The sequence below is a fragment of the Geotrypetes seraphini genome, chromosome 8 (assembly GCF_902459505.1).
Source record: "Geotrypetes seraphini chromosome 8, aGeoSer1.1, whole genome shotgun sequence".
Lineage (NCBI taxonomy): Eukaryota > Metazoa > Chordata > Amphibia > Gymnophiona > Dermophiidae > Geotrypetes > Geotrypetes seraphini.
In genome coordinates this window covers 31877509-31949597 of record NC_047091.1, presented here as the reverse complement: position 1 = coordinate 31949597, position 72089 = coordinate 31877509, and the positions used below count along the sequence as shown (strand labels likewise).

The following is a 72089-nucleotide window of genomic DNA, read 5'->3' as shown; positions in this document are numbered from 1 at the left end:
CACCACCTCTCTCGGGAGCTCATTCCAGGCATCTACCACCCTCTCCGTAAAGTAGAACTTCCTAACATTGCCTTTGAATCTACCACCCCCCAACCTCAAATTGTGTCCTCTGGTTTTACCATTTTCCTTTCTCTGGAAAAGATTTTGTTCTATGTTAATACCCTTCAAGTATTTGAATGTCTGAATTATATCTCCCCTGTCTCTCCTTTCCTCTAGGGTATACATATTCAGGGCTTCCAGTCTCTCCTCATACGTCTTCTGGCGCAAGCCTCCTATCATTTTCGTCGCCCTCCTCTGGACTGCCTCAAGTCTTCTTACGTCAGATACAGTCTCCAAAACTGAACACAATACTCCAAGTGGAGCCTTACCAATGACCTGTACAGGAGCATCAACACCTTCTTCCTTCTACTGGCTACGCCTCTCTTTATACAGCCCAGCATCCTTTTGGCAGAAGCCACTGCCTTGTCACACTGTTTTTTCGCCTTTAGATCTTCGGACACTATCACCCCAAGGTCCCTCTCCCCGTCCGTGCATCTGAGATTTCTACCTGTAGAGTTTGATTATAAAAGCAGCACATTCTAGAGCCCGAGAGCTAGTCTCGATGGGCAACTTTAACAGGGGGCTGGATGGCTGTGTTGGTCACCCATCGAGACCTTTTGGTTAGAGGGCTTCCAGAAAGATTGAGGTTTGCTAGTCAGGGCAGTAAATGAGTGAGGAGAGAGAGTGAGAGTGAGGGGGGGGGGCAAGTGGGTAGGTTAGGTGGGAGTTGGAAATTTGAAAGATTTCCCATCATAGGGAAGATAGGGAATTGAGTAGGGATAGAGAGAGAAGGGTGGGCTTCAGAGAAGAATTTAAAGCACTGCTTCCGGGTTACAGATCTCTTCCTGCTCCTCGGATGCAGATTTTTCCTGTTCACCCACCCTAGGAGGAAGGGAGATTCATCAATTGGAACTGGGGCTTGAAATTGTCGCAGCTGCGGTAATTCTGAGCTACTGGGTTTTGGGGGCTCATCAGGTAGGGTTACCAGATGTCTGGGGGTCCAGACAGCTTTTCAAAACCCGGCACTTTGTCCGGGTTTTGAAAAGCTATCCTCCACATCTCATCGGCAGGAGTGCATCTGTGCATGCGCAGACGTCCTGCCTGATGAGAGCAGGCAGTGGGGGGCAGGGCTGGGGCAGGGATGGGTGGAACTAGCCGGGCGGGTTTAGGGGGTCAGGATTTTCCAAATGGAAAATCTGGTAACCCTATCATCAGGTGATGAGCGGGTCTGCAAGAAATAAGCTCTGCGAATGGTTTAGTTTGAGTCAGGCCCTAGCTGATACGGCAAATTATCTGCAAATTATCACAGTCAACTGCTGAGCAAGTTCTTAATAGGTGTCCAAATGACAGATAAAATTTAAGTGAACAAGTGCAAAAGTGATGCATGTAGGGAAATAGCAATCCAAACAACGGTGCAAAATTCCACATTTTATATACAGTACAGTCAATGCTGTTTATAACTCAAAACAGTTTACAATTAAAAATACCATACATCATCAATAAATCAAATTCATTTTGCATACAATCATAAAATGAGAGGAAATCAGAAAGACCCTCCTAAATATTTAGCAAAAAGGCCAAGCTTTCAGAATTTTGCAAAATATAAGTAGTTGTGCCCTTGAAGAGAACATTACAGGTAAAGCAATCATAAGAACATAAGAATTGCCGCTGCTGGGTCAGACCACTGGTTCATCGCGCCCAGCAGTCCACTCACGCGGGGGCCCGCTGGTCAAAGACCAGTGCCCTAACTGAGACCAGCCCTACCAGCGCCCGTTCTTGTTCAGCAGGAACTTGTCTAACTTTGTCTTGAATCCCTGGGGGGTGTTTTCCCCTATGACAGAATCTGGAAGAGCGTTCCAGTTTTCTATCACTCTCTGGGTGAAGAAGAACTTCCTTACGTTTGTACAGAATCTATCCCCTTTCAATTTTAGAGAGTGCCCTCTCGTTCGCCCTACCTTGGAGAGGGTGAACAACCTGTCCTTATCTACTAAGTCTATTCCCTTCAGTACCTTGAATGTTTCGATCATGTTCCCTCTCAATCTCCTCTGTTCGAGGGAGAAGAGACCCAGTTTCTCTAATCTTTCGCTGTACGGCAGCTCCTCCAGCCCCTTAACCATTTTAGTCCCTCTTCTCTGGACCCTTTCGAGTAGTACCGTGTCCTTCTTCATGTACGGCGACCAGTGCTGGACACAGTTCTCCAGGTGAGGGCGCACCATGGCCCAGTACAGCGGCATGATAACCTTCTCCAATCTGTTCTTGATCCCCTTCTTTATCATTCCTACCATTCTGTTCGCCCTTTTCGCCGCTGCTGCACATTACGTGGACGGCTTCATCAACTTGTTGATCAGAACTCCCAAGTCCCTTTCCTGGGAGGTCTCTCCAAGTACCGCTCCAGACATCCTGTATTCGTACATGAGGTTTTCGTTTCCAACGTGCATCACTTTACACTTATCCACGTTGAACCTCATCTGCCATGTCGATGCCCATTCCTCGAGCCCGATTATGTCACGTTGCAGATCTTCGCAATCCATCGCCTTTCCCTTATACCGGGGGTCGGCAACCTGCGGCTCCAGAGCCGCATGCGGCTCTTTTCCACCTTTGCTGCGGCTCCGGTAGTGTGTCATGCAGGCATGCAGCTTAAGTCCGGCGTCGCGGCGGGAAATAGCCATGCTGAGCAGTGAGCTCAGCACTACACAGATGAAAGCCTTGCTTGCTGATTGGTCCGGCGGGGCGGGGCCGCCGGACCAATCAGCAAGCAAGGCTTTCATCTGTGTATGTGCTGAGCTCACTGCTCAGCATGGCTATTTCCCCCGCGACGCTGGACTTGTAAGGTGCCTGAAAAAGAAATCATCCTGGCCGGGGTCGGTGTCATGCTCCGGAGATCTACAGCCTTCCTATCTCCCTCTCCCTTCTACCTGCTTCCGGCCACATCCCCTGCTCCGCGGCTCTCTTCGGCAACTCAGCAGCAGCGATCGACACAAGCTTCTGACGTCGGGGCCTACCCTCTGCGAGTCCTGCTTGTTTCAACTTCCTTTTTCCACAAAGGCGGGACTCGTAGAGGGAAGGCCTCGATGTCGGCAGCTTGTCTTGATCACTGCTGCTGACGAGTTGCTGAAGAGAGCCGCGGAGCAGGGGGGTGTTGCCAGGTGCAGGTAGAAGGGAGAGGGCCAGATGCAGGACTCGTGGGTGAGGGAGCAGAAGAGAGAGGGGAGGGAAACAAAAGGAAATATTTCATACTGGGCTGGGCCGGAGTGGAGGGAGGGTGGAAAGATTCTAGCTACAGGGTGCAGTAACAAAGGAAAAGGGGGGAAAGCTGAAAATGGAGATAGTGACACAAAGAAGAGAAAGGGTAAGCAGGACCTACTGAATAAGGATAGAGATACAGAGGGGACATGAAGAGGAGGTGAAATAGAGACATAGAAGTAATGCTGAAAAAGTGGGGGGGGGGGAGATAAAGACATTGAAAGGGCAAATGGTGAACATGGCGTAAAGATAAGGACAGAGACAAATGAAGATTCTGAAAAAGTGGTGAGATAGGGATATAGGTGAGATGGACACAAAGAAGGGTGATGCTGGAAAATAGGTGGAATGGTAATTCTGACAGACACAGAAGGGAAATGCTGGATCAAGGAGAGATGGGGCTCAGGCTGGATGGAATGAGGAGAAATGCCTTGTTGGCCCGGAACTTCCTCTCCTACGTCAGAATTGACGTCAGGGAGCGGAATGCTGGTCAGCGCAACACTTCTGCAGGGAAAGCTTGGGACGGCGGTGGCTTGGGGGCTGTTCCCCGATTGCGGTGGCAGCAAACCGAGTGGCTTGGGGGACGGCACGGAGACAGAAAGAAGGGGGAACAGGGAGACAGAAAGAAAAAGTTGGGGGAGAGAATGAGGTCTGGAGGAGAGGAAACATACAGGAGGCTGAAAGAAAGGAAGAAAGATTGGATGCACAGTCAGAAGAAGAAAGTGCAACCAGAGACTCATGAAATCACCAAATAGCAAAGGTAGGAAAAATGATTTTATTTTCAATTTAGTGATCCTGTATATAGCATTAAGATAAGAAACAATATATGCAGTGTTAGATTTGTTTTATAATGGTTTTGCGGCTCCAAGTTTTTTTTTCTTTTCGAAAACGGGTCCAAGTGGCTCTTTATGTCTTAAAGGTTGCAGACCCCTGCCTTATACAATCTAATGCCTGGTGCTTTCAATCTCAAATCAATAACGATGAGTAAATCCGCTTTTTTTTTTTTTTTTTTTTAAATATGAGCAGATTGAATCAAATGAAAAGAAGTTGTCAGCTTCAAATGGGGAGCAAGTACCCGGCTCCTGACCATACAAAATTTCCCTCCCCTTTTAATAAGCCGTGGGAGAAGTTTCTACCACACCCCGGAGGGCTAAATGCTCTGATGCTACTCCAATGCTCATAGAATTCCTTTGAGCGTCAGAGCAATTAGCGCCCCCAGGCTGCAGGACAAACCTCTACTGCGGCTTAGTAAAAGAAGGCCTTTATGAGAAATACATAGAAGCTTAAATTGTATTCTGGCTATGACTTGAAGCCAATGCGGTGGTTTCAATAAGGGAAAGGATGTTGATGTCATCATGTGGGGAGTGTGTGGCACAGTGGTTAGAGCTACAGCCTCAGCACCCTGAGGTTGTGGGTTCAAATCCCATGCTGCTCCTTGTGACCCCGGGGGGGGGGGAGCATTTGATGTCTGGGGCGTTGGAAGGAAGGCACGCATGCGACAAGGGGTCGTAGAGGAGAGGTGCCGTTGCCCCCACCAAGATGGCACCCTGAGTGGACTGCTTCCCCCGCGGCCTCTTACTAACTCTATAGCACTGCTTGATAGTTTTCACCACGGTGATCACATTATTGGTTCGTTAGCAACAGGCCACAGATTCTCCAGCATATTTGTTCCACTTTGTTTGTTTTTTTACAAACAGGAAATCTGGGACCCCTGAGGAAGATCTTTTTCATCAAAACACAGACCATGTTTGGTCCCCGTTTCTTTAAAGCAAAAGTGGATTTGTATCACGCAACAATTTATTGACTGAAGTAAGTGCCTGCATCTACTGTCCTGCAGTTCTGTCTTAGAAACATGACGGCAGATAAAGGCCAAATGGCCCATCTAGTCTGCCCATCCACAGTAACCATTATCTCTTTCTCTCTCTGAGAGATCCCACGTGCCCATCCCAGGCCCTCTGTTTCCACCACCTCTTCCAGGAGACTGTTCCACGTATCTACCCCCCTTTCTGTTTTTGGTTTTTTTTTTTTGTTTATAAATTTAATGATTTACAATATCAAAACATAAGAAGTTGCCTCCACTGAGGCAGACCAGAGGTCCATCTCGCCCAGCAGGCCGCTCCCGCGGCGGCCCATCAGGCCCATTACCTGAGCAGTAGTCCTTGACTATTTCTATAACCTATCTCTACTCCTATCCCTATAAACTACGTCAACTCCTATCTGTACCCCTCAATCCCTTTGTCCTCTAGGAACCTATCCAAACCTTCTTTGAAGCCCTGTAACGTGCTCCTGCTTATCACAGCCTCCGGAAGCGCATTCCATGTATCCACCACCCTCTGGGTGAAAAAGTACTTCCTAGCGTTTGTTTTAAACCTGTCCCCTTTCAATTTCTCCGAGTGCCTCCTTGTACTTGTGGTTCCCCATAATTTGAAAAATCTGCTCCTGTCTACTTTTTCTGTGCCTTTCAGGATCTTGAAGGTTTCTATCATGTCTCCGCTTCTCTAGGGAGAACAGCCCCAGCTTTTTTAGTCTGTCAGTATATGAGAGGTTTTCCATACCCTTTATCAGCTTAGTTGCTCTTCTCTGGACTCCCTCAAGTACTGCCATGTCCTTCTTGAGGTACGGCGACCAGTACTGGACACAGTACTCCAGATGCGGGCGCACCATTGCGCGATACAATGGCAAGATATCAAAGATAAAGGTTTCTTACAACAAGTTTTAACAATATTTATACAACACCAACATTCCTTTTTTCAAGCCCACAAATAGTGGGGAGACATGCAACTTTCCAACTAACAAAAATAACGAAAACAAAGAATTGGTTCTGATTCATAATGAATCTAACCATTCAATACTATTGGGAATCTTACACCCACCAATTTCTCAGGAATGAATCATTAAAACAATAGGAAAAATCATTTCTGTTCTCGAGCTATTAGAAACTGTTGCAATTGAATAGGATCCCAAAATACATATTCAATGTCTTGTAATTTAACAATACATTTGCATGGAAATTTTAGATAAAAAGATGCCTCAAGAGCTAAGACTCTTGTTCTTAATTTCAAAAATTCTTTCCTTCTTAGTTGCGTAGCTTCTAAAAACTCTGTCAGGTTTATTTCACTTGTTACCAGATGGTCCACCTCCTGGTCGGATTGTATTTTCTTTTGCGGAATATAATAACAATTATTAATTGGGAAATTCTCCTTAACAAAATTTCAGGAGATAATAAGTGAGTCACTGGGAAATTAACCAAGCGTAGATTCCTCTTTCTATGCATATTTTCCAACATTTCTATTTTAGAATGTAACACCGTAGAATCCTTAACAGCAGATACTGAGACAGCTTGCAATGTATTACTTTGAGTTTCAACCACAGTTAGTCTTTTATCTAAAGAACTTAAGTTAGAATCCACATTCTCAAACTTTTGAGACACTGAATGTGAATAGGCCACTGTTTGTTTCACTGACTCTCTGAGAAACCCTTCAACTCTAGAAATAGCTAACCATAAATCTTTGAGGGTAATATCTTGTTTTTCCACTGCTAGTGGATGATCCTCTACTACACCTGAAAATTCAAGTGGTTTAGGAATTTCAGTAAGGTCTAATTTACATGATTGAGTAGATGATACCACTAATTCAGTAGATATAGCGGGCATAATGTTCCCACTACCATTAGATACTAGATGAAGGGGGGGTGTCCTTTCGAGGGGACTCAACGATGCTCCTGATGTGGGAGAATTCATATCCGGTAAAGGTCGTGATAAAATTTCTGTTGAAAAAGTCAAATGTCTATCCATAGGAGCAGAAACAGCAGGTGTTGAGCTCTTAGGCTTGATTTTCCTTTTACCCATAGTAACAGATTAAAATTATACAACCTGAGCTCCCTCTCCCCGGCTCCTCGTTGCTCCAAGGGGCTCCCAAGGGGCGAGACCTGCCCCTTAGGGCACGCCCTGCGGCTGCAACCGTGGCAGCAGTTAGCAATTTAAGGCAATTCAGAAGCAGGAAAGACGGACCCAATGATGTCAGGGGTCCGGACCCAATGACGTCAGGGGTCCGTCTTCCTCAGTGCCTGCCCGATTCCTCCTCCAGGCCCAGCCGCTGCTGCGGATGCACGGGGCAGCGTTCGGGATCTCCTCCTGCATCCCAGTAAGTAAACGATTGCAGCTCCCCTTTTCTGTAAAAAAGTATTTCCTTAGATTACTCCAGAACCTATCACCTCTTACCTCTTAACTTCATCTTATGCCCTCTCATTCCAGAGCTTCCTTTCAAATGAGACTCGACTCAAGCGCATTTACATGACATAGGTATTTAAACGTCTCTATCATATCTCCCCTCTCCCGCCTTTCCTCCAAAGTATACAGATTGAGATCTTTAAGTCTGTCCCCATATGCCTTATGACGAAGACCACACACCATTTTAGTAGCCTTCCTCTGGATCGACTTCATCCTTTTTATATCTTTTTGAAGGTGTGGCCTCCAGAATTGTACACAATATTCTAAATGAGGTCTCACCAGACTCTTTTACAGAGGCATCAATACCTCCTTTTTCCTACTGGCCAAACCTCTCCCTATGCAACCTAGCATCCTTCTAGCTTTCACCATCACCTTTTCAACCTGTTTGGCCACCTTAAGATCATCACATACAATCACGCCCAAGTCCCGCCCTTCCATCATGCACATAAGTTCTTCACCCTCTAAACTTAGCATTAAACTATAAACTTAGCATTAAATTTTAGCAGCCAAATTTTAGACCATTCTTCAAGCTTCGCCAGGTCTTTCTTCATGTTATTCACACCATCTGGCGTGTCTATTCAATTGCAGATTTTGGTATCATCCGCAAAGAGGCAAATCTTACCCGACAACCCTTCAGCAATATCATTTATAAAAATGTTAAAAAGAATACGCCCAAGAACAGAACCTTGAGGTACTGGTAACATCCCTTTCCTCAGAGTGATCTCCATTGATCACTACCATCTGTTGCCTTCCACTCAACCAGTTCTTGACCCAGCCCATCACTTTGGGACCAATCCCGAGGGCACTCAATTTATTTATTAGATGTCTGTGTGGAACACTGTCAAAGGCTTTGCTAAAATCTAAATACACCACATTTAGCGCACGTCCTCTATCCAATTCTCTGGTCACCCAGTCAAATAAATTGATCAGGTTGTCTGACAAGACCTACTTCTAGTGAATCCATGTTGCCGCCAGTCCTGTAATCCACAGGATTCCAGAAACTTGACCATTCTCTGTTTTAAAAGCATTTCCATTAATTTGCTTACCATAGAAGTCAGACTTACCAGCCTATAATTCCCTACTTCTTCCTTACTGCCACTTCTGTGGCGAGGAACCACATCCGCCCTTCTCCAGTCCTCCAGTACCACTCCCAATTCTACAGACTCATTGAAAAGGTCAGTCAGTGGAGCTACCAGAACTTCCATTGACTTTCTTGTTTTTGAGTTGTTCGACATCTACTGCAGACTTGTTGGATTCCTTCTCCCTTGCTGACCTCCATCACATCCCCAACCTCCGCCTTTGTCAGACTGGCGAGTAGAAGACCCAAGACAGTACTCAACCAGAAGACCTTCTGCATCTCAAGGCACAGCTCTTACCAGCTAAACCACCGAGTCAGCCTCCAGCTGGGACTTTAAATGTGAAAACAAGATGGAGACTTCCCCACTAGAGTACTTTTACTACATCTAGAACAGGGTGTCCCAAAAACTGTCCAGGAGACCAATCAGCACACCTGAGAAAAATCAGTATGGTAGACCGAGCTTAGGTAGATTCACTGTGGAGATCCTGCAACCTGACTGGCCGTGGATTTCCCGGAACCGATTTGGGGCACCCCGGCCCAGCTGGTTCTGGAAAGATTCAGCTAACAGGAATTTCAAAACATTGAGCACGTGCTTGGGCCAGACCTTGAAGTGCTGTTGAACAAGGTGGGTCGCGCTAAACGGTGGCATAACCTCTTCGAAGAGTTAAGGCAAGAAATTCTTCCTACGCCCTCAAAAGCTATGAAACTAAAAGATCATAATGCCAGTGTTGAGAAAGGCTTGCACGCTTCTTCATTAGCCATGCATGGCACTTGGCTCCGCTCCAATCCCTCGCAGCTCCTTCTAGCTCTGCAGCCGCTGCTGGCTCTGCCCCAATCATCTCTGCAATCAGAGCTTTCAATTAGCTTAATTAACTTGTAGCAAAGCTCGCAGGGACGCAGTTCAGTGATACTGATGAGACAGCCAAAACAGACCTCAGCGCTCGCTCTAATGAAGACCCCGCTGGCTGCTGGAACTAATGACAGCCTGTAATATAATGCAGCTTCCCTGGAAAGGTAAACGAGGAAGGCCAGCGCTTCAGCGAATGACGAGCCACAGCCGCTGACTTTCCACTCCTGGCTGAGGTTCTGCAAAGCCGAGAAACAACCCAAGGGAAACGTCTGCTTTAGCTAATGAATACCTGCCTGGCAGAGGCTGGAATCATTTACATCTTCAAATGTACCCAGCACTGCAACTAAGGCAGCTTGGTACAGTCAGACTTAATTCATCTATTACAATCTGGAAGCTGAATTTCCAAGTGGATTGGAAATGTATTCAGGTGGCTGAGGCAAAAACATTTCATCTGCAACTGAACTTTTTGGGGGGAAGGGGGGGTGAGGAACAGAAAAAATATCTCATGTTTCTTAGTTCTGGCCCTTACTGCTCACTAAGCATCCCTTGCCAGGTCTTACTGGCCCCAGGATTAGCACATGGCTCCATGTCAGGAGGGGAGAGCTGATCCAGTCCTCCTTTCACCCCGCTGCATGCAGGGACCTGTAGTTCTAATCACCTCATCGATTTCCCTGTCAAAAATCAGAACTACAAGTCTAGCCTGCAGCGGTGCACCCAGATACCAAAGGAAGCTATTTTATTGCAAAGTTGTCATTAAGGTCGACCCGAGGAAAACCACTGCTTATCCCTGGGGAGGTCGGTAACATGAATCTTGTTATTTTCAGGGATTTTGCCAGGTACAGTGATACCATGGTATCCGAACGCCCCCAGTACTCGAACAACTTGGAATCAGAAGTAAAAATTCAAGCTAATTTTACCCCAGAATCCGAACTCTGCTTTGGAATCTGAACGCCCTGAACATTGTATGTGTATGTTTATGCCCCAGAATCCGAATGCTGCTTTGAAATATTTGTTAATATTTTACCTTAAAATCCAGTGTATTTCCTGTTAAAATTTGAGCTTGTGGGACCCAGGAACGGATTAATCCAGTTTCTATTATTTTCAGTGGGAAAAATTGTCTTGGAACTCAAACGCTTTGGAACTCAAACGGGGTTCTGGAACAGATTAAGTTCAGATGCCAAGGTATCACTGTACTTGGATTGGTCAAATTCGGAAACAGGACACTGGGCTAGATGGACCCTCAGTCTGACCCAGTAGCACGACTCATGATTTTATATATACTGATGTCATTCTTTTGATAGGCCAGGGTCTTGTCAGTGTTATTAATCACACGTGTGCTCCTTTGTTAACCGGCACTATCCTAGCGGGACAGTCTGCACCCTCTTTGGCAAGGCAGGTACCTGGTAAGGGGTACATTGCTTTCCAGAGAGATCTTTCTGGAGTTTTAAGGAAGATGCAAGTCCTAGAGTCACAGAGAACAGAGTTCACTTCACCGCCTCCAGGTAGGGTTACCAGATTTTGCATCTGGTAAAGGAGGACACGTGGCCCCACCCCCCACACAAACCTCGTCTCTTTAGGCCGGGGTCTGGAATGCATCTGCGCATGCACAGATGTGGACGTGATGACATAGCATGCTTGTGATGTCACCTCGTCACATCTGCGCATGCGCAGATGCACGCCAGACTCAGCCCCGATCTTGCCCGCTTTTGAAAAGCCGTCCAGACGCCCGGACAGTCCTCTGAAAAGAGGACATGCTAAGGTAAATTCGGACGTCTGGTAGCCCTACATCTAGGCACTTTCCTGAGCCACCCAGATAGATGTCAACTTGAGCTAAAGTCTGGTGCCAGAGAACTGTTAAAATCCTCGGGGTTTTTCTAGATGAAAATCTGACTTATCACGAACACATCTCTCATGTCGTCAAAAATTGTTTCTATAAACTTCGTCAGATTAGAGCAATTACCAAATTTTTAAGTCCATCTTCACTAAAGATCCTAATTCATTCTTTTGTCATATCAAAAATTGACTATTGTAACGCCTTATTTATTAACATCACTCAAAAGAAATAAGGAGACTACAGACCATACAAAATACAGCTATAAAACTAATATACAATGCAAAAAAATTTGATCACGTCTCCCCATTACTTATAGATGCTCATTGGTTACCAATAAGTCATAGGACTCTGTTCAAAATAATGCTTCTCATCTTTAAGACTCTATTATCCAACGAACCTCAATTCATTTCAAAATCTTTAATCCCTTATATAACCCAACGCCCATTACGATCATCCAAACAAAACCTTCTTACCGTACCGTCTTTGAAAATCATAGGTACACGAAGAGCCGACATGTTCACGGTAATGGGACCACAATGGTGGAATGCCCTTCCCCAATATATCAGAACCGAACAGGATATTACAACTTTTAAAAAATTTTTAAAAACTTATTTATTCAAAGACGCTTTTAACTCCTAACAAACTTTAAAAACCCATTTATTTAAAGACCCTCTTAAGCTTTAAAGTATTTGCCTTCTTTAGAGATATCTCTATCTTGTGCTTTGATAATGTTAAACCCAGCCTTTTGTTTTTCCCTCTTTTCTAACCCAACATTGTAACTTTATTCTTTTCCTTACCCCTCAGATATGTCTTGTATGAAATTATATTGTAACCTGTCAATATTTGTTATATTTTAGTTTCTTGAAAATTATTACTCTGATTATGTACATCGCCTAGAAATTTTTTTAATAGGCGATTCATCAAATATTTAATAAAACTTGAAACTTGAAACTCAGTGCACCAACTTGTAAGTGTCCCTATGGGCTGCAGTCTGAACAGCAAAGCGAGTCCACATTCTCTGGCCCCTTTCAATGACTTCTCCAATTGATTTAAGCATGTACTGTAGTGCATCTAATATAATAAAACCCTAAGCCGCGCATGTGCACTCCCACCTGCGTGCTCCCGTTTTCCGTGCGCTGTAGGGCACCACAGGTAGGAGCGCGCATGTGCACGAATCTTTTTTTTTCTCTCTCTCTCCCCCGAGGCGGATGTCGGCCGCGGCGGGCTGTAGGCCGCAGCAGCTGTCGGTGGCTGCCGGCCGCGGCAGCTGTAGGCCACGGTGGCTGTCGGCTGCCGGCTGCCGGCAGGAGAGCACGGAGCAAGTCTCTCCCATGTCTAATGTCTGCACAGCTGCAGTGAGTCGGCCTCAGCCTCCAGTGTGGAATGCAACCGCAGCACTCAAACGCACACTCTCTTTGTTGTTTTCACTGGGGCCTGGGTGGAATGAGCAAGGGTCAGGTGATGGGCTGTGGAGCTGCTCAATCCCTCTTTGTTTCTCCGGCAGTTGCTGAGTCCCGACGCGGTTGCACTCCCCACAGTTGTGAGCTCTCCCCATTTCTAATTTCTATTTCCTGCAGGCAGACCTGATGGGCCACAGTGAGCGGAGACTAACCTAAGCAAGCACACTCAGTACAAATCTAATATAATAAAACAAGCCAGAGAAGCAAAAGAGCTACCATACTGAGACAGACCACAGGTCCCAAAGAGTAGAACAAATTTATGCTGCTTAAAATAAAGCAGTGGATTTCCCCCAGATTCGGGGAAGGGAGTGGGAGAAGGGAGAGATGTTGGTCTCAAGTGAGGAAAGGAGAGAGAGACAGAGACAGAGACAGATGGATGAGAAGGACAGAGGGGCTACTAGGGGGACCAGGAGAGATGGTAGGGGATAGGGAGAGATAGACTTCAGGGACTGTAGAGGGGGCAGGAGAGAGAGATGGTCTTGGGGAAGTAGAGAGGGGGACAGGAAAGGGAAAGATGGCAAAAGAGGTGAAACAGGGTCAGAGAGAGATGGTAGAGGGTGTAAAAGGGAGAAAGGGAGAGATGGAAATGGTAGGACCACTGCTGCTTTGGGGCACTGAGGGAGGAAAGGTTGGTACGTCAGGACTGCTGCTGCCGCCTCGGGTAAGTAAAGACCCTGTCAGGAGGGCCAAAAGGGTACAAAGGAAATGGTGAAAGGTGAGGTGGTGGGACTGGGATCAGTGGGAGGCAGGGTCCGGGCATGATAGAGGCAGGGCATGGGTGGGGTCAGAGTCAGGGTCAGGGTATAGGTGGGGCTATTCTAGCACCCGTTACTGTAACGAATGTAACGGGCTAAAACACTAGTGAAATATAATAATTATATGGATTTGTAGCTGGCCTTTCCAAATAAACATGCAAGTATATACTTAGGGCCAGATTCTCAAAACTTACTGTGCCTTTAATGACGGGCACTAAACTAGCTCCAGCCGGTTTAGCATGGCAGTATTTTACCATGCGATTATCAGAACAGCTCACCGTGGTTTTTTTCCGAGCTTCCTAGCAGCCTCCGACTCTGCCATGCAAATATATTACAAGGTCATAAATATTAAAATGGTAGTAAAATGGACTCATTAATATTTAAACAGGCACTCCGGGCAATTCTCCATCATCACAGGGTGAATCTCCAAGCGCAGCACCGGCTTTTGACAACCAAAAATTAGCCACTGGTCCGGAGATGCCGGTACTGTGAAAAGCGCGTCTCGGGCATGTGTTTCTGGCTGTGGCTCATGATAATTTTTTTTTTTTAGTGCACCATTCACATAAATTATAGCAATATAATTGTATACTAGTTTCGGGGAAAAAAATCTCAAAAGCATGCGTCTCGGAAGCATGTACTAAAGTCTTGCCTTAGGTGTGCTTCTTGAAAGCTGATGCTTGCATCGCCCTTCCCCTCCATCCAATAGCACTGGCATGCCTATGATTGACACAACAGCAGCATGTGACGCATGCCAATGACGTGTGCATGGCACTCCAAAAAGGCACGCCCCCAATGTTTGCCTATGGCGTAGCTTTTTCCCAGCACATGTGCACATTTACACCTCTTTCCGTGGACTATTCTGCAAACGTGCCAATCGCTAGCACCAGCAATTCAGCTCATGTAAACTTGGTGACCCTCCATGAACCTCATTTGCATGTATGGTTCTTCAAGAGCGACTCAGCCTTTTTGAAACTGTTGCACTTATAGCTGCGGCAGCGGCCCATCAGATTTTACCAGCGATATTAGAAAATCCTTCCCTTGGTCAATAAGTACACGAGGTCTGATTGGTTTCGAGGAAGCTTGCTTGTAAATTGTCAGTGCTGACAGAGCCACTGAGAGATGGTGTTAAGTAGCAGCGATTTCAAAGCAAAACGGCACGGAAATTGCCTGGCGCTGAACTTGATACGATGATATAGGATTCCATCTGTCTACAGCAAATTGATGGGTTAATAAAGTACAGTGTTAAAATCAGGCTGGTTGAACATAAAAATTAAACCTCTTGCCTGCAACAAAGTTTTGATGACTACCCCCTTCTTGCTAATTTCATCATGGTACAGACAGTATACATCATGCCGTAACATGTTCTGCATGCCTAGAAATGTCAGTCACAAGGGCTTCATAAAAAAGCAGATGTTTTACAGACATCCAGAATCAAATCGCACCCTGCAGACCTCTTCCCTGCATCTTTCAACGCGTTGGCCTTTCTTCTGTGCAAAAAAAAATTGAAAAATTCTGTGCGTCGGATTTAAAAATTCTGTAAAAATTTTCTCTGCGTTAACTGCCTGGATATCCCTATCAGATAACACAGACGCTTTGCAGTTGCCATCTGGTAATTGCCAAAATGGGCTTGTGTTAACTGTAAAACCTAATCACACTTTAGAACAAAGGACCCCTATTAAGCTTAGCATGGTTCAAAAAGGGTTTGGATAATTTCCTACAACAAAATTCCAAATCCACTGCTTATTTCTAGGATAAGCAGCAGAAAATCTGTTTTACTCTTTGGGACCTGGATTGGCCAGTTGGAAACAGGATATTATACTTGATGGACCTTTGGTCTGTCCCAGTACCGCAATTCATAGGTTCTTATGTGAGCCAAGTATAGGACAATCGAGCCATTGTGACATCACTGATGAGTTTGGCTGTTAGGCATTGGTGGAATTAGGCTTTATGACATCACAATCTCAGCTCTGGAATGTTGCTACTCTTTGGGTTTCTGCCAGGTACTTGGGACTTGGGTTGGCCACTGTTGGAAACAGGAGACTGGGCTTGATGGACCTTCATTCTGTCCCAGTAGGGCAATTCATATGTTCTTATGTTTATGCTCCTGTGCATCAAACATTTTATTTTTGGCTGTTGCAGGATGGAAAAATAGCAATCTGCAGCCCAATATAAACCACATTTACAAAAAATTTATTTTACCCTCAGTAGACCTACTATAGCAAACAAGTTTTGAACACTGGGAAGCAAACTTACTTTGTACATCTGGTTAACTTCTTTTAAGAAAATGCTGAAAACACAATGGTTTGTAAACGCCTTCTTATGTTGAGACTTTATGTAATATAATATAAGATTGAGGATTTGAATTTTATAGCAAAGTTTGTTTTGTAACCATTTGATTTGCATGTACTGTCTTATCATTTCTGACTGTGGCTATGTAGATGGTATATAAATTTTTAAATACAGTGGTGCCTCACACAACGAACTTAATTGGTTCCAGGAGCAAGTTTGTTATGCGAAAAGTTCGTTATGTGAAATGCGTTTTCCCATAACAATACATGTTAAAAAAAATAATTCGTTCTGCAGCATAAAATATGCTAAGATGACATAAAAAAAGATAAATTTGTCAAAATGGTGAAAATGGTGGTCTTGCTGAGGCCAAACTCTTTGACGAGGTCACACTGTTTTACCCCACATTCACTCCTTCTAATTATTTCCCGTTTCATTTCAACAGAAATCACCTTCCTGCTTTTTTTAGAAGCCATGATATATAAAAAATATTGAGTTTATCTTAAAAGGACGACTGCCATGATACGTGCGTGCGTGCGTGATTTAATTCGTAATGAAGAATGATTGCCGCGATACGTACTTAAGTTAAGCGCAGTGACTAACGACTGCCTGCAGTGCCTGCGCGGAAGGATGCAATACATCGGCAGCAATCGTGGAAGCTCGGGCGACGTCGTTGTGTGAAACGAAGTTCGTTGTATGAATCATGACATGAAGTTCGTTGTGTGCAGCGTTCGCTGTGCGAGGCGTTCTTTATGCGAGGCACCACTGTAAGTACTTTATTTGTTAATAGCACAGATCTCTGAAACCCATCACAAACCAATATGAATCCCCGTTAGTTCTCCTAAGATGCAGGTTAATCCAGTCCTGGTTTTACCCTATTACTAGCTTAGACTTGTCTTTTTTTTTTGGGGGGGGGGAGTGGAACTCAAAAGGACAATCAGAAGGTCAAGCTCAGGCCTGCACGAGGGTAAAACCACAATAGATTTGAAGTCAGTTGGCGACTCCTAGCTGCCTCTTAATGTCACATATGCTAATTGCTTAAATTCCACCCCAGACATTTCCAAAATGTTCCTATGACAACTACCTGAATTTGCCATCCTGAGCTCATTTTCTAAAACATCCCCAAGAAATCCAGTATAAATGTTTCAAGGAGTTTAGAGAATATAAGCTTACCAGTAGGTGCCAGGTGGGCTAAAATGTTGCTTGGATGACATTACCCCTTGGCCTATCCATTATAAACCCAGCTGGAACAGCTCTGGCTTCTGCAGACTTTTCCACAGCAGGTTCACTGAAGAAAGCTATGAGTCTACCTTGAACTTTCAGGGACCCAAAGTCTGGACTAGCTTATATTTAAGTTTGCGTCAGCTCCTCACTTATTACAATTTCAGGAAAATGCAAAAAAAATAAACTATCTCTCTTAAAAACATAAGAACATAAGTAATGCCTCTGCTGGGTCAGACCAGAGGTCCATCATGCCCAGCAGTCTGCTCACGCGGCGGCCCATCAGGTCCAGGACCTGCATAGTAATCCTCTATCTATACCCTTCTATCCCCTTTTCCTTCAGGAAATCATCCAATCCCTTCTTGAACCCCAAAACCGTACTCTGTCCTATCACACCCTCTGGAAGCGCATTCCAGGTGTCCACCACCTTCTGGGTGAAGAAGAACGTCCTAGCATTGGTTTTGAATCTGTTCCCTTTTAATTTTTCCGAATGCCCTCTCGTTCTTGTAGTCTTCAAAAGTTTGACGAATCTGTCCCTCTCCACTTTCTCTATGCCCTTCATGATCTTGTAAGTCTCTATCATATCCCCTTCTAAGTCTCTGCTTCTCCAGGGAAAAGAGCCCCAGTTTCTCCAGTCTTTCAGCATATGAAAGGTTTTCCATACCCTTTATCAAGCATGTCGCTCTCTTCTGAACCCTCTCGAGTATCACCATATCCTTCTTTAGGTATGGCAACCAATATTGGACGCAGTATTCCAGATGCGGGCGCTCCATCGCCCGATACAACGGCAGGATAACTTCTTTCGTTCTGGTTGTAATACCCTTCTTGATTATACCTAGCATTCTATTCGCTTTCTTAGCGGCCGCTGCGCACTGTGCCGACAGCTTCATTGTCTTGTCCACTATTACCCCCAAGTCCCTTTCTTGGGTACTCTCACTCAGTGACAGCCCTCCCATCGGGTAGCTGTACCTTGGGTTTCTGTTTCCTACGTGCAAGACTTTACATTTCGCTTTGCAATCCACACGAGGCACACCCATTTTGTGATCCAAGCAATCTTACTCTAACTACAACTGTCTTGTAATTATATTGTAAACTGCAATGAATCCTAGAAGAAATTTGCAGGATATAGTCTGTTTGGATTCTGTCTTATCAACAGGAAAACAAATTTTGAAGACTGTCCAGGGAGGATATGGTCAATTGCATATTCTGTACAGATTGAAACCTATGTTGACTCCATATGACTTTAGATCAGTAGTACAATGGCTAATATTGTCTAGATTAGACTACCGTAATGCACTTTATCTTGGTTTGGCCAAGATGAAATGCAAAGCACTGCAGTTACTGGTGAATCCAGCAGCTAGGTCGATTGCTGGAACTCCCGAGAGGGACCACATCACTCCAGTTTTGAAACGATTACATTGGTTTCCGTTACAGCAAAGGATACAACACAAGGTGTTATCTATAGTGCACAAAGTTCTATATCGGCAAGCTCCAACGTGTTTCCAAACCTTTTGGAAAATGTATCTTCCCCTCCCCCCTTCCAGAGCAAAGCATGATTGCTGTCTGCCCCCCAGCACACCCCTCCCTCCAAAGCAGCTCCCTTTCCCTCTCCCCCCTCCACTTCTTACATGCATGGGACACCTCGCAGCACCCGCACGACAAACTCCTGCCGTTGCCGAGACAAACCGCTGCTCAAGCCAGCCCAAGCACACGCATGCACCGCAAGCCGCTCCACGCACCGCAAATGGAATGCGGCCACGGAAGCACACAGTACGGCAGCAGGGATCACGGCCTCCTAAGTGCGCATGCGCGCCTAGGGTTTTATTATAGAGGATATTCTTTTGTAAACCGCTTAGTTTTAGGCAGTCTATAAATTTTTAAAATAAATATAAGAAATTGTATGGTAGTTTAATGATTACAACGCAGGCCTGGAAGGCAGCCATGCACTTGGCCTGCTGGTCACCTCCAATGACCTTTAAGAAGTAGCTCACATGTGCCTCTGGAGTAAGAAAGCACCCAAGTAAAATTGCAATAATTCCCGTGTCCCACTCCCTTCTCACCTTCCAAGCATCTCCTAAAGGAATCTGCTCCTAGGCACACGTGACCCTGACTGGCCACTTTCAGAGAAAATTCGCTGGACTCGACGGACCTGGTGCCGATTCAGCATGAATTTCCTTAGGCTCATCAAATCCTTGAAATCACTTTCCAGCTTGCCTCTCCGGGGCTGGTGAATCACCGCTTCTGACGCGTTGTTGGTACAGAGGGAGCTCTTAACCCCTTTGGGAAGAAAATTCAAAACGTGCAGGCTTTTTTTTTGTTTTTGTTTTTTTTTTATAAATGCCGATGCTCCTGCAGAACTGTAGCGCTCCCCTCTTTCAAAACTGCACCTGTAAGAACGAAAGCTTTGAGAACAAGTTGGGAGGCTGAAGAAAAAATGCTTTCAATCTTAGTAGACCTTATAATTAGGGCTTACAGTTTTAAGTGTTTACAAATTGTAGACTTGGGTGTGTATTTTTCAGCTAAGTAGGAATTCTTAGAGGGTACAAAGCGATCGGTGGTTTCACACCCCAGGTACTTCTCCGTGTCCAAAGTGAGGTGAACACAAAACAGGTCAGACGTCAAGCTCCGCCTCTAGCAGTATTCAAATCAAAGCTAACAGCCCAATTTTTTTCAGGCTGCTTTCAACTACTGACTCCCACTCACTGTCCCATCCCATCATTCTCTCTGCAAAAAAAAATCCCCAACCCCTATCTGTCCCTTTTGTTCTGTTTGTCCTACTTCGATTGTAAGCTCTTCTGAGCAGGGATCACCTATCATATGTTGAATGTACAGTACAATAGAAATGATTAGCAGTAGGGGAATGATTGGAGAAGTAGTTTTTGTTCAATAAACATGTTTTGCTTCAGGGGTCAGTTATCAGTATATCATTTAAAACCTAAGATCAGAAGCCCTAATTATAACCGTGAACTCCCTCACTCCCCAAGATCCAAGTGGGGAGCAGGGTAAGAATTAGAATAGATTAACACCAGTTTTTAACTTGCAGCCCTCGACTAAGGGTTAGGCACTGGTCATTTGGAAAGAGCCCCACCGACACACAGATTGTCCTAGAATAAACCCTCTTAGCTATCGAATGTAAGAACGCACATTGGAGACCAAGAGCTAGAGTCACTAAGGGCACAGATCCGATCCGATCCGATCCGTGTTCAGAGGGCTGATTCACGAATCGCCCTCATGCAAATGAGGGCGATCGGAATCATGCTCCCCCAACCAACCGCCCGGATCACTCTGTAGCGATCCCAACGCATGCGCAGACCATGGTCTGCACATGCGTCAAAGAGCAGTGACTCTTTTTTTAACTTTTACCTAGCCCAGCGAGCCCGTGGTTTTAACCCGCTTTAAACCCGCAGGTTAAAACCACGTTTCACACTGCGGGGGAAGGCCAGGGCAGTGCATGTGGCAGGGAGAAGGAGAGTCAGGAGCAGAGAGCCGCGCAGGAGATTCGGAGCAGAGCAGGGCGGCAGGAGAAAAAGGCAGAGAGTCGGAGCAAGGAACAGGAGAGGAGATTCGGGGCAGAGCAGCGCGGCAGGAGAAAAAGGCAGAGAGTCGGAACAAGGAACAGGAGAAGAGATTCGGGGCAGAGCAGCGCGGCAGGAGAAAAAGGCAGAGAGTCTGGGCAAGGAACAGGAGAGGAGATCCGGGGCAGAGCAGCGCGGCAGGAGAAAAAGGCAGAGAGTTTGGGCAAGGAACAGGAGAGAAGATTAGGGGCAGAGCAGCGCGGCAGGAGAAAAAGGCAGAGAGTCGGGGCAAGGAAGAGGAGATTCGGGGCAGAGCAGCGTGGCAGGAGAAAAAGGCAGAGAGTCGGGGCAAGGAACAGGAGAGGAAATTCGGGGCAGAACAGCGTGGCAGGAGAAAAAGGCAGAGAGTCGGGGCAAGGAATAGGAGAGGAGATTCGGGGCAGAACAGCGCGGCAGGAGAAAAAGGCAGAGAGTCGGGGCAAGGAACAGGAGAGGAGATTCGTGGCAGAGCAGCGCGGCAGGAGAAAAAGGCAGAGAGTCGGGGCAAGGAACAGGAGAGGAGATTCGGGGCAGAGCAACGCGGCAGGAGAAAATCACAGGAGAGGCTGGGATAGAGAGCTGGAAAGTCGAGGTAGACAGCAGGCAGAGAGCAGGCGATGGCAGTCGGCAAGCAATGAACGCTTGGTCCCTAGCAGTCGCTTGTTTGTGATCGGCCAGCCCAGTCAATGTTGCAGGGTTTTGGTTAGTGAATCGCTGCCTGCCTACATTTCAATGCCGCTCCCCCTCATTTGCATGCGCGGATCGGAGGATGATCGGGACGGAGGTTAGTGAATCGGGTCAGAGGGGAATCGGCTCGCAAACCGATCGGTCTGCTCAGTGAATCTAGCCCCAAGAATCTAAAACTGCCTCCGCCAGAAATTTACTCTCACAAACTCAGGCCTGTTTGGGTCCCAGCTGTGAGCAGAGCATGCTGACAAGCAAGATCAGGGTTTGTAATAATTACACCAGCATACAGAGACAGCAGGCTGCCTTTACCCACACACGGGGGCACAACTCCCGTTCTAAGGCTGAGCTAAGTGCTTTATATTAATATTTATCAATATAAGTATATTTTGTTATACTATTTCATACTATTTATACTTTATAAATGACCTAAACAACAAAGCTATATTTACATGTTGAGACCAATGATGAAAGGCACCATGTGATTCTTCCCGCTTTTGAATGATCTACAGCGGTGGAGTGGTGGGGTTGAGGTCTCCTCATAGTGAGATATTGATACCACTAGTGGTGATAAGATTACATTTGGAGCTTTGAGTTAGAGACAGATATTTTACCCACACTACGGCAGCTGAAATGCCGCCCAGGTTTCAAGAGTACCTTAACGGGGGGGAGGGGGGAAGCAGCAAAGAGAACCTGGTCATCTTAATTCTCTCACTTTTAAGTTCAAATTTAAAGACCAGGATATCTATTTGAGGCGTGGAGGGGCAGAGGGGGTTGTGTCCACTGTATATATATAACACTTTTGCTTCTTGTGCCAGAAAGCAAAGAGACCTGCATTTCAGCCAACTCCTACAGAGGACACAAAGTTCAAGCCAACCTTGACCCGAGAGCCTCTGAAACATTTAGTGACGGTGCAGCAGAACATCGGCACTGGAGCTCTGTATTGTACGTTCATTCTGCAGTAACGAGGCCCGTAAAGCAGAATGGGGAGCGCGTGGTGTAGTGGGGTTGTGGCTTCAAATCCTGCACCGCTCTGTGTGACCCTGGGCAAGTCGCTTAATCCCCCAGTGCCCCAGGCACATTAGATAGAGTGTGAGCCCAGGGAAAAATGCTTTAGTGCCTGAATAATTTGTAATCTGCATAGAATTGTGGGATATGCGGAATATAAATAATTAAAATAAAATAATTAATAAGTAGATTACACAGCTGGAAGATCACAGCAACCACCCACAAACTCTCTCTTTCCACACCTACTACCCCCCACCTTGTCCATGGGCTTGCTGCTGGCATTTGTCTCCAGCACAACCCTCCTCCCCCTCCCTAATTCTTGGATACCATAAGGATCAAGCTTACCGACAGCTACACGATGCTGGAAGCAAAACGGAATAGCTGAGAGTTAAAATTGCTTGGGAGAGAGTATATGAAAGAGTATAGGCTGGGGGGAGACAAGACAGCCTGGAGAATCGAAATTCGTTTTCTTTATGCATAATGATCAAACATGCCTGAGCAAGACTGGCTGGATCACTAGAGAGGGACTTCCCCAAGGCCTTGGGCATCACCCGCCTTATCCAGCACTGGGCCTGGCTCTCACGCTGAAGTAGTTTTGCCAACGTGGCACCTGCTTCAAAGATAGTGAAAACCACGCGACTAGGGCTTTTCAGATTAATCGTGAATGTTTTATTCACCGTGATTCCCACCATCCCCTGAATCCAGAACAGAACAGGCATATCATAAAGCAATATTAATTTATTCAAGGCTAAAATGGCCAGCTCTCTTAAGAGCTATACGGTACTTCAAACACTCAACAAGAATGTGCTCATGGCAAAGTGAATCTCTACCCCACTTGTGATGCATTACTGCCATCTGCTGGTCACCTAACATTTAGCTCCAACCTAGAAATCAGCTCCAAACTTTTCAGCTGCACATTGACCTGCTCGTAATTAAGAAACAGAAACAAGTGCATTTTAAAACTGCCAAGAGCTGGATTCGTGGGCACAGGAGTCAGCAATAAAAAGTGCATTTGTAGTCTGGGGGGGGGGGAAGGCAACTTAAGCTGCCTTACAGAGGCATCCTTTTACTAAACTACAATAAGTGCTAGAGCAGACTTAACATAGTAAATGACGGCAGATAAAGACCTGAATGGACCATCCAGTCTGCCCATTAGTTATACATGATTAAATTAACTTGTCTCTTCTTTGATATTTCTGGGTCATAGACTGTAAAGTCCACCTGGTATTGTCCTAGGTTCCAAACGCTGAAGTTAACATCTAATCAAGCCATTGTGACATCACTGCTGAGGTTGGCTTTTAGGCATTGGTGGAATGAGGCATTATGACATCACAATCTCAGCTCTGGAATGTTGCTACTCTTTGGGTTTCTGCCAGGTAACATAGTAAATGATGGCAGATAAAGACCTGAACGGTCCATCCAGTCTGCCCATAAGTTATACTCATGAAAAAATACATGATTAGATTAACTTGTCTCTTCTTTGCTATTTCTGGGTCATAGACTGTAAAGTCCACCTGGTATTGTCCTAGGTTCCAAACGCTGAAGTTGCCATCCAATGAAGCCATTGTGACATCACTGCTGAGGTTGGCTCTTAGGCATTGGTGGAATGAGGCATTATGACATCACAATCTCAGCTCTGGAATGTTGCTACTCTGGGTTTCTGCCAGGTAACATAGTAAATGATGGCAGATAAAGACCTGAACAGTCCTTCCAATCTGCCCTTAAGTTACATACATATAAGGGGAAGAGCAAGCACAGCTAGAGAGTGTGCAAGAGGAGATTAAAGAGTGAGTGCAAAGGAAGACAAAGAGAGCATATTTTATATTGGAGGGTGCAAATGTGTGGAATTCTGGGATCTTTTCCAGATAAGCCCCGCCACTAATGGAAAAAGTGGACGCGCCAAAAGTTAAGCCCCGCCACCTTTTGCCAGCGCACGCAACCTTAACGGCCCCACAACGCGGCGCGATGTGTATAAAGTAAAGTGGGGGGGTTCCCCCCACGCCCCCCCCGATGGAGCACCCCAAAAAGATTATAAAAAAGAGGATATGAAACTTAACATTATAAAAAAATAGGATAAACTGTCGACCATTTTTTTAAGGGCTCCGACGGGGGTGTGTGGGGGGCAACCCCCCACTTTACTTTCTACAGATCGCGCCTCTTTTTATAATTTTTTTTGGGTGGCGGGGTTTAACTTTTTGGCGGGGCTTATCTGGAAAAGATCCGAATTCTGTTCCACAGGAGCTACGAAGTAAAGGAAATTTTTTCTAGTTCCAGAAATTGCTGAAGACTTTTCTATTTTCTGAAGCTTTTTAATGCTAGACAAATAAATTAAATGACTAAATACTTGACTGTAGAATGAATTTCAGATGCTATGGTTGGACTATATGACTACACATTATGAAACCAAAACAAAACTACTTTGGCTAGGCCCAAAACTAGATCAGCTGCCCACCCTCATCCCACTATCCTCTGGCACCAAACTGCAGCTTGAGCACTCAAGCAAAGTTCTGGGAATCATCATCGACTCTACACTGTACTTCAATGATCACCTCAACTCCTTAGTAAAAAAATGCTTTTTCAACCTTCACATGCTAAGGAAAGTCAGATCCTGCTTCCACCAACAACACTTCGCTGTCCTCGTTCAATCCATTATTCTATCTAGACTGGATTACTACAACTCCATCTACTTAAGCCTAACAAAGAAAAGTCTTCTCAGACTCCAGCGGATTCAGAACACCGCAGCTAAATTAATTTTCGCAAAAAGCAAATTCGACCACGTCTCCCCGCTTCTATCTAAGCTTCACTGGCTCCCAGTTCTCCTCAGGGTTCACTACAAATGTGCCTGCCTAACCTTCAAGTCTCTACACGGCATCCTTCCTCCCCTGTTTCCACTATCTTGGCTCTTCGCGAATCCTAATTCCACCAGATCCACTCAAAAATTCATACTATCATTCCCCTCTTTAAAAGGCATATCCCATACAGGAAAACTTGGAACATCCCTCCTCTTCAAGATCACCGAGTTGTGGAACAGCTTATCTGCCCCTCTTCGGAGTGCGACCTCCCTCCAATGCTTCAGAAAACATTTGAAAACTTGGCTTTTCTCTAAAATGTAACCACTCCCTCCCTCTCCTCTTTACTTAGTCCCCTCTTTCTTTCCTTTTTACCAAGCCCTTCTTCTTCCCATTGGAGTTCCTTTCTTTAGTAATTCCTGTAAACCGTGTCGAGCTCTACTTCTGTAGAGATGATGCGGTATACAAACTTAGTTTGTTATTGGCTCATATATTATGTTTGTTAACCTGTAACCCGTTCTGAGCTCTTTGGGGAGAACGGAATAGTAACATAGTAAATGACGGCAGATAAAGACCTGAATGGACCATCCAGTCTGCCCATTAGTTATATATGATTAAATTAACTTGTCTCTTCTTTTTTCAGTCTGAAAAAATATGACCATGTTACCCCATCTTACCGACAGTTGCACTGGTTGCCTTTTGAAGCTAGAGTATTGTTTAAGTTCGGTTCTCGTGTTGTTTGGTATGGCGCCCATTTATTTGTCCTCATGTTTTGAACGATATAAACCTAATAGGATTACTCTAGGGCAATATTTATTTGTCCACCCGACTATCAAGTCTTGTCGTTACAAGAGAATTTTCGACAAATTACTCGGTTTTCAGGCAGGTAAAATTAACTTATGGTTAAGTACCATTATTTCTCAAGCTCATTTATATATGTCCTTTAGGAAACTGCTAAAAACTGATTTATTTGAGACATTTGTAAACTGAGGTTTTAGAATTCTGACTGGTGAACACGTGGAGAGGCATAATCGAAAGGGACGTCTAAGTCCGTTTGCCTCCAACTCGCAAGTCGTCCAAAGTAAAAAAACAACCTAGGACACATTTTCGAAAAATACATCCAAATTTTTTTACTTTCAAAAATTGTCTAATTATACATCCTGCTGATCTGATCGTCCAAGCCGCTAAATCGTCCATCTTTATACCACATTTTTGTCCAAGTCCAAAACGCCTAGAACAAGCCCTGTTGGACGTGGGAGGGGTCTTCAAAGTGATGGACCGAACACCCAGACATGGCACCTAAATAGTGGGGTACCTTAGAGGGCACTGCTGTGAACTTCACAAAAGGGTGCCATGGCTTCTCCTTACTACAGCTCCCTTATAGGTGACGGTGAGCCCCCCAAACCACCTCCAAAATCCCCTAGACCCACTTATCTACCACCCCAATAGCCCTTAAGGCTGCAGGAGCCACTTATATGCCAGTAAAAAAGGGTTTTGGGGTGTATAGGGGAGTGCACATGTTTCAGTATCAATGCAGTGATTACAGGGGCTTATGGGCATGGGGCCTCCTCTCCATGGGTCCCTAACCCACCCCCAAAACGGCTTAAGCTGCCTCTGTGCTGGACAACTAGGCTTTCCTATGCCAGGCTGCCAGGTGATGATGGTCTGGAGGCTGAATTTTAAAGGTGTGATTACGATTTTTATGGGGGTGGTGTGTGGGGGTCTGTTTTATGTGTTTCCAGTGCTTATCTGGTGACTTTAGGTGGGTTTTACATTGTCTAAGTCACAACGTTCAAGTTCTGTCGATCGTGGACTGTATAACTTTCCCGGTCATCTCCGCTGTTTTTTCCACCATTAATATTCATGATAAGACTACGAATGACAACAGAATAGTCTATTTTTAAGAAATCAATATTGCTGTAACATTGTGATACGAGATGGAGCTGATTTTGGATTGTTTTGTTGGTGTTGATGTTATTTTATTTTCAGGCAGCTTTTTATGATAAAGATTTTCAACATCTAATATTTGCACCCCATTCTTACACTTATTTCACAAAACAATTAGCTTTTTATAAAATATTTGGCCGATTAAATAATAACAAGAAAAACCATAGGAATCAATCTTTTGTAAACTGCATTGAACTTTAAAGGTTATGCGGTCTAGAAATCAGATTTTACGTTATTTTTAATTTATATGTGTTTTGTTTGTAACCTGCCTAGGTTATAGGTGGATTTGTCACTATAGATGGGGTAGGAAAGCTTATTCAACGAATGATAAAGGATTAGGAGGTCAAATTGACTTATTATAAGACTCCTAAAGATAATATTTCTAATAGATTATATCACAAAACTGTTGAAAATATAGTTTTATCTAATTCACATACCCTGAGAATTGTGTAATTTGACCAAGAGCCTGAGCTCCTATAGTCGAACCCATCACCCAATCACTGTGAATGGAATCGTGAAAAAAGTTTTTGTGAATACAAGTGCTATTCAAAAGTTAAAATCAATAGATTCGATGGCAAAGGAGGGGTGTTCCCACTTAGCTTTTAAGGTTTTCAACAGGTCCCGATATGGACCATGTTTTGAGTTTCGTTTTCAAGGAATCCAAAGTAAAACTTGAACAGCTCAAACGCCAAACTGGTGAAGGTGCAATTGGGTCAAATAATAATCTTCTATTCCATCATATGTGCGCAGTTGAATGAACAACTTCTCTGCTTCTTCTTTCGTAGGTTATAGGTGGGCAAGAAATGTGCAAATAAATTTGCATATTACAAGGTTCAAGTTTGTGACTGATATGCAAGACTGGCCAGCAAGACCACTTAGATAATATCTGCTTAAAAACACACATTAATGCAGTCACACTGGTTGAATCCATCCCATTTAATACTTGAAATGCATTACAAAATTTTCAACAAACAGCCAGCTACATGTTGAAAGATGACAAGCACAAAGCCATACCAAAGAACCTTTTAAACAGGAGGCCGTGAATCTCATACTTCCCAGGATCCATCACTCCAGACCCGCTTTTAACCACAAGTTCTGGACCCCAGCGCACAAGTCATCGTTTTCTTCTAAACTCAAATTTATAAATAGCTGAGCTATTCACCGTTTCATTCTTCACCTTCACTTTGTGAGTCTTATCCTGAAAATAGAAATGGAAAACAGGTTTTTTCCCCCACTTTTGGCTAATCATTTTTCTCAGCTTTGCAAAAATACCAATTTACCAGAAGCAAATATCAACAGATTACAGCAAGGGGAGAGTATGGCGCAGTAGTTAAAGCTACAGTCTCAGCAGCCTGAGGTTGTGAGTTCAAATCCACGCTGCTCCTTGTGACCTTAATCCCCCCATTGCCCCAAGTACAGTAGATAGATTGTGAGCCCACTGGGACAGGGAAAAATGCTTGAGTACCTGAATAAATTCATGTAAACCGTTCTGAGCTCCCTTGAGAGAATGGTACAGAAAATTGAATAAGTAAATATCAACTTATCAGAAGTACAGATTGACACAGGTACAAATTTGCCCCTGTGCCCACATGATCTCAATAGCCCCATTCCATTCCTGTAAGCTCTGCCTTAATTGCACAAGTCTCAATCACTTATGAATTTAAAGTGTTTGAGACTTGTGCAGATGAGGACGGAGCTTTCAGGGATTGGGCAGGGACATGAAAAGAACTCGCAGGGATGGGATACGTCTGGTTAAGAGAGAGATACGTCTGGCAAAAGCACAGGCGGAAGAACAAATGGCTAAAAATGAAAAAAAGGGAGACAAAAATTTTTTCAGATATATTAGTGAAAGGAGGAAGATGAAAAATGGAATTGCTAGGCTAAAAGATGCTGGGAACCAATATGTGGAGAGTGATGAGGAGAAAGTAAATGTGCTAAACAAATACTTCTAATCTGTGTTCACGGAAGAAAATCCTGGAGAAGGACCGAGATTGTCTAGCAAAGTTACACGAGAAAATGGAGTAGATTCTGCGCCGTTCACGGAGGAGGGTGTTTATGAGCAACTTGAAAAACTGAAGGTGGACAAAGCGATGGGACCAGACGGGATCCATCCCAGGATACTAAGGGAGCTCAGAGAGGTTCTGGCGAGTCCTATTAAAGACTTGTTCAACAAATCTCTGGAGACGGGAGTGATTCCTGGGGATTGGAAGAGAGCGGATGTGGTCCCTATTCATAAAAGTGGTCACAGGGATGAAGCAGGAAACTACAGGCCGGTGAGCCTCACATCAGTTATTGGAAAAATAACGGAAGTGTTGCTGAAAGAAAGGATAGTGTACTTCATTGAATCTAATGGGTTACAGGATCCAAGGCAAAAGGTAAATCGTGCCAAACGAACCTGATTGAATTTTTTGATTGGGGACCAGAGAGCTGGATCGAGGACATATGCTAGATGTAATTTACTTGGATTTCAGCAAAGCCTTTGATACAGTTCCTCACAGGAGGCTGTTGAACAAACTTGAAGGGCTGAAGTTAGGACCCAAAGTAGTGAACTGGGTCAGAAACTGGCTGTCGGACAGACGCCAGAGGGTGGTGGTTAATGGAAGTCGCTCGAAGGAAGGAAAGGTGAGTAGTGGAGTCCCTCAGGGTTCGGTGCTGGGGCCAATCCTGTTCAATATGTTTGTGAGTGACATTGATGAAGGGTTAGAAGGAAAAGTGTGTCTTTTTGCAGATGATACCAAGATTTGTAACAGAGTAGACACCGAAGAGGGAGTGGAAAATATGAAAAAGGATCTGCAAAAGTTAGAGGAATGGTCTAATGCCTGGCAACTAAAATTCAATGCAAAGAAATGCAGAGTAATGCATTTGGGGATTAATAATAGGAAGGAACCGTATATGCTGGAAGAGAGAAGATGATATGCATGGACAGGGAGAGAGAACATAAGAACATAAGCAGTGCCTCCGCCGGGTCAGACTATAGGTCCATCCTGCCCGGCAGTCCGCTCCCGCGGCGGCCCAAACAGGTCACGACCTGTCTGAATCACCAGAAGGGGCTCCCTTGCCACCTTGGTTTCTCATTGAAGTCCTATCTTCCCATCGTAGTCCTAACCCTCCGGTCTTGCACATGCACGACCTGTTGGGTTTCTATACTTATTACCTGGTTAGCTTTCTATACCTGTGTTACATCCCAGCACCTCTCTCAGTATCCCACGATCCCTTTATCCCTCAGGAATCCGTCCAATCCCTGTTTGAATCCCTGTACCGTACTCTGCCTGATCACTTCCTCCGGTAGCGCATTCCAAGTGTCCACGACCCTTTGGGTGAAAAAAAACTTCCTTGCATTTGTTTTGAACCTATCTCCCTTCAGTTTCTCCGAATGCCCCCTCGTACTTGTTGTCCCCTTCAGTCTGAAGAATCTGTCCCTATCCACCCTCTCTATGCCCCTCATGATCTTGAAGGTCTCTATCATATCTCCCCTGAGCCTCCTCTTTTCCAGAGAGAAGAGCCCCAGCCTATCCAACCTCTCGGCGTATGGGCAGTGTTCCAGCCCTTTTACCAGTTTCGTTGCTCTCCTTTGGACTCTCTCAAGTACCGCCATGTCCTTCTTGAGGTGTGGCGACCAATACTGAACGCAGTATTCCAGATGTGGACGTACCATCGCTCGATACAATGGCATGATGACTTCCCGCGTCCTGGTTGTTATGCCCCTCTTTATGATGCCCAGCATCCTGTTGGCTTTTTTCGAGGCTGCTGCGCACTGTGCAGATGGCTTCAGTGATGCATCCACCAGCACACCCAAGTCTCTCTCAAGTCTGCTGTCTCCCAACAATGCCCCCCCCCCAATTTGTAGTTGAACAACGGGTTCTTTTTCCCTATATGCATGACCTTGCATTTTTCCACGTTAAAGCGCATTTGCCATTTGTTTGCCCAGTCTTCCAGCTTGTCCAGAGACGTTGGGGTGATAGTGTCCGAAGATCTAAAGGCGAAAAAACAGTGTGACAAGGCAGTGGCTGCTGCCAGAAGATGCTGGGCTGTATAAAGAGAGGCGTAGTCAGTAGAAGGAAGAAGGTGTTGATGCCCCTGTACAGGTCATTGGTAAGGCCCCACTTGGAGTATTGTGTTCAGTTTTGGAGACAGTATCTGGTGAAGGACGTAAGAAGACTTGAGGCGGTCCAGAGGAGGGCGACGAAAATGATAGGAGGCTTGCGCCAGAAGACGTATGAGGAGAGACTGGAAGCCCTGAATATGTATACCCTAGAGGAAAGGAGAGACAGGGGAGATATGATTCAGACATTCAAATACTTAAAGGGTATTAATGTAGAACAAAATCTTTTCCAGAGAAAGGAAAATGGTAAAACCAGAGGACATAATTTGAGGTTGAGGGGTGGTAGAATCAAAGGCAATGTTAGGAAATTCTACTTTACGGAGAGGGTGGTGGATGCCTGGAATGCGCTCCCGAGAGAGGTGGTGGAGAGTAAAACTGTGACTGAGTTCAAAGAAGCGTGGGATGAACACAGAGGATCTAGAATCAGAAAATAATATTAAATATTGAACTAGGCCAGTTACTGGGCAGATTTGCACAGTCTGTGTCTGTGTATGGCCGTTTGGTGGAGGATGGGCAGGGGAGGACTTCAATGGCTGGGAGGGTGTAGATGGGCTGGAGTAAGTCTTAACAGAGATTTTGGCAGTTGGAACCCAAGCACAGTACCGGGTAAAGCTTTGGATTCTTGCCCAGAAATAGCTAAGAAGAAAAATTTAAAAAAATAAAATAAAAAAATTTAAATTGAATCAGGTTGGGCAGACTGGATAGACCATTCGGGTCTTTATCTGCCGTCATCTACTATGTTACTATGGATAGGAAAATGAGCTCCCGCAGGGATGGGGAAAAGCTTGTCCTTGTGTCATTTTCTACTTGGGAGAATAGCATAGAAAAGTGAATGAATGAATAGTGTGAAAAGTTTCAGCTAGTATTGTGACATAATGCCTCATTCCACCAATTAGAGCCAACCTCATCAGTGATGTCACAATGGCTTGATTGTCCTATACTTGGCTCACTTTTACTACATTTTGATTTCTAGAGTGGTGCAGTTTAGAGCATGACACAGGGACACATTTTCCCCCGTCTCTGCAGGAACTCAATTTCCCCATCGCGTCCCCGTGAGTTTTGTCGCTGTCCCTGTCCCATTCCTGTAAGCTCTGTCTTAACTGCACAAGCCTTTAACACTTATGATTTTAAAGTGTTTGAGGCTTGTGTAGATGAAGACGGAGCTTGCAGGAATGGGGCAGGGACAGGGAAAGAACGTGCCAGGACAGGACGGGAAATGAGTTCCCTTGGGGACGAGGAAAAATTTGTCTCTGTGTCATTCTCTATTGTTTATAAATCGTATCTGCTGAAATGCTCTGTAGCGATTCAGAACATCATATACATAAAGGCTGTCTACACCAGAAAGGAAGGTTTATGTGTATGAATAGTTTCTCACTGGAAGCAGGGGAGCTAACGCCAAGAGAATTTAAGAAGGAATGAGATACAGTACCAAGTATGTGAAAGGAGAAGAGGAAAATAGAAAAAAACATAAGAACATAAGAATTGCCACTGCTGCATCAGACCAGTGGTCCCTTATCTGCCGTCTATTTCTATGTTTCATCGTGCCCAGCAGTCCACTCCTGCAGCAGCCCCTAGGTCATAGACCAGTGCCTTAACTGAGTCTAGCCTTACCTGCGTACGTTCCAGTTTAGCAGGAACTTGTCCAACTTTGTCTTGAATCCCTGGAGGGTGTTTTCCCCTATAACAGCCTCTGGAAGAGCGTTCTAGTTTTCCACCACTCTCTGGATGAAGAAGAACTTCCTTACGTTTGTACGGAATCTATCCCCTTTCAACTTTAGAGAGTGCCCTCTCGTTCTCTCTACCTTGGAGAGGGTGAACAACCTGTCCTTATCTACTAAGTCTATCCCCTTCAGTACCTTGAATGTTTTGATCATGTCCCCTCTCAGTCTCAGTCTCCTCTTCTCAAGGTCATTTACCTGTTCTCATCTGCTGCTTCTTATAAAAGGCATATTAGCTAAGTGAGAGCACGAATGCAGGATCTGCATAGCACAAGGAGATCCCGAGCAACTGGAGGACATGTGGGTTCAGCTGACAGCAAGATGACATGTCTGAGCCTAGGCCACTCATCCAGATACTACATGCCCAATAGATCAGAGTCTATCATCTAAAGAACACTTTCATTAATCAAACTTCCACCTGGTTTCAGAGCATGAGAATGAGCGAGCAAGCGAGCAGGAAAGTCGAAAGGCAGCGCACAACATGTGGAGGGGGGATGCCAGGGAGACCAAGAATGAGGCGAATCTCACTCCTCACCATCAAATCTTTCCGCGTTTGCAGCTTCTGAGCCATTACAAACATTTTCTTCTCTCGCTCGATGCGTTGCTCCAGCAATGAATACTGCTGTTTTCTCTGACGGGACAGTTTCTGTAACAGAAATGAGACAACCGGTTATTCAGCTAAATTTTTTTTAAAAAGAGGCAACGTCTCAGATCGTGAAATTCAAACAGACAGACAGGTGAAATGAGGTTGGTGTTACGACCTAGTCTTTACGCAGCACAGAGTATCCATTAAAATAATGGTAACTTGCTTCAACGCTGTAAGATTTTCTCTAACTACAGAATTACCCAGATAAAAGCAGGAACTGCCCAACTCTTCTCTCCCTCTCTTTGGGGCATTTTACTAAAAATGCTCTAATGTATTTAGCTTGTGCTAAATGCCAAGAAGCACATTTTATTCCATATGCTAAATCCATTAGCGCCTCTTAGTAAAAGGACTCCTAAGTGAGAAGTATCTAGGTGTTCTTAAAAAGAGCAGGTCTGGGGCAGGGTGAGGTTGGAAGTGAGAGAAAACTTTGAAAGAAGGTAAAAAGTAGGACGGATAAAACAGACTGGAGAGGAAATGGGTGTTGATTCAGGATTGGGGGTGACCTCAGAAGGGCCAGGAGAGCTAGACGTCCATGGCGCTGTTGGATGACATCACCCACATGTAGCCGACTCATCTTGCTTGCCCATGGAGAACGAGCTGTTCTAAAAAACAAGATCTGGGGCAGGGCGAATATTCAGGCCACTACCAACCTGTAGGGATTTTGTTTTGAAACCACTGCTCATGTTTCAATGGCAAACCACCTCTAAAGTCTATGGTGTGACTGACCCTAAATCGTCAAAGGAAAATTCTGTGGGAGTTTCCTCTTGAAAATGGACCTGCAGGCTCATGGGAACGATTAGACAAGGATGTTGCTACCCGAACAGCTTCAGAGGGTTGTTTTGGGTTTTTTTGGGGGGGAGCCCAAGCACAACTGGTGACAGCGATCGGCACATGCGCAGAATACACCACGAAGAGAGGCTTAAATGGGCAGATGTGCCGGGAAAAGCAACGCCGTCATGTCCCCTTAAGTTGGAATACCCTTAGACTTTGCCATTTCAGAAACACACAAAGATATAAGTTAGCCTTCCCTTCCTTTAAGGCAGGGGTGTCAAAAGTCCCTCCTCTAGGGCCGCAATCCAGTCGGGTTTTTAGGATTTCCCCATTGAATATGCATGAGATCTATTAGCATACAATGAAAGCAGTGCATGCAAATAGATCTCATGCATATTCATTGGAGAAATCCTGAAAATCCGACTGGATTGCGGCCCTCGAGGAGGAACTTTGACACCCCTGCTTTAAGGGAATTAAACCTGCTAGGAAGCTCAGTCGATCTTTTGTTTTCAAGTTTGTAGAGATCTGGAATGAACTTCCCGACTCCATTAGGCTTTTAGGCCAGCTGAAATTATTTCGTAAATTCCTGAAAACTCGCAATTTGTAAATGGTTTAACTACAGCCTCAACGATATGATAATATTATAGTTATTTTTCTTATGCTTTTCTTATGGACTTTAGTTTTGTTTTGTTTTTAATATTATATTTTATTAAGTTTCAAATAGAACCAAACCATTACAGAATACCACAGTGTACAAAGCACTAAAATGAGATCCAAGAGTCTTTTCATATTTCACCAAGGTATGCTGCAACCCACCCATCCAACCCCCTCCCAGAAATCACATAAAACCATCAGAAGTCAATCCACAATCCCCATTCCAGTGTGTCAACAACAGAAATAATTAAACATTCAGCAAGTGACTCGAAGGCATTCCATGGATGCCAATTCGATCATCAGAGTGCGCCAATGCGCTAAAGTCGGAGAACAGATGATATCCAACATTGAAGAATCACTTTCTTGCTCAGTAGTCTTGCTCTTTCCAGAAAACCCCTGAAACCCTTTGGAGAGGGTCTCGGCAAAAAGTCAACAGTGAACAAGCTAAGTGGACCAAAGGCGTATTTATGTTTCCACATGGCCATAATATGCTGATGAACCTGCTGCCAAAATGTTTGTATCCGTGCACATATCCAAAATTGATATCCAAGGGTAGCCAGAGAATGGTTGCACTTAAGACAAGCAACAGAGTTGCAGAGGGAAGCTTGGAACATATATGCCGGAGACCTATAAAGGCGGAGCAAGAATTTATAGTTCAGTTCTATCAAGGTATGGACTTTAGTTTTTAATTAGTACTTCCTTCTCTTATGTTTTCTGCTATGTACTCTAGTCTTAACCGAGTGAACCGAGTCGATCTCCACTGGGAGATGACCCGGTATAGAAACCAAAGATTAGATTAGATTAGATCATCTTCGGGTTTCATCGCATATCTTCTCATCAGGACAACGTGTAAAGCGCGAGGATAAGAACCACCATCCATAATGCCTTCCGCTATTGTAGCACAAAAGCATGCACGGCTTGCAAACACCTATAATTCACGGGCTTTTTTTTGTAATTTTTTTAATGTTAAATTTGATCATGAGCCACAGCCAGAGAAAACACATGCCTGAGATGAGTGCGATTTTCACAGTACCGCCCAGAGCAGTTGGTAATTTATGATCACAAAAAGCCAGCACCACACTTGGGGAATCACCCGGCGATGATAATCGCCCCGAGTACTCCTTTGAATATCGATGAGCCCATTTTAATATTAATGGCCTCAATGTGCTACATTTGCATGGCAGAGTCGGAGACTGCTAGAAAGACCACGGTGAGGCATTTTGATAATTGGCCGCTAAAATACATGCACACTAAACCGGCAGGAACGGGCTTAGCGACCATTGTTAAGGGCACGGTAAGTTTTAGGAATCTTCCTCCTGGACGCTGCATCCATGGGATAACGTTAAAAACAACCAAGGAATGTTAAGAGCTTTGAAGTTAAAAGGTCAATACCATACCTGAATGTAAACTAGGGCTTAACATGAATCTGGGTTTCTTAAACATTACAAAACCATAAAATTAAACCACTTTGTCATCTTCTGATGTTTACCAACCACCTCTCCCTGTTTCTCACTCCTCCCCCCTCCTCCAACACACCTTTCCCTCCAGACAAGTCACTGGAATGCTTTTCAGGTTTCCCATCTATATTTTCAAATCGTCATCTTTTGCTCACATCGGCCTTCAAAGGGTTGTCAGTAAAAATTTAAAAAAAAGAGTATCACCATAATAAGCTCCGTAGTAAAAACTTGCTTTTACAAACTCCGGCTTATCCGTTCCTTATCTTCAATTCTCAAAACTAATGCTATTATAACCCTCGTCCACTCATTGGTCATCTCTCATCTAGACTACTGTAATTCCCTATATAATAGACTTCCACAAAAAGAATTATGTCGTTTGCAGCTCATCCAAAATACAGCAATTAAACTTACACATAAAGTAGGGAAATATGATCACTTTACTGCTCTTCTGAAAGAAGCCCACTGGTTACCCATCACGCACCGTATCACTTACAAAACCTTAATGCTGGTCTTCAAAATCAAACTCTCGCGTCTTCCACCTTTTCTCGACAAACTCATCATCCCTCTCTGCCCTTCTCGGACCCTAAGATCAGCAGATCAGAATTTACTGGCCGTCCCTTCCATCAAGGAATTCTACTACACTAAGAAAACTAACTTCTCTGTAGCTGCTCCAACTTTATGGAACGCCATACCACCTCAACTCCGTCATGAAAATTTTCTGAACAAATTCAAGACTAAACTAAAGACATTCTTATTTACATTACATTAAGGACTTCTATTCCGCCTATACCTTGCAGTTCAAGGCGGATTACAAAAGAGCTAACTGGACATTTCCAGTGAAGTTACAACAGTTTTGTTTTGTTTTTTTTGTTACAAGGGAGGAGAGGTAGCTGGATTAATTCCGGAAGAACTTGCAAATTGGATATTAAATAGACTGTACGTTACTGTGTGATATAACAAATAGATTACAGTTAGAGTAGAAATAAGATTACGTTACATTTCAGGGATCTGAATACTTGGTTGGTGTTTTAGGGAGGAAGAGATTATTTAAGTGGAGGTTTTGGGGGAGAATTTATCTAGGAGGAGGGGGAAGGGTTGGGTTAAGATATCTGGATATTTCAAGATGCATACCACAATTTCTAAATATCCTCTCACTTACAGCTAGCAAAATCTCTCAACCGCTTCTTTCCTGATGTCATATCCCCCCTCCATCCTTTTCTTTTAAATTTTGTTTTTAATAATGTACTTATTTACCCTCCCTCTCCCCTTATTACCTTCAAGTCCATGTAAGTATTTGTCAATTGTCTTTTTAATGTTCACACCTCCCCCATAGTTATTTATTTTTACCTTTTATTTTATTTTAGCATTGTAAACCGGCCAGATACATGCTGATGGTCGGTATATTAAAAATAATAAAACTTGAAACTTGAATATCCATTCTTTTGTTTTCTCTATATTACGTTTGACTGTAACTGGGCCTGGCGCCCAGCTTACCAGGATCTGGGTTTATTTGCTGACGCTATCCAACGGGTAGCTCTGGAGATGTTTTATTTGTTATACCGCTTAAGCATACGACAGGTCGATGTGGTTTACAATTTTAAAAAATTTAAAAATCAATATAAAAGAACTCCAAAAATGATAGGAAAGACCTGAGACAAAGGAACTGCGTGACTCTTTTGCCGAGGAAGGCACTGTCCGATGACTAAACTAGAAGCTTATATACCACATCTTCTCTATAACAATAGAGCTCGGCACGGTTTACAAAAAATTTTTTTTAAAAAGAGACGACGGTGGTCCTGCAGACCAGCAACAAAATTTAAGAACGAAAAGCATAGATCCCTCCACTGAAAATGCAATTTTGTGCTGACCCAGCAACTCAGGCATTCCCAGGAGCTGTGCTGTGTCTACACCAAACTGACAGCACCGTTTTGAAATATCGTGGGGAGGAGGGAGGTTCAGGGCAAGAAGGAGAGATAAGACTGTGAACCTGCAGTGAAACACTCAAAAGGTGTGGTGTAATTATTCTCCTGACACCGCACCTAGAGCGCCCTACGGCAAGACCTCAAGCAGGGTGATGTCAGGTGCGCCACACCCCCTCCACACATGCTATATGGCTTAATTAGACCTCAATTATCAGCGCCGTAAATCACCCAGACACAGTGCCACCTCATCACGCCTTTTCTCAATCTCTGGCCGAGATGTTTATTTCTCCCCTCTCACACTTATCACCCACTGAGAAGAAAAAGACAGACGTTCCCACCCTTCCCCCCACCCCCCAAGCTCTGCAGTACAAGTTGGGGCAACAGAGAAGGTATTTTGAGTGTCTTCTTCAAGCAGCTGAGCCAGTTTGCTGCATTTCAATTTTTTTCCAAAATTTTTTGTTAACTCTCAACTCAGGAGTAAGTGGTGAGCTATGTGTTTTAGCGCACGCTAAAAATACGCTTGCACTAACCGCTCATGCTTCCTTAGGCTAACATGCACGTGTTAGCATTTAGCGAGTGTTAGCGAACGCTAATATTTAGCGAGCATAGCGCACCTTGGTAAAAGCAGCCCTAAGTATAATGCATTTGAGTGGATTTTTATTTCTAAAATGCATTTCCCTAATCCAAAAAAGAACAGGAAGCAATTCCTAATTCTACGACCTCCAGGTTTCAAAATTGGGTGCCACTTTTGTACCTAAGACTTCCTTGCAAATGCCTTGCTAACTTTAAAGGGGTTAGGTATACCTTTTTCGACTCTTCTTAGTTGTCTAGATTTATTTCAGGCAAAGAAATGATTCCTGGTAGCATCCCAGTTGAGGAGCAGGAAATACGCTAGTAGGTAGTAAGACTAGGCTTGACTCAGGCGTTCATCTGTTTTGAATTAATAAGGTTGCAAAATAAAGAAATCCGATTTTTCTGTCAGCTCTCTCCCCTATAAATAGTGGACCGAATAACAGAACAAATGGGGAATATTTGTTTAGTTTAATTTCTAATGTATAAAACATTATGGTTTGGTTTTTTTTTTGGGGGGGGGGTTGTTTCTGTTTAATTTATATGATTTTTGTGATCATGGAAAAGTTAAACTTTTAAAAAAAAAAAAAAAAAAAATTTTTTTTAATGCATTTCCCGCCTAAAACCTAAATGGGTTACAATGTAAACTATTGGGTTACTAAACTAAACTAAAGCTTAACTTTGTATACCGAGTCATCATTCTTAGAAGGCTCGACTCAGTTTACAGCAATTAAATAAACTGGGAATGATTTACAAATGATAAATAGAAGATAATAGCAAAATTTCAGAAGAATTAATTTTCAAAATGTTTGGCAAATAGAGTAGTTTTTAAAGATTTATGGAAGAATTGAAATGAACTGGAACTCCTTAAAAAAAGGGGAGATCATTCCAGAGTTGAGAGTTTAAAGACCAAAGATTGGCTGAAGATCTTGACTCCTTTAATCCCTTTTTTAGAAGGAAGGGAGAGTTTAAATTGTTGGATACCTCTCACAAAGGAGAATCGGTAAACGTTCCAAAATAAAGGAATAAGAGGATTAAAGATACCATGTAGAATTTTAAAAGAAATACAAGCACATTTCAATTGAATTCTAAAATAAACTGGGAGCCAATGAAGACTCTGAAGCAAAGGGGTCACATGGTCAAATTTACGTTTTCCAAAGATCAGCTTTGCAGCGGTATTCTGAATTAATTGTAATCTATGAAGACATATTTTTGTAATGCCGAGGTAGATGGTGTTACAGTAATCAAGACGAGGTAATAGAATTGATTGAACTAAGATGGAAAAATGATGGTGATGAAAAAGATGGCTAACCTTCCTCAACATTCGCAATATTAACTGGAGGTTATTGTTTTTACAATATAAACAGACATAAATTTGGTCTTCTCAGAGATATCACATAAATGGCTTCTTCCCGATTTTCACATTCTTAACTCGCATATTTAAACGGAAAACTGCCTGTGCAAATAAATGTGTTTTAAGCAATCTTATCCGATTTCCTTCTTTTATTTCTAAATATTACCTTGAAAAGTGGACCAACATGGCCACCGCGGAATTTCACTCGAGCAATCTACGGAAATTGCTCAATAGCCCTACGCAAACGTAGACTGCCTGGCAACTCGTCCTACAAACTCGCAGCAGCCGCCGAAAAACGCAGACCAACGTGTAGTCACATAGGTCCAAATTCACAAACAAGTCGCCTTCCATTAGGCACCAGCGGGCACCTAGATTGCGCCTACAGGTGCTTAACGTAACGGGTTTAATTGAGTTTAAGTGGTGCTACAATTGGTCAAACCCAATTAAACCCGCGTTTAAAAAATATATATAAAAGCTGCCACTGAGGGGCCTCCAGGACCGGCGCCTAGGTCCTTGGCGGCTAGCGGCTCATAATAACGCTGAAGACCAGACATGGGCATGTCTAGGGGCGGCGCCAGACTTCGGTATCACTATGTGCTGCTGGACACAATTCTGACAAGACTGTAGGCGCTGGAAATGTAGTCCTGTTAAACCCTGGCCTAGGGACCACGTTCACCATGATTCTGGAAGTGGTGCCAGTCCGTGACTGAACACGTGACAAGAATCAATCAGTTCCATAATGTACAGTGTCTACTAGTGCTACCCATTTTGTCGATCTGAATCGATTCAAATCAATTCATAATCTTAGAAAATTGGACTGATTCAGCAAACCCCCACCCGTGTGAGACCTGACATACCTCTGAGGCCTCCTAAAGCGGTGGCAGTGCTCTGAACAGGCCGCTTCGTGGCTTCCCCGCTGGGACTTTCCCTCTGCTGCATCACTGATGACATCATCAGTGATGCATCAGAGGGAAGCCCTAGCGGGGCTGGCTGGGAAGCAGCCCATTCAGAGCACCGCTGCTGCTCTAGGAGGCCTCGGAGATATGTCAGGTCTCACGATAAGAGGGTCAATGGGGTCAGGGGGATGGGAGGGGAGGAAAGATTCTGCACATGGGAAGAGAAAGGAGAGAGGAAGAATTGTTGGGGTGGAGGAGAGGAAGGGAAATATGAAACAAAGAGGTAGAAAGAGATAAGAGAGACAAATTCTTCATATGGTGGAGGGGTGGGAAGCATGCATGGAGAAGCGAGAGGGAGAAATGTTGGGCTTAGGGTGGAGAGCAGGGAGAGATGGTGCATGGGGAGAGAGAAAGAAATGCCACATATGATAATGGAGGGGAGGAAGGGAGAGATGCTGCATGGAGGGGAATAGAGAGATTTGACCCAGGGCACAAGACAGGGGGAGAGAAAGATGTAGACAGGGGAAAGAAACAAATGTTGGATATGACAGTGGAAGTAGAAAAAAATAATTTTATTTTCTATTTTGTGATTACAATATGTCAGATTGGAAATGTGTATCCTGCCAGAGCTGGTGTTAGGACCCAATAGAGAGAGAAAAAGTCTTTTTTATTTTGTTTTACACCACAACGCCGGCATGGGGTTGCAGAGGGCAAAGGGGGATGGGGTGGGTGGAAAGACTGCAAAATAAACCTGCCAGGACGTTTGGGGGGGGGGGGGCTGGGAAAAAGTCCCGACAGCGCAGGAAAAGCAAATCAAATCGAAAAATCGATTCAATAGGCTGAAATCGAATCGAAAACTTTTTCCCTGAATTGGGTAGCACTAGTGTCTACTAGCAGTCTCCAATCTTAAACTTCTACTAGACACATCCACAGATAACACCTGTCGCAAGTACCAAGGCACTTGGTCCACACACAATCCAATGCGTCATCACCAGTACTTTGCACTGCACCCTATTGACAGCCAAAGCAGCTGCTTCAAACCTAGGGGTCAAAGAAGCACATTGTTTCCCTCCCATCGAACATTCTCGCTACTGCATTTCGAATCATTTGAAGCGCTTGTAATTTACATTTTGCCTTTCCCAAGTACAATGCACTGCAGGAGTCAATTTTACAAAGTACCATGCTTTGCAAAACATTCCAAAAATCACCCGACGCCACCAGAGGATTCAGTCTCCTCAACAAGCAGAGCTTAAAAAAAGTCTAGGACAGCTCTGATCATTGCTTTGTCGGGACCCTGGGGTCCTTCACTGCACATGCATAAGGAGGGGAAGAGGAGGGGGCTCCAATCCAAGATGAAAAGACAAATACTGCATGGTCTCCAAGTGCCCTCTACTGTCTATTTAAGGTAGAAGCATCAGAATACAATATTTGCACTGAAAATCAGGGTTAATTTTTAAACAAAACTAACATTAATTGTATGTTACTACTACACTGCCTACTGGGGGGTGTACATAGCACTGTACAGATATCACTAGGCACTCTATTAAAACCCTTTTATGTTTTGGATAGGCGAATAATCAAATTTTAATAAAAACTTGAAAACTATTTACATAATCTTAGGACTAAGTACCAATAAAGTAGAATTGATGCCTAAGTTAAATTGAGATTACTAACGATGTAATCATAAGAGCAGTTTGATTTTTATCAACATATACGCGATTAAGGCGGCATAATAAGCTGTACTGATGAAAAAGTAACTTAAGACGTGGTATTTATGATTTTTATTCACGGAGTAAGTAACTTTGGAAGTGGACCAAAAATTATATTTATTGGTGTATTCTGTGAAGGAGAAATGATGTAATATCTTAGGGCGTAACAGCGCGCGCTAGACCGCCGGACGTGCTAGCCACTACCGCCTCCTCTTGAGCAGGTGGTAGTTTTGCGGCCAGCGCTGGGGTTAGCGCGTGGCTTCGGAAAAGGAGCCCTTAATGTCTGATTTAGAAAGTACCTTAGAGAAGTGGTTCTTTAACCCAGTGTTTTTCAACCTTTTTACACCTATGGACCGACAGAAAAAAAAGAATTATTCTGTGGACCGGCATCGGTCTATGGACCGGCGGTTGAAGAACACTGGGTTAAGTCATGGGCCAGACCCCGCCTATCTCTACCCAATCTCCACCCCAGACCCCGCCTCCATAATAGTACTAATTCAGCGGTCTCAAATACGCGGCCCATGGGCCGCATGTGGCTCTCCAAGTTTTATTTGCGGCCCGCGATCTGGACGCGATCATTCTCTTTGTTTTGGAGCAGCAGCGTGTCTGACTGGCTCGTTCCGTTCAAAGCCGCGGGTTAGCAGCTCCTTGCGCTATCCACGGAAGAGCCGGCTAGACACGCTGCTGCTCCAGTGGCGTACCAAGGGAGGGGGGCGGTCCACTGTTCTCCCTAGAGTGCGGTTCACGGCTCGTCTAGAGCAGTGGTGCCCAACCTGCTTTCCTTCCCTTCTCACTGCTGCCATCGGGGAACAGGCCGGCACCGTGTTCTTTGATCTCCCTGCTTCTCTTCCGCCTGACGTCAATTCTGAAGTCGAGAGGACGTTCTGGCTAGCCAATCACTGCCTGGCTGCCCAGAACGTCCTTTCCGATATTAGAATTGGCCCCGTGGAGAAGAGAAGCAGGGAGATCTCGGCCTGTTCACGATGACGGCGACGGCAGCAGCAGCCTATTCCCTGGTGGACCGCCATGGGCATGGGGGAGGGCAGGAAGGAAGAAAGAAAGAAGGGGGGGGACAGGGAGCCAGAAACAAAGCAAAAAATGGGACACAGAATCAGAGAAATACAGACATACAGAAAGAAAGAAAGAAAAAGTTGAGGGAGGGAATGAGGCTGGAGGAGAGGAAGCATACAGGAGACTGAAAGAAGGGAAGAAGTATTGGATGCAAAGTCAGAAGAATAAAGTGCAACCAGAGACTGATGAAATTACCAAACAAAGGTAGGAAAATGATTTTATTTTCAATTTAGTGATTGAAATGTGCCAGTTTTGAGAAAGAAAAGATATTGAACTTTAAATGTGAGTGCTGCAGAAAAAATAGAGTACTTGGAGGGCCGCAGAAAAAATAGTTAATGTCTTATTAAAGAAATGACAATTTTGCATGTGGTAAAACTCTTTATAGTTTATATATCTTTCCTTTTAACTATTAAAGGAAAGTTTTATAAATTATAACACTGCTTTAACACATTAAGAATAGGTTGATTGTTAATTTGAAGTAAGGAAGAGGTGTGTCTTTTAGAGAGATGGGATCATAAGTTTGTTAGTCCCAGGAATATAACTGATTTTAAAGTTAGAGAGAAGTGGCTTATTACCTAATTGATTGCCCTATAATTGATAGGCAAATTAAATGTTTGAAGGACAATGGATTGTCTTATAATTAACTGATAAATAAACCAAGGGCTCCTTCTATCAAGGCACACTACGGGGGTTAGCACAGACATTTCATTACACGGCAAGCCGAAACACTAACGCCTCGTCAATGGAGGCGTTAGCGACTAGCGCGGCAGGCGGTTGAGCATGCCATATTCCGAGCGTTCAACCCCTACCGCAGCTTGATCAAAGGAGCCCTAAATGTTTGAGAGGTAATTAGCTTACTGCTACCAGTACATTTTCATAACTGATGCATTTGACATATCTTTAATTTATCAATTGATTTTAAAGGGAAATTAAACGCTTGAGATTTAGGGCTCCTTTTACGAAGGGGCGTTAGGGCCTTAATGCGCGGAAGAGTGCACGCTAAAATGCTGCATGCGCTAGCCGCTACCGCCTCCTCTTGAGCAGGCAGTAGTTTTTCGGCTAGCGAACGCTAATCCAGCGAGCGCACTAAAAACACTTTGGAAAAAGAGCCCTTAATTTCAGAATTCATCAGAAAGTTTGAAATAATAATTAACTTATTGGCAATCCTAATTAAGAACTAAGTAAAGCACTTTTTTGAGGTGCCGTTCCATGTAGTTTAAATTATAGGTTGTTATATTGCAAAGATATTGAATTCATAAAGATCAGTATTAATCAGTAGCAATGGAGGGATTTTACAACACAAGAACATAAACTGTGCCTCTGCCGAGTCAGACCAGAGGTCCATCACGCCCAGCAGTCCGCTCACGCGGCGGCCCATCAGGTCCATGACCTGCATAGTATCTTCTATCTGTACCCTTCAATCCCCTTTTCCTTCAGGAAATCATCCAATCCCTTCTTGAAACCCAGTAGCATACTCTGTCGTATCACACCCTCTGGAAGCGCATTCCAGGTGTCCACCACCCTTTGGGTGAAGAAGAACCTTCTAGCATTGGTTCTGAATCTGTTCCCTCTTAATTTTTCCGAATGCCCTCTCGTTTTGTAGCTTTTGAAAGTTTGAAGAATCTGTCCCTCTCCACTTTCTCTGTGCCCTTCATGATCTTGTAAGTCTCTATCATGTCCCCTCTAAGCCTCCGCTTCTCCAGGCAAAAGAGCCCCCGTTTCTCTAATCTTTCGGCATACAATAGGCTTTCCATACCCTTTATCAGTCGCGCCGCTCTCCTCTGAACCCTCTCAAGTATCGCCATATCCTTCTTAAGATACGGCGACCAATATTGGACGCAGTACTCCAGATGCGGGATGCCAGATATAACGGCAGGATAACGTCAGTAACCAACACATAGGCCTCCTTTTATGAAACTGCGATAGCTCAGTTCCTATGAGCATCGGGAGCAGTGCGGGCCACTCAGCGCGGCTCCCTGCGCTAGAAACCGCTATCACAGATTCGTAAAAGAGGGGGATAGTTTCTGTGTGAATAATAAAACAGAACAAAGGCTCCAATCATATAAAATTAAAATTACATTTTGACATTCATATGATGATAATTAGGGTCATATCATGATTATAATTTAATAATTTTTTGTTGAAACTGTTGCATTGAAGATTCAAATAGATGTGATTTTAGATTTCTTACTACAATTTGGATTATTTTAAAGGAAGCAAAGGTATATTTTCAAATGAATTACATACAGACGTGATGAAAGTTTTTACAAAATCTGATGTGTTTAACCTTATGATATAAACTTGATATGTAAAGATGGCTAAGCATATTTTTATGTTTATCATATTTTTTTATATATTTTGTATTTGAGAATTGATGACATTAAAACAATATATCAAGATAAATATTGATTCATAGGATTGACGAGTTTTTTTTAACAGTGTGTTTGTTTATATGCAAAGACAAAAATTATCACTCTGTTGTAAACTGTCACTGTCTTCTCAAAATATTTAATCTTTCCCCTCGTTAAAAGGCATCATGTATGCAGGTAAATTAGGGAAATCCCTTTTCTTTAAATTCACTGAGCTTTGGAATAACCTCCCTGCCCCGCTGCGGAACCTAGGCTCATTCCAATTATTCCGAAAGCATCTGAAAACTTGGCTTTTCTCCAAAACGTAAAGCTATCTATCCTTTTCATAACCTCTAATTTCTTATTATGTCCTTCCCTCATTTATTGAATTTACCTGTAAACCGTGCCGAGCTCTATCTTTATGGAGATGATGCGGTATACAAACTTAAGGTTTGGTTTAGTTTAGTTTCTCTTCCTCTCTCTCTTTTTTTCTCTCTTCTTTTTTTTTCTCTCTCTCTCTATTCCTCTCTCATTTTTTCTCTCTCCCTCTCTCTCTCTTTTTCCCTCTCCCTCTCTTCCTCTCTCTCTTCTTTTTTTTCCTCTCTCTTCCTCTCTTTTTTTCTTTCTCTTTCTCATTAAAAGGCATCATATGTATGCAGGTAAATTAGGGAAATCCCTTTTCTTCAAATTCACTGAGCTTTGGAACAACCTCCCTGCCCCGCTGCGGAACCTAGGCTCATTCCAATTATTCTGAAAGCATCTGAAAACCTGGCTTTTCTCCAAAACGTAAAGCTATCTATTGAAAATGTAAAGCTAGCTATCCTCTTCATAACCTCTAATTTCTTATTATGTCCTTCTCTCATTTATTGAATTTACCTGTAAACCGTGCCGAGCTCTATCTTTATGGAGATGATGCGGTATACAAACTTAAGGTTTAGTTTAGTTTAAAACGAACCTCAGACGTATAGGTTGGATCAGCTAGCTCCCTGCTTTGCAGCTGTGTGGAGCGTGAAGAAAGATCGCCGGTGAGTGAATGTTTGGTGTCACTGCAGAGCCTGGAAACAGCCCATTGGATTTTCAACTGTTTTCTCAGCCAAGTACTTGGCCTTTTGCTTTTTTGTGTTTTGTGTGTTTTTTTTGTTTAACTTTGTGGCACACTGCCTTGTGACTCTACACTGTTTAATTTACTCTGCAGTCGGGTTTTTCTCAAACTTTTTGCCTGAGTTTTTAAATGAACCTTTTCCCCCGACTTGCAGGAGGAGCCTGTGATTATCGACCTATAGCCTTTAAAATATTTGGGCTTGGAACTGCTGATCTAGCCTATACGTCTGAGGCTCGTTTTGATTAAATATTTTGAGAAGACAGTGATAGTTTACAATGGAGTGATAATTTTTGTCTTTGAATTATATACTAGACTAGTGTTTAAGCCCGTTAACATTAACGGGTGCTAGAATATATGCCTGTCTGTCTTTCTTTCTTTATGTCTCTCTCCCTGCTCCTGTCTCTTTCTTCCTTTCTTTCTGTCTCTCTCCATCCTGCTATTATCCCAGGACAAGCAGGCAGCATATTCTTAACGTATGGGTGACGTCACCGACGGAGCCCCGGTACGGACCTTTTTAACTAGAAAGTTCTAGTTGGCTGCACCGCGCATGCGCGAGTGCCTTCCCGCCCGACGGAGGAGTGCGTGGTCTCCAGTTTCTTCGTTTCCGCGGAGCGAAGAAGACGCATGTGCTTTCAACGGCCGTTGAAAACTCTCTTTTGCCTTCCCGCTCGCGATTTTTGATCCCTTTTTTGTTCTATATTTTGTATTTCGACTTATTTTCTCTAAAAAAAAAAAAAAAAAAAAAAACCTCGTGTTTGTTTTTCCTTCGTTTTTTCCAGCCGGCCCCGGCGGGGCCTGTTGTAATCATACAAGCCTCCGGGTTTGATTTCGCGGAGGCCGTGTTTCCCTTCATGCCCCCCCAACCGGGCTTCAAGAAGTGCCAGCGGTGTGCACGCCCGATCTCTCTCACTGACCCACACAACTGGTGCCTTCAGTGTTTGGGTCCAGAGCATCGGGCTGACACCTGCACCCGCTGTGCTACTCTTAAGAAACGCACACTTAAGAACCGGCAAATTCAGCAGAATATTCTTTTCGGCACCGGTTCTGCCATGGATCAGGCCCCGACGTCGACGGCACCGCCTAAATCGGCACCGACCACATCGACACCGCCTGATCCTCCTTCGGGGTCGATAGCGCCAGGTAAGCCGGCTAAGAAGCCTTCCATTTCCCTAGAGCGCCCTCCAGTTACAGCGGTGACCCCGGTCCTTCCGGCGTCCCGCCGATCCCGTAAACGCTCCGCTCCGATCTCGGTGAGTGCCTCGTCATCGGCCTCCTCATCGCCGGAGCGTCGAGCAGCACCTATGGTACCGAAGAAAACTAAAACGGTACCGGTGCCCCCATTGGAGGACCGCATCTCGGCCATCCTCCAGGACAAACTACAGGAGCAGCTACAGCAGCAACTCCAACAGCTCCTTCCGACCCTACTGGCACCGCTCCTTCCGGTACCAGTTCGGCCCGAGCCTCGCACCACTCCACCGGTGTCCACCCCCTCGGTACCGATAAACACGTCCATGCCGGTCTTATCAGCCCAGCCTGAACTTCAGACTTGCTCTGCAGAGGACCCCTCCCGGGCCCAAGATCGACGCCGGTCTTCTCGGGACCGGGATCGACACCATTCCTCCCGGGACAGGGATCGACGCCGGTCTTCATCTCCCGGCACCGTATCCATGCGCTCTGGCAAGTCCCTTTCTAAAACCCGCCATACTGAGCCTGCCATCAGGGACCCAGACTTATGGGAGCAATCCCCACTCGGTACCGAGGAGGATGCCTCTTCTACAGATGAGGAACCCTCCATGGCTGAAACCACTTCCAAGCCTGAGCAATCCTCCTTCACGAAATTCCTTCGGGAGATGTCCGCGGCTCTCTCGATACCACTTGAGTCCGACTCTAAGAAGTCCCAGGCCTTTTTAGATGCCTTGGACTTCGACCAGCCTCCCTAGGAATTTCTCAAACTACCCGTACATGATATCCTACGGGAAACATTTTATAAAAATTTGGAAAATCCCCTTACTGTTCCAGGTGCCCCCAGAAAACTGGACAGTTTATACCGGGTCATCCCTATTCCGGGCTTTGATAAACCCCAATTGCCCCATGAAAGCCTCCTTGTTGAGTCCACTCCCAAAAAATCTCAGGGTTCCAGTGTTTATGCCTCCACCCCTCCTGGCAGAGAGGGGAAGACAATGGACAAATTTGGAAAGCGCCTGTACCAGAATGCCATGCTGGCCAACAGAGCCAACAACTACACCTTTCATTTTTCATTTTATATGAAACACCTGGTCCAACAACTTTCTGCTCTGCAAAAATATGTACCTGAGCGTAAGGTCCCACTCTTCCAGCAACAGATTTCCAACCTCCTTCAGCTCAGAAAATTCATGGTGCGCTCGATTTATGATTCCTTCGAGCTCACTTCCCGAGCTTCTGCACTGGCTGTAGCCATGCGACGCCTAGCCTGGCTGAGGGTGTCTGATCTTGATGTGAACCACCAAGACCGCCTCGCCAACGCGCCCTGCCTTGGTGATGAACTTTTTGGGGAGTCTCTAGATTCCACAACACAAAAGCTTTCGGCTCATGAGACCAGATGGGACACCCTCATTAAGCCTAAAAAGAAGACTCCACCTGCGCGACCATACAGGCCTCAGTCCTCTTATCAACGTCAATTCTCTGCAAGACCGCTTAATCCTCCTCAGCAGCAATCCCGCCGGCCTCGCCAACAACAGCACACTCAGGCTCGCTCTCAGTCTCATCAGGCGACCAAGCCTCTCCCTCAAACTAAACCTCCTCAGCCCTTTTGACTCCTTTCTCCAGGGCATAGCCAGTCTCCAACCTTCGATGCCTCTTCCTCAACCTATCGGGGGCCGCCTCACCATCTTCCTCCAACGCTGGGAGGCCATCACATCAGACCTGTGGGTTCTCAACATCATCCGTCACGGATACTCACTAAGGTTCCAGACTCTTCCCTTAGACCATCCTCCCGTAGAGTCTGCTTCTCACTCCTCCCAAACTCCACTCCTCCTCAGGGAGGTCCAATCCCTTCTCCTCCTCAATGCCATCGAAGAAGTTCCGCCAGACCAAAGAGGTCAGGGATTTTACTCCCGCTACTTCCTGGTACCCAAGAAAACAGGAGATCTTCGTCCTATCCTCGACCTCCGGAACCTCAACAAGTGTTTGGTCAAGGAGAAGTTCAGAATGCTCTCCCTTGCCACACTTTATCCTCTTCTATCTCAACACGACTGGCTATGTTCCCTGGACCTCACTCACATTCCAATCCATCAGGCTTCACGTCGCTACCTCCGATTCCAGATAAAGAATCACCACTATCAGTACAAGGTACTGCCCTTTGGTCTCGCATCATCACCCAGGGTGTTCACCAAGTGCCTGATTGTGGTAGCGGCCTTTCTCAGGTCCCACAACCTACAAGTGTTCCCATACTTGGTCGATTGGTTGGTGAAAGCAACTACATCTCCACTTGTGCTGCAAGCCACTCATCAAACCATCTCTTTCCTCCATCTCTTGGGGTTCGAGATCAATTATCCCAAGTCGCATCTGCTTCCCACGCAGCGCCTTCAGTTCATCGGAGCAGTTCTCGATACCAATCAGATGAGGGCGTTCCTTCCTGCCGACCGGCACCGCACCCTGCTTCACCTCTGTCGACAGGTGCTCCTCCATCCATCCATCCCTGCTCGCCAGATGATGGTCCTTCTGGGCCACATGGCCTCGACAGTCCATGTGATTCCTCTGGCGCGATTCCACCTCAGGATACCTCAATGGACCCTTGCCAACCAATGGTCACAGACCAAGAATCTTCTTTCTCATCCCATCTCTGTGACATCGTCTCTTCAGCAATCTCTTCAATGGTGGTTGAACTCCTCAAATCTTTCCAGGGGCCTTCTCTTTCATCTACCCCCTCATTCCTTGATCATCACCACAGATACCTCCCCCTATGCATGGGGGGCTCACTTAGGTGATCTCCGCACCCAGGGACTCTGGACCCCTCAGGAGCGTCAACATCACATCAATTTCCTGGAGCTCAGAGCCATGTTTTATGCTCTCAAGGCCTTCCAGCACCTCCTCTACCCTCAGGTTCTTCTCCTATGCACGGACAACCAAGTCGCCATGTACTACATAAACAAGCAAGGCGGCACCGGATCTCGTCTCCTTTGTCAGGAGGCTCTCCGAATCTGGACCTGGGCCTCGGCCCACAATCTTTACCTCAAGGCTGTCTATATCCAGGGTGAACAGAACTCCCTGGCCGACCATCTCAGCCGCATCCTTCAACCTCACGAGTGGACCCTGGACCCTCCCACACTCCACTCCATCTTTGCTCGCTGGGCCACTCCGCAGGTGGACCTCTTTGCAGCTCCTCACAACCATCAGCTGCCCCAGTTCTGTTCCAGACTCTTCTCTCCGCATCGTCTGGCCCCGGATGCATTCCTGCTCGACTGGACGGATCGGTTCCTCTATGCCTTTCCTCCACTGCCTCTGATGTTGCGGACCTTGTTCAAACTCCGCAAGGACAGGGCCACCATGATTCTCATCGCTCCCCGGTGGCCCCGACAACACTGGTTCTCCCTCCTGCTTCAGCTCAACTCCAGGGAGCCCATTCCTCTTCCTGTGTTTCCTACTCTGCTTACGCAGCGGCATCAGTCTCTACTGCATCCCAATCTGTCTTCCCTCCACCTGACAGCTTGGTTTCTCTCGGGCTGACCTCTCCAGAGAATCTGTCCCAGCCTGTCCGTCGCATTTTGGATGCTTCCAGGAAACCCACCACGCTCCAATGTTACCATCAGAAGTGGACCCGGTTTTCCTCTTGGTGCCTCCTGCATCATCACAATCCCACCTCATTGGCGGTGGAGACCGTACTGGACTATTTGCTCTCTCTGTCCAATGCTGGCCTCAAGTCTACCTCAATCAGAGTCCACCTCAGTGCCATCACTGCTTTTCATGAGCCTATCCTCGGAAAACCTCTCACGGCTCATCCTCTGGTTTCCCGGTTCATGAGAGGCCTCTTCAATATCAAACCACCTCTACAGCCTCCTCCGGTCGTCTGGGACCTAAATGTGGTTTTGTCAGCCCTCATGAAACCTCCTTTTGACCCTCTTGCTACTACTTCGCTCAAACTTCTCACATGGAAGGTGCTTTTTCTCATTGCCATCACCTCTGCCAGGAGGGTCAGTGAGCTGCATGCACTGGTTGCCGATCCACCGTTCACTGTTTTTCACCATGACAAGGTGGTTCTGCGTACCCACCCTAAGTTCCTTCCCAAGGTGGTTTCGGCTTTTCACCTCAACCAATCTATTGTATTGCCTGTCTTCTTCCCGAAACCCCATTCTCATCCTGGAGAACAGGCGTTACACACACTGGATTGTAAACGTGCCCTTGCATACTACCTTGACCGTACCAGGGCTCACCGCTCATCTCCTCAACTTTTTCTGACCTTCGATCCCAACCGTCTGGGTCGTCCTGTCTCTAAACGAACGCTGTCCAATTGGCTTGCTGCCTGTATTGCGTTCTGTTATGCTCGGGCCGGCCTCTCACTGGAAGGAGCTGTCACGGCCCACAGGGTCAGAGCTATGGCTGCTTCTGTGGCTTTCCTCCGTTCCACGCCTATTGAGGAAATCTGCAAGACGGCCACTTGGTCTTCAGTTCACACGTTCACTACTCACTACTGTCTGGATACCTTCTCCAGACGGGATGGACACTTCGGCCAATCTGTGTTACAAAATTTATTTTCCTAATGGCCAACCATCCCTCCTCCCTCTCTGTTAGCTTAGAGGTCACCCATACGTTAAGAATATGCTGCCTGCTTGTCCTGGGATAAAGCACAGTTACTTACCGTAACAGGTGTTATCCAGGGACAGCAGGCAGATATTCTTACGACCCACCCACCTCCCCGGGTTGGCTTCTTAGCTGGCTTATCTTAACTGGAGACCACGCACTCCTCCGTCGGGCGGGAAGGCACTCGCGCATGCGCGGTGCGGCCAACTAGAACTTTCTAGTTAAAAAGGTCCGTACCGGGGCTCCGTCGGTGACGTCACCCATACGTTAAGAATATCTGCCTGCTGTCCCTGGATAACACCTGTTACGGTAAGTAACTGTGCTTTTTTCTCTCTCTCTCCCTGGCACCCTTTGTCTGTCTGTCTGTCTCTCTGGTCACCTGTCTGTCTGTCTCTCTCTCTGGCCTCCTTTGTCTGTCTGTATTTCTTTGTCTCTCCTCTCCCCCCCCCCCCCCACTTTCCTTTGCAGAAGCAGCAGCGATATTTCCCTTCCCCTCCAGGTCCCTGTGAAGCAATTCCCTTCTCTTACCGTGAGCTGTCCTGCTCCGTTTGGCCCCTCCCTTCTCTTAATGTGATCCGGCCTACTCCGTTCTGCCCCTCCCCCTTCTCTTCCCGCGGGCTGGCCTGCTGCGGCCAAAGGTTTTTGTTTCAAGTTTTAAAAGTACTGGTGACGGCTCCTCTCACGCTGCTGATCCTCCTTTAAAGAGCAGCCTGCGATGGTGGCTGGCTTTAACGAACCTCGCAAGCCGCTCACCAGCCTCGGTAGCACGTTCCCTCTGACGCACGGGATCGCGTCAGAGGGAACGTGCTACTGAGTTGGAGAGCGGCCTGCGAGGTTCGCTAAAGCTGGCCACCATCGCAGGCTGCTCTTTACAGGAGGATCAGCAGCGGCGGCGGCAGCAGTGGCGAGTGAGGGCCGAGGTGTGTTCCCTGCCGAGGACGCGGGCAGGGAGAGAGCTTGCCTGGCTTCCAGGGTGAGTGAGGGCGGGAGGAGGGGAGTGGCCAGAATGTTCCCTGCCGCTGGGTTGGCTGCCACGGATCACACACCACAGCAGCAGGGAACACGAAATCCTAAGTGCGCATGTACTATTAGGGTTTTATTATATAGGATAAGTAAGAGAATGACAAAAATCTCTGAAAATACTTTTGCAAGTGATTATATGCATTCATGATTATAGGATTGAGGATGTTTTCAATTTTTTTAACAGTGTGTTTGCTCAAATGCATTTATGAGGTTTTGTTACATGATATATTTTTGTGTTCGTTTTAGACCCCTGAGGCAGGCAAGAGCCGAAACACTGTCAGTGTCGGGTCATACGTCTTGTTTACAAAGTATTTTCATTCTAGTCTGGAGGCAGTTTCACCTTTTTGGGTGTCATTGTGTTTGGTTGTACTTTTGGACTCCCTTTTTCTGATTTCTGACTGTGAACATAAAATTTCACTCGGCACTTGAAACCTATTTGTTCGAGGTAGCTTTTGATTTGTCCTAATTTGGAGCGAAAATATTGGATTTTTGAGCAGATACTAACGGCCTCTTTTACAAAGCTGTGCTAGCGGCTGCCACACGGCAACAGCCCCAAAGCCCTATAAATCTCTATGGGCTTCGGGGCGGTTAGCTCAGCGCAGCCGCTAGCACGGTTTTGTAAAAGAGGCCATAAGATGCAAGGGGCACTGTCAACTGTATGTACCAATGCTCAAGTCGTTTCTTTCCTGTTTCAAAGCGGGGTTGCTTTTGCCTAATTTTATTTCAAGTGTAAACGACTTTGATTTGGCTTGACAAAAAAAGGCGGTATAGCCAAGTCTGGATAAATGAGAATGAGACTGTGGCAACAGCGAGAGTGCAGTTGAATTCATCGGGTCCCACAGTTCTGTGGTCTGACTCCTGGGCTACGCCACCCGAAATGTGATCACCTTAAAACAGTGTTTCTCAAGTCGGTCCTGGAGTACCCCTTTGCCAGTCAGGTTTTCAGGATATCCAAAATGAGTATGCGTGAACTTGATTTGCATACACTGTCTCTGTTATATGCAAATTTCCTTCCTGCGTATTCATTGTGGATATCCTGAAAATCTGAATGGCCAGGGGGGTACTCCAGGACCAAGTTGAGAAACACCGCTCTAGCTAAGCACAGCACATTCTGCCCCCTCTTGGTCGTACCTTTAATGAAGAGGGATTAGTGGCACCCTTTATGCTCTCCTTCTGTAACGTCTCAATAGTGGGTCGGTTATATACTCTCTCTACCAGCTCCGGAGGAGTCCTCAGGTGAGTTGCAAGATCAAAGCTCTCGACTAGAACAAAGACAAATAAGATAAACCACATTTATTTAAAAAAAGAGCCAAGATAACGAGACATTGCTTGTACTTATCTGGGGACACTTTACTGCTTTCAGCACTTCAGGTGAGCGTTCCTCTTTTCTCTAAGGTCTTCGCAACCCTATCACCCGCGCCTCATGAAAGGTCTAAGCATCAACCCATAGTTACACTCACTCATTTATTTAAAAAATGTATATTTATTTATTTTATTTTTATTTATTTATTTATTTATTTAGATTTATATCCCGTTCTCCCAGTAGCTCAGAACGGTCTACAAGTAAACATACACAGTAGAAGTAGTTAGGCAAATAAATGTGCAATAGGTTTAGATGCTTGGACATACAAGATTGTGCAGTATTTATCAGGCTACAGACAATTTTTCAGAGTACAGACAATTTATCAGAGTACAGACTAAGAGAGGACTATACTGAAATTTAGGAGAAGTTAAATAGGGGAGAGAAGAGAGAGGTGGGGTTTAAGGGGGGGTGTAGACTGAGGGAGACCTTTAGTTGAAGAGGAGGGTAAAACAGAAGTAAAGAGAGCAAATGCAAACAAGTCAACTGAGAGTCAGAAGAATCTACTCAATACTGGAAAAATCTGAAATGAGTAATGTCTACTAATTAAAAGGCAGCCGATACCTTCTTTTTTCGTATCAAAGAAAAAAGTGTGTTTATTAGGTTGTTTTCCTTCTGCTTCCAGGAGATGGAGCTCAGACTTCAGTCTTTCAATTTTCTGTAAAAAAAAAAAAAAAAGACAAGAAAAATTAAAAATAAACAAAAAGATATATATAAAAATAAATAAAACAAGAAGCAACAAATGGTGATCTTTTTTTTTTTATCTTTATTCATTTTCAAACTTACAATAAGTGTGTCAATAAGTTAAAACAAATTAACAATAAATATATCACTTAACAATCATCAATGGTACAAATGATATGCTCTTATCTCCCACCCTTCCCAATCATATAATCAAATACCTTGTACAATATGTAATCATAAAATTACCCCCCTCCCCCCTCATAATTGAACCTGCAAATTTAAGGGGAAAAAATGTCATCTAATCAGTACGATATTTTGTTAATGGCTCCCACACATCTTGAAATTTCCTAAAACCTCCTCGCTGTATTGCAATAAATCTTTCCATTTAATAAATATGACATAAGGAATTCTACCAGAAATTATAATTTAATCTACTCCTGTTTTTCCAATTATATGTAATTTGTTGAATGGCAACCCCAGTCATTATAAGTAATAATTTGTTATTATTTGTAGAAATCTGACTTTTTGCTCTCATTGCCATACCAAACAGCACAGTATTATATGACAATGCCACTGGATCTAATAAACAATTAATTTGGTCCCAAATTGATTTCCAAAAATTCATAACAAATGGACAATAGAACAATAAATGATCTAAAGTCCCTGCTTTGAGATGACAGTTCCAAGATCTATTAGACTTAGAGCTATTCAATTTTTGTAACCGAACAGGGATCCATAATGCTCTATGCAACAGAAAAAACATATGGTGATCTGATTCTCTTGTCAGAGAGGAAAGAAATCTCCTTGCTGTACTCTATTTAAAAGATTACTACCTAGAAGAGTTTTAATTGGCACAGTAATTGACCGTGTCGTTTAAAGAAGATTAAAAATGCGTTAAAAAAGTAGGCGCCGGCAACGTATCTACAGCAGGACACCCGTGGTTAGGGGCGGCGCAGGACTCAGGCGCCGCTAGGCTCGATTCACTAAAGAATTTAAGACGCCCGCAACGCAGGCCAGTAAAATGGTGGCCTACATTGCAGGCGTCTACATTTTATCTTAAGTGTTGTTAGCTGTAATTCCGTTAACGGCACCTAAGCGCGACCGACACACAGATGGCAGCTATTTTTGTAGACGTCGCCGATTTAGGCGCCGTTTACAGAATCCAGCCCTAGTGGGTTTACCTTCATCTCCGCCACCCTTTTCATCTCCACGTATTTTATGTCCTGGGTTCTCATCACCTTCAGCTGGTCTTCCGTTACCTCCTCCTTTGGCTGCTGGATGGCATGTACACCGTCCTGCAAAATAAGCAGAGTTATCCAAAGCCAATGAGCACATCCAGACATCAGGGGCATCATGGCACTCGGAAGGTTCCCACGCCTCTCTTCCACCCAGGCTCATTGCAGGTTACATCCCTCCCAGGGCCCAGAGTCCCCCTCTCCTACCCTCATCCCTTTAACCTCCTGTAATGAAGTCTGGTGCCTCTGAAGCACATGGCCAGAGCAAAAAAATAACTCAAGACAAATAATATTTGTAAAGTCGCTTAATTATTACTGGTGACAAGCAAGAAGACCCCCCTCTTGGGCAGGTCTTTTCACAATTGTGCTAGAAGGCAGCGCACAAACCCAATGAAAGCTCAGTACAGTTATATCGATATGATAGCACTGGCAGGAATGGATTAAGACATTTTTTAAAATAATTTATTTTTAACAAGAGGCACGCTGAAATTGTGTCCAGTACAGTACGTGCATGCTCTGTCTAGCGGAAGTAGGAAAAAGAAACACTTCCAAATGAAACCGTATCTGTGGTACGAGGCCGGTTTCATTGTGCACAGCCGGAAACTCATCCGACCTTGAGCTGGGTCCGGGCCATTTTTACGAAGAACTCATCAGGATTCTTCTCCAAGGCTTTCTTGCGCAGAGCACGGAGGGTGTTTCTTTTCCTACGGTAGTCTCTGAAAAACAGAAAGGACAAGTTTTAGAAGCTCCCCCTCCCCCTCACAGCTAGGTTTCCATCTTTACACTAAATCAAGAATCGCCTACCATTTAAATATATATATGTAGATATTTGAAGATAAATTGCCTTGTGGCGTTTTTGTTTTTTTTGTTTTTTAAATCGTGCTGCAGTTGTGGAATTCCCTTCCGGAAGCAGTTTGTCGAGTGACATCATTTTTGCAGTTCCGTAAATATTTAGGGCTCCTTTTACAAAGGTACGCTAGGGCTGTAATGCGCAGAATAGCGCACGCTAGATCTTAACGCCAGCACTGAGAGGGCGTTAGTTCTAGAAGCGTAGCGCGCAGTAATTTCCTGCGTGCGCTAAAAACGCTAGCGCACCTTAGTAAAAGGAGCCCTTAAAGGTATATTCCTTTTCAATTTGTTTTCTCTTTATGAGTAATAGGATGGGCTTCTTTATTGTACTGTGCATGTTTTACTGTAATCCGCACAGATTTTGGAATGTGCAGGATATCCAAAAGGAGGAGACCGTGACTCACCGGGACCCCGAGGGAGAGACACCGTACTACACCAAGGACACGGACCTGAGACAGAGGAGGTTACTGAGGAAAGGGAAGTCTGCTATTGTGGTGGGAGACTCGATCTTGAGAGAGGTGGATAGTCACGTGGCTGGAGGAAGGGAGGACCGGCTGGTGACTTGTCTCCCGGGGGCCAAGACACGAGATATCACTGATAGGATCGAGAGGATCCTGGACGGAGCAGAGACAGAGGAGACTTCGGTGATAATCCACGTCGGAACGAATGATGTGAGCCGGAGGAACTTCAGCATGGCCACACTGACTGACCAGTTCAGGGTCTTGGGACGAAAGCTGAAGCGGAGTACCCGGAGGATAGCATTCTCAGAGATCCTGCCTGTACCGAGAGCAGATGCAAAAAGACAGGCAGATCTTCAGGCTGTGAATGCATGGTTGAGGAGATGGTGCCAGGAGGAGGGCTTCCACTTTGTGAGGAACTGGACGTCCTTCTGGGGAAAGAGTAAGCTCTACCGGCGGGACGGCCTGCACCTGAGCACTGCGGGAACCAGACTACTGGCAGCCAATGTGAAGAAGGAGATCGAGAGGGCTTTAAACTGAGGAGAGGGGGAAAGCCGACAGCTGATCTGATGTTGACGCTTCGGACAACAGTATCTAGAACAGATGCTGAACGGGCTGACTGCAAGGAGGAAGCAGAGAGACCGGTGGATCTCATGCTCAGACAGCGAGGGAAACATCAGGTAAGGGGAGCTTGCTGGGAGGAGACTAAGGGGCATGGAGACGCAAGGGGACTGGGTGGCACGAGGGCAAAAGCTGAGGGCAATATAGAGGTGCCACAAGGCGAGGGGGATCAAATGGAGGCCCAAGGGATGATAGCCCAAGAGGGGGCCGGTAGGGCTAGAAAACCCAGAGGAAAAGCGAGAAAGTGGGGTGCCGGGAATGTGGGGAAACCGAAAGCTACGAGGGTAAAGGCTGAGGGAAAAGCAGAAGCACAGGGAACAGGAGACCTGCCCGAAATTCAAGGGGAGGCGGCCCAGGTAAATACAGAGGTGGAGGAAAAACGACGGGACCTACGGTGCTTATACGCAAATGCAAGAAGCCTCATGGCCAAGATGGGTGAACTAGAGGTCGTGGCCAAGGGGGAGGACCTGGATATAATTGGAATTACAGAAACATGGTGGACAGAGGAGAATCAATGGGATGTGGCGCTGCCGGGGTACAAGCTCTACAGGAGGGACAGGACCCACAGGAAGGGGGGAGGCTTAGCACTATATATAAAGGACTCTATCTACTCAATCGGGATGGATATGGCAACAAAGGCAGAAGGGCTGGAATCACTATGGGTCAAATTGCCGGGAAACAAGGGAGCAGGTATTAAACTGGGGCTGTACTATCGCCCACCTGGTACGCCGGAAGGAGTCGGACACGACTTGGAAGCTGAACTGAGACAAGAATGCAGGACTGGAAGGGTAACAGTGATGGGGGACTTCAACTACCCGGGGATTGACTGGAGTACGGGTCACTCCAACTGCGCTAGGGAAACGGGATTTGTAGAAGCTGTGAGAGACTGCTTCATGGAGCAACTAGTCAGGGAACCAACGCGAGGGAGTGCTACTCTTGACCTCATCCTAAACGGATTAGGTGGGCCTGCAGGAGGGGTAGAAGTGGGAGGACCACTAGGCAACAGTGACCACAATGCGATCAGATTCACATTAGAAAGGGGGACACCCACAGTAAGGAGGACCGCAACAACTGCGCTCAACTTCAGGAAAGGGAACTATGCAGCTATGAGGGAAATGGTAGGGAGGAAGCTCAGAAACACCCTTAGGATGGAGACTGTAGGAAGCGCCTGGACCCTATTCAAGGACACCCTGCAGGAAGCACAAAGAATGTACGTCCCCAGTTTCAAAAAAGGCGGCAAGAACAAACGATCAAAGGACCCGGTTTGGATCTCAACAGAAGCAAAGAGGGCAATAAATGACAAAAGAGTATCCTTCCGGAGATGGAAAAAGGACCCAACGGAGGAAAACCACCAGGCGCACAGGAAATGCCAAAAGGAATGCCACCGGGAGGTTAGAAAAGCAAAAGGAAATTACGAAGAGGGGCTGGCCAGGGAGGCGAAGAACTTCAAGGCATTCTTCAGTTATGTAAAGGGGAAGCGACCAGCGAGAGAGGAGGTGGGGCCGTTGGACGATGGGGACAAGAAGGGAGTGATTAAGGAGGATAAAGAGGTAGCTGAGAGGTTGAACACGTTCTTCTCGTCGGTTTTCACAAGAGAAGACACATCTAACATACCGGATTCAGAGGAGCTCATAAGTGGGGAACAGGCTGAAAAATTGGAACACATAGAGGTAAGTAAGGAGGATGTCCTCAAACAGATAGACAGGTTAAAATGCGGCAAATCGCCGGGCCCGGACGGGATCCACCCAAGGGTCCTGAAGGAACTAAAACAAGAAATAGCGGGCACAATCCAGCATGTTTGCAACCTATCCTTGAAAACTGGAGAGGTACCAGAGGACTGGAAACTGGCGAATGTCACACCTATCTTCAAGAAGGGATCGAGGGGTGACCCCGGGAACTACAGGCCGGTGAGCCTGACTTCAATTATAGGGAAGATGGTGGAAGCTATGATCAAGGATGGTATTTGCGAGCACATCGAGAGAAATGGCCTATTGAGAACAAGCCAGCACGGATTCTGTAAGGGAAGGTCATGCTTAACGAACCTTTTGTACTTCTTTGAGGGAATAAACAGTCGGGTGGACAATGGGGAACCCATAGACATCATTTACCTCGACTTTCAAAAGGCTTTCGACAAGGTGCCACATGAAAGGCTGCTTAGGAAGCTGTGGAACCACGGGGTGGGAGGGGATGTACACAGATGGATCAAGCACTGGTTGTCGGGTAGACTACAGAGGGTCGGAGTAAAGGGGCAATATTCTGACTGGCGGGGAGTCACGAGCGGTGTGCCACAGGGATCGGTGCTGGGGCCGTTACTCTTCAACATATTTATCAACGACCTAGAAAAGGAGGCAAAGTGCGAGGTTATAAAATTTGCAGACGATACCAAACTGTGCGGCAGAGTTAGATCCAGGGAGGAATGTGAGGACCTGCAAAGGGACCTGGACAAGCTGGAAGACTGGGCAAACAAATGGCAAATGCGCTTTAACGTGGAAAAATGCAAGGTCATGCATATAGGGAAAAAGAACCCGTTGTTCAACTACAAACTGGGGGGGGCATTGCTGGGAAACAGCAGTCTAGAGAGAGACTTGGGTGTGCTGGTGGATGCATCACTGAAGCCATCTGCACAGTGCGCAGCAGCCTCGAAAAAAGCCAACAGGATGCTGGGCATCATAAAGAGGGGCATAACAACCAGGACGCGGGAAGTCATCATGCCATTGTATCGAGCGATGGTGCGTCCACATCTGGAATACTGCGTTCAATATTGGTCGCCGTACCTCAAGAAGGACATGGCGGTACTTGAGAGAGTCCAAAGGAGAGCAACGAAACTGGTAAGAGGGCTGGAACACTGCCCATACGCCGAGAGGTTGGATAGGCTGGGGCTCTTCTCTCTGGAAAAAAGGAGGCTCAGGGGAGATATGATAGAGACCTTTAAGATCATGAGGGGCATAGAGAGGGTGGACAGGGAGAGATTCTTCAGGCTGAAGGGGTCAACAGGCACGAGGGGGCATTCGGAGAAACTGAAGGGAGATAGGTTCAAAACAAATGCAAGGAAGTTTTTTTTTACCCAAAGGGTCGTGGACACCGGGAATGCGCTACCGGAGGAGGTGATCAGGCAGAGTACGGTACAGGGATTCAAACAGGGATTGGACAGATTCCTGAGGGATAAAGGGATTGTGGGATACTGAGAGAGGTGCTGGGATGTAACACAGGTAGAAAGCTAACCAGGTAATAAGTACAGAAACACAACAGGTCGTGCATGTGCAAGACCAGAGGGTTAGGACTTCAATGGGAAGATAGGACAAATGGGAAACCAAGGTGGCAAAGGGGCCCCTTCTAGGATTCAGACAGGTCGTGACCTGTTTGGGCCGCCGCGGGAGCGGACTGCCGGGCAGGATGGACCTATGGTCTGACCCGGTGGAGGCACTGCTTATGTTCTTATGTTCTTATGTTCACAGTTAATATTTTCTTTTCCAAAAATATACATCAGAGGGGGGGTGGGGGGGTGTTTCAATGGCAGGCAGGCAGGCTGGCATCGGAGTGGGGGTTTCAATGGCAGGCAGGCAGGTTGGCATCGGGGGGTGGGGTGGTTTAGATGGAAACATGCTACGCAGGGGGATGGGAGGCAGGCAGGATGCCATCGGGGGAGAGGGGGGCTTTCAATGGAAGGGGGATGGGAGGCAGGCAGCAGGCTGGCATCGGAGGGGTTTGAGGGGAGGAAGAAGGCACAGAGGGCACTAAGGACAAAGAAAGGGGCACTGGGGGAATATGGACATTGGAAGGGGCACTAAGGACATAGGAAGGAGGCACTGAGGGCACTAAGGACACAGGGAAATTCACAGACAGAAAAAATTACAGACAGGCAGCGTGCAAGGAGAGAGAGACAAAGAAAAAAAATGCCCAGACAGACAGACATCTACTTTAGCACCCGTTAATGTAACGAGCTTAAAGACTAGTAAATAAAACCTTAGAACATGTTTCTCCTCCTGCAACCAGGAAAGAGAGGCACCCCACCCCCCGGAAGAGAGAAAGATGAGAGAGAGCTTCCCCTACCCCGATCCCACATCAGAGTGAGAAATAATAAAGGATTCTCCCGTACAGAAGTTTAAAAAACTGAAATCCAATTTTCTGGTAGAATTTGAAGTTGTTTACGACGTTAGCGCAATTTAAATTCAGGCTCATGCGTTCGTTCATTCTACACAACATGGAAAACCCTGAACAGGAATAAGAACATAAGAATTGCCATACTGGGACAGGTCTATGAAGTCCAGTATCCTGTCCAAAACAATGGCCAAGTAAAGCACCTGGCTAGATCCCAAGTAGTACAACATATATGCTGCTTCTCCTAGGAATAAGTAGTGGATTTCCTCAAGCCATCTCAATAACGGCCAATGGATTTCTCTTTTAGGAAGGTAATGTTAAGATTTTCCATGCACAATGGATGCGAACATGGTTTACCGTTACCAGCAGTTCTCCTTTCAGAGGACTAGAAGCTTATATTTCCTTTTGACAGGGTAATGGTTAAACAGTGGATAATTTTAGGGTTACCAGACATGTCCTCTTTTTAGAGGACTGTCTAGGTGCCCAGAGGGATTTCAGAAACTCAGCAGGTTTGTCTAGATTTTTGGAAGGCACCGAGCTCGGGACCGTGTCTGGATGTCCTCTGGGCATGCGCGGACATCGATGAGATGATGTCACACACATGCTTGCATGCATTTGCAAAGGACATCCAGACACAGTCCCGAGCTTGGGGAAAGAGACATGTGGTTCACATATGGTTCTTGGGGGGGGGAGGGGAGGGCCGAGGAGGGAGGGCCAAGTGTACTCCTTTTTCTGTTTAAAAGAGGAAATCCGGTAACCTTAGCTATTCTTATTTGGTATCTATCAACTCAACAAAAACAAGTATGCCAGGAAAACACCTCACTCGAGTTCCTTCTTCTCTATGATCTTTAAAATGTTGCTCTGTCAAATTTAACCTCTGGCTGAACTTCATGCTCGATCAATGCACACGGGAGATCAAATCTGCTAGGTCGAATACCAGTAATGGCCCCGATAGGAGCCCTTCTTACCTCATCCAAAGAAATTGAAGGTCGGCGGTAGAATCGGGGGACATCTTTCACTAAGCTGCAGCAAGGACTACCGCGTTTCCCCGAAAATAAGACAGTGTCTTATATTCATTTGGGACCCAAAAAAGACACTAGGTCTTATTTTCGGGTAGGGCTTATTTTTTTCATGTACATGATCATCTCTTCCTTCCTCTCCTTCACCCCAATTCTTCCTCGTTGCTTTTCCCCACATGTGCAACATCTTTCCTCCCCTCTCACCCATCCCCTTGTGCCTTCCCTCTGCATCATCTTTCTATCCATCCATCCCTCCCATCCCTTGTGCAGCAGAACCCTTGAGTATCCACCGCGCAGCCGAACCCCTGCTGACCCTCCATTCTTCCTTCCCAACTGATTGCGACCATAAATACCTTCCAGTAGGCCAGCAGCACTCACAGGCTGCCTCACGGCCTTCTCGCTGGGGCCTTCTGTGCCACGTTACTGATGATGTCATCAGTACATAGAAGGCCCCAGCCTGTGAGTGCTGCTTGGCCACGCTTCTCTGCCGGAAGGTATTTATGGTCGCGGTCGGCTGGGATCGGTTGGGAGGGAAGGATGGAGGGGCAGCCTATGACTAGCACTTATTTTCGGGGAAACACGGTAGTATACGCTTGCCATACCTTTAAAGGGCTTCCAATGGGACACACCAGTGACGCAGTAAGGGAGGGGACAAAGGAGACAGTCCGCCCTAGGCAGCCCTCCTCCTCTCCGACCCCCACCTCCACTTCCCCCATACCTCTAGTTGAAGGTGTTGTTCAGGCGGTCAACAACGTGCTCTTCGCGAAACAGTCGGCTCTCCCGCTGATATCACTTCCTGCCGCTGTGCACAGGAAGTGATGTCAGAGGGAGCGCAGATGAGGTCGCAAGAAGCACGTTGTTGACCGTCGCGAGCAACTACGAGGGAAGGGAGGGGTGCAACGCAGCAGGCAGGGAGGGGTGCCACCACCCCGGGCACCTCTCCCCTCGCTACGCCACTGGGACGCACTGAAGCAAGTTCCAAATGTGCCCGTGCAAACAACACAATAGGGGAAAAAAAGGTTTTCATGTTTTTGGGAGGGCGCATGTCTGCGCTAATCATGCATTGATTAAATTGCAAGCCTAAGGCAGTCACTCGTAAGTTTGGTAATGGTCGCACACCCATGGCAACATGAGGGCATGATTATCAATTTAGAAAATCGGCCACTTTCTACTGCAGCTTTGTAAAAGGACCCCCTAAATCAGGGGTGTCAAAGTCCATCCTCGAGGGCCGCAATCCAGTCAGATTTTCAGGATTTCCCCAATGAATATGCATGAGATGTATTTGCATGCACTGCTTTCATTGTATGCTAATAGATCTCATGCATATTCATTGGGGAAATCTTGAAAACCCGACTGGATTGCAGCCCTCGAGGATGGACTTTGACACCCCCTGCCCTACATACTTTCTGCATCTGGGAAATATGGTTTAGGAAAACACCTTAAAAACATAGAGTTCTACCAGCCTTTACACTTACTCAGCCCGAAGCTTATAATCTTTCTTTTTCTCCAGAAGGCCCAATTTTTTCCGAGAGCTAGGCTGGAAAAAATAAAAGAAAAAAACATAAATGGAATTTGTGCTTTTTATATGGAATAAGTAGATGATCCAGAGAGAGGTTTTCTTCAAGGAGAGCTAGGAAAAAAAAAATGGCTCTTTGTCTCTGGCCCTTCAAATCTAGACGAGTACACACCTTGCACAATGGAACAACTTTTGGAACTGTGGCTATAACTGCCGGATAGGCTTTAACAGAAAATAACTACCCAAGATAATTGTTAATGTCCCCCTCACTCACTCTCCACAATCCAGATTGCAGAATGAACTGTTTGTCGGTCTAGTGAGAAAAAAAAAAACCCCAACAACCTTGTGAGCCTGGGCATCTAAATGGCAGATGAAATTCAGTATGGACAAGTGAGGCAGACACACTTTCTAATAGCTACATTATCAGTGGATGAGGATTACAGAAACAGGGCTGTATCCCCCGCCTTCTGGGTCTCCTCTGTGACCTATGCTCAGTAGCGGATCCCTAAGGGATGGTTGGACAGACTAGATAGGCCATATGGTCTTTATCTGCCTTCATTTCTCTCTGTTTCTAAATAGTGGCATCAGCACAGAGCTTGAGAGTCAGTAATGGTAACAATTCCTGCCCAGGCTTCCTATTGGATTGCACAGTACCGAGGTCTGTGAGTGCATATTGACACATAAATTATTATTGCTACTGTTTACTCCTGGGGGAATTATGTGTGGTACTGTATATTGTAGCAGTTTTACACAGAATTTCTCCATCCTAAGAGCTGAAATTTCCTCCTGCCTTCCCCACACTCCTCAATGACACACTCACCTTTTGTCTCCCTCCCCCCTCCCCCCCCCCCAATGGTGCATTCACATTTCTCTGCCCTCCTCTCCACATACATAGACACTGCGTGGCAGGAAGAGGCGGACGTGAACCACTGCACATCAGGTCACCACTTCCTCCTCTGCTGGTTTTGACCGGACAACTTATGTGAAGTGCAGGACCCCCGCGGTTCACCTGAACAGTCTGGTCTAAGTTAGTATAGAAGGAGGAAGTGACCTGATGTGCAGCAGCGGTTCACTTCCTCGTCCTTCTGCCATGTGACCTTTGAGGTGGAGGGGGGAGTGAGACCCAGTGCCGGCACTATGCAGAATTCTGCGCTGAAACAGTTGCGCAGAATTTCCCCAGGACTGTATTGTTACAACTGATGCCTGCATGCTTTGGCTAAGAGGGGTGAGGAGGTGGATGAGAGCGAGGGAGCGGAGGCATGCTATTTCATTATCGTCTAGGATCATGTGAATTTTTAAGCCTGTATAGGTATGTTGCAACTCACAAAATGGAAGATTAGATTCGAAAATGGAGTCATATTGGAAAAGAAATTGGAAAGAATGGGCCTCATTCTACTATTTTTGGACAAAGGAGTTATTTTCTGTTTTAAATGTTTCAGGTAGGCTTCCTTTTACTTAACAACATGTATTCTTTAAGATCCTTTAAATCATACAGCCAGCTGTACAAAATGTCATGCTAAATTAAAATAAAAAATACATAAAAGTGAGATACATAAGAAAGAAAGTTGAGTTTCAAACAGAAGATGCCACCCAGAAAAAAAGGATCTTGAAGGCACTATGGCCCAATGTGCTGAAATTCTTTGCTTAAAGCACGGTAGCAGCAAAAATTAAAAAAAGCCAAATTAAAATGTTAAGTATTATTAAGAAAGGAATGAAGTAAAAATATTAAAGTGCCTCTGTATTGCCCCATGGTGCCTCTGGGCTTTTGTGTATTAGCTACAGTTCTGGTTTGAAATAGCAGAATTATGAAAGACTCAGAGAAGAGCAATCAGAATTAACTTGATGGAACAACTCCTATGAGAAAAAGCTACACCCCCCCCCCCCCCCGAGTTACAGACACCAGACTTAAGTATGACTCATACTTAAGAACGTGGTCGCAGCTTCATTTGATTTCACTGAGCAGTCTTCCCAGTGGCATAGACTCCTACACTTCTCCTGTAGCAGATTCAGGAATGATGCATGGCCACATTAAGAACAGTGAGTGGTTGTGCATGCTGTACTTCAGAGCAATGGTTCCCAACCCTGTCCTGGAGAACCACCAGCCAGTTGGGTTTTCGAGATAACACTAATGAATATGCATGAGAGAGATTTGCATATAATGGAGGTGCCAGGCATGCATATTCATCAGGGCTGTCCAGAAAATCTGACTGGCTGGTGGTCCTCCAGGCCAGGGTGGGGAACCACTGCTTTAGAGGGAACTTGGCCCTTTTGCCAGCAAAAGTAAGCAGCAGGAACCTTAAGTTCCGAGTTACGTACAAATCCGACTTAAGAACAGCTGTAAAAATGTAACTCGTCCTTAACCCGGGGACTGCCTCTAAACAGGTCCTTGTTTTGCACCTGGGGCAATGTAGGGTTCAGTGAGTTGCCCAGAGACCCTCCATGAACCCATCTGAACACAGCCTAAACTTCGTGAGCCACAGCAACCGTGCAGGAGCCTCTGAACCTTTTTTTTTTTGGGGGGGGGAGGGAGTTTACCTGCGACCTCTCCCTGTGGCTCTTCTGGTGGGACTTTAACGCTTTCCTGAACGCCGCCGCCATCTCGCCGAAGTGTCTGCTCGCCCGTAAGGAAGAGAACCAAGAAGTCGGACGTCCCCAGCCGGCAGCCACCGCGTGCCAAGCCTCGCTCTGCCTTGCCTTCCGGGTGGCTCGGCCAATGAGCAAACGCTTCCTGGGGAGCGAAGCGAGGCTTGGCACGCGCCGCTGGCGTTCTGCGTCATCAGAACACAGCGTTGGCCCACGTGGGTGGCTGTAAAGTTCCATGGCAGCAAATTTTCAGTGCAAACTACCCATTATTTCTCTATTTGATTTCTTTTCTCCTTTCCTTCTAACTTTTCACATCTTTTATAACTATTCAATTAGTTAATAAAAACACATTATTGGAATCCATTCCTTCATTGTTGTATGTTGTCACTGTACTTTCCATGTATCAGGATGATGCCAATGCAGGATTGGTAAACTAGCATCCTTGGATATACTTATATCCATCCATAAGGGTAGGAGACCTTTCAAAAATTGAACACTAGTATCTGACTTATATAAAGCATTTTCCCCAGTACTGCCACTTCTTCAAAATACAGTAAAACCTTGGATTGCAAGTCAAGCAAAACGTTTTATTTAACTTGATATACAAGCAATGTCTTGCAATACAAGTACATACAGAATACACACATCACAATTGAGCCGATGGTCCTTCTCTCTCTGACGCTGTGGGAGTGTAGTGATTGTTCTACGCAATATGCGACGAAAAGGGCAAACAATGCTAGGAATGATAAAGAAGGGGGATCACAAACAGATCGGAGAAGGTTATCATGACGCTGTACCAAGCCATGGTACGCCCTCACCTGGAGTACTGCGTCCAGCACTGATCACGGTACATGAAGAAGGGCACGGTACTACTCAAAAGGGTCCAGAGAAGAGCGACTAAGATGGTTAAGGGGTTGGAGGAGCTGCCGTATTGCGAAAGATTAGAGAAACTGGGCCTCTTCTCCCTCGAACAGAGGAGATTAAGAAGGGACATGATCATAACATTCAAGGTACTGAAGGGGATAGACTTAGTAGATAAGGACAGGTTGTTTACCTTCTCCAAGGTAGGGAGAACGAGAGGGCACTCTCTAAAGTTGAAAGGTGATAGATTGCATACAAATGTAAGGAAGTTCTTTACCCAGAGAGTGGTGGAAAACTGGAATGCTCTTCTGGAGTCTGTCATAGGGGAAAAACACCCTCCAGGGATTCAAGACAAAGTTAGACAAGTTCCTACTAAACAAGGATGTACACTGGTACGGCAAGTCTCAGGGCGCTGGTCTTTGACCATAAGGGCTGCCGCATGAGCGGACTGCTGGGCGTGATGGACCACTGATCTGACCCAGCAGCGGCATCTCTTATGTTATTATGTTCTAAACGAGCAAGGTCTTGCAATACGAGTACATACAGTATACACACATCACATCACAACTGAGCCAATGGTTCTTCTCTCTCTGACGCGAGAGTGTAATGACTGTTTTAAACAAGCAAAGACTTGCAATACGAGTACATACAGTATACACACATCACAACTGAGCCGATGGTTCTCTCTCTGATGCTACAGGAGTGTAGTGACTGTTCTAAATAAGCAATACGAGTACATACAGAATACATCACAACTGAGCCAATGGTTCTTCTCTCTCTGACGCGAGAGTGTAGTGACTGTTTTAAATGAGGGAGGTCTTGCAATAGAAGTACATACAGTATACACACATCACAACTGAGCCGATGGTCCTTCTCTCTCTGACGCTGTGAGAGTGTAGTGACTGTTCTAAACGAGGGAGGTCTTGCAATAGAAGTACATATAGTATACACACATCACAACTGATGGTTCTCTCTCTGACGCTACGGGAGTGTAGTGACTGTTCTAAATAAGCAAAGTCTTGCAATATGAATACATACAGTATACATGCATCACATCGCTACAACTGAGCCAATGGTTCTCTCTGACGCTGTAGGAGTGTAGTGACTGTTCTAAATAAGCAAAGTCTTGCAATACGAGTACATACAGAATACATCACAACTGAGCCGATGGTCCTTCTCTCTCTGACGCTGTGGGAGTGAAGAGACTGTTCTAAACGAGGGAGGTCTTGCAATACAAGTACATACAGTATACACACATCACAACTGAGCCGATGGTTCTCTCTCTGACGCTACGGGAGTGTAGTGACTGTTCTAAATAAGCAAAGTCTTGCAATATGAATACATACAGTATACATGCATCACATCACTACAACTGAGCCAATGGTTCTCTCTGACACTGTAGGAGTGTAGTGACTGTTCTAAATGAGCGAGGTCTTACAATACAAGTACGTATAGTATTTTGTATTAAAGTTTTTGGGGTTGTGGAACAAATTGTCTGAGTTTCCATTATTTCCTATGGGGAAATTTGCTTTGACATACGAGTGCTTTGGATTACAAGCATGCATCTGGAACAAATTATGCTCGCAAACCAAGGTTTTACTGTACTGTAATCTCAATGTCTGCATCCTGAGATAAAGGATCTTTTTTACATCCCAGGCTATTTTGTCTAACTCTTCAAAAACTGAACGTTCTTTATCACCGAATGATAATATTGTTTCTATTGCAGCATTCCTCACTTCCTCTACTTCAGACTGGAAAGTTGATCAGTGCTTTCAGTGTCTTTAAGATTTGTTAGGGCCAAACACGCAGCCTGTTGTACTTGGGTATCACTGTATGATAAAACATCAGTAATAATAAAGAACTGCCTTTTGTCTAAATTTCTTATTTCTGGCAGACTTAGATATGCACAAAAAAAGTGGAATGAAACCAAAATTAACTTTGTCAATTCAATTGCACTGATAGATCATAAATGGAGGAAGGCAAAACCTCAGACCGTATTGCTGCTTCTCATAACAGCCAAAAGCTATTGACAAATGCAATGTTATGGTTTTAATCATTGGTCCGCCTCCATCTTTTTTATATCCTATATAATAATACCCTTAGCGCGCATGTGCACTTCAATCTTCGTGGCTCCATGCGTCCGCAGCTCCGTAGCCGGCAGAGAAATTGTAAAGCAGAGAAGTTGGTAAAGCGTGCAGTGCATGCTCGATTTGCTGCGAGTGGCAGTCTACGTTGCTGAAACAAGGCTGCCCTGTGAACTTCTAAAAGCTAAGTTACCATTTCATATTCTGCTCTTTTCACTGGTTTTCAGCATTATATCTGCTTAATTTCTCTTCTCCTCCCTGTTTCTTACTAAAAAAAAAAAATATAAAAAAGCACAAAAAAATCCTTCTCTTTCCTCTGTTAAATCTTATATTCTTCTTCCTGCAGTTTTGTTTAAAATACTGTGTTTTAGGTGGTATAGAGCCTATATTTCTGGTGTCTGTGGCTCAGGGGGACTAAAGTAGGGAAAATCCTGTTATAAATCCTGTGTTTTAGGGTAGCACTGATAGAACCTGCGTTTTGTTTAAAATACTGTGTTTTAGGTGGTATAGAGCCTATATTTCTGGTGTCTGTGGCTCAGGGGGACTAAAGTAGGGAAAATCCTGTTATAAATCCTGTGTTTTAGGGTAGCACTGATAGAACCTGCGTTTTTGTTTAAAATACTGTGTTTT

General features: G+C 45.3%; 1 protein-coding gene across 1 annotated transcript; it reads right to left on the bottom strand.

The window, feature by feature from the left end:
- Positions 1-27889: 27889 nt before the first annotated feature.
- On the bottom strand, positions 27890-68638 carry UTP11 (UTP11 small subunit processome component). Its single transcript, XM_033956245.1, has 8 exons — positions 68467-68638; positions 65891-65952; positions 57984-58086; positions 57317-57430; positions 56016-56109; positions 55223-55353; positions 33329-33439; positions 27890-28171 (listed from the first exon to the last, which is right to left on the bottom strand). The coding sequence occupies exons 1-8, from the start codon at positions 68527-68529 to the stop codon at positions 28088-28090; spliced, it is 762 nt and encodes a 253-aa protein (XP_033812136.1). The 5' UTR covers positions 68530-68638; the 3' UTR covers positions 27890-28087.
- Positions 68639-72089: the final 3451 nt, after the last annotated feature.

Coding starts and splice junctions, on each gene's coding strand:
- UTP11 (XM_033956245.1), bottom strand. CDS start 68,529: ATGGCGGCGGCGTTCAGGAAAGCGTTAAAGTCCCACCAGAAGAGCCAC. Junction 58,087..65,890: donor GATTATAAGCTTCGGGCTGA/GTAAGTGTAAAG, acceptor TCTGTTTTTCAG/AGACTACCGTAGGAAAAGAA. Junction 57,431..57,983: donor TGGCCCGGACCCAGCTCAAG/GTCGGATGAGTT, acceptor CTTATTTTGCAG/GACGGTGTACATGCCATCCA.